At 35.5% G+C, this 72,089-nt stretch overlaps 1 long non-coding RNA gene and 2 pseudogenes across 2 annotated transcripts; 1 reads left to right on the top strand and 2 right to left on the bottom strand.

The window, feature by feature from the left end:
* Nucleotides 1-31,345: 31,345 nt before the first annotated feature.
* Nucleotides 31,346-32,985, bottom strand: LOC139894187 (uncharacterized). 2 transcript variants are annotated; one of them, XR_011774846.1, is made up of 4 exons: nucleotides 32,885-32,985; nucleotides 32,589-32,666; nucleotides 31,760-31,865; nucleotides 31,346-31,474 (listed from the first exon to the last, which is right to left on the bottom strand). It is a non-coding gene; the product is annotated as an uncharacterized lncRNA (long non-coding RNA). The 2 variants fall into 2 exon arrangements; XR_011774847.1 differs by having other exon boundaries at nucleotides 31,760-31,860.
* Nucleotides 32,986-53,097: 20,112 nt separating this feature from the next.
* On the top strand, nucleotides 53,098-71,785 carry LOC139890455 (uncharacterized; annotated as a pseudogene).
* LOC139894904 (small nucleolar RNA R71) lies at nucleotides 53,237-53,350 on the bottom strand (annotated as a pseudogene).
* Nucleotides 71,786-72,089: the final 304 nt, after the last annotated feature.

Here is a 72,089-nt window from a genome sequence, read left to right as displayed (position 1 = left end):
GTTGTATGGCTCTATCAACAGAAAAGGTAACATCTCGTCCTCTATACTTAGGGCCAGTTTCTTACCAAACACGTCTATTATTGCTTTAGCCGTGTTTAAGAATGATCTTCCTAATATGAGAGGAACTCGAGAATCTTCTTCCATGTCCAGAATAACAAAATCTACTGAAAATACTAAAGTACCAACTTTAACTAGCATGTTCTCTATTATCCCTCTAGGATATTTTACTGATCGATCGGCTAGTTGTATGCTTATTCGTGTTGGTTTCAATTCTCCAAGGTCTAGTTTAGCGTATAGTGAATACGGCATTAAATTTATACTAGCGCCTAAATCTGCCAATGCTTCTATCGAACTAAGACTTCCCAGAAAACATGGAATTGTGAAACTTCCTGGATCTGATAATTTTTCTGGTATTTTATTCAATAGCACTGCAGAATAATTAGCATTCATAGTAACAACCGAGAGTTCTTCCATTTTCTTTCTATTTGTGATTAGATCTTTCAAGAATTTAGCATATCTAGGCATTCCTGAAATCACATCAATGAAAGGAAGATTTACATTTATTTGTTTAAACATATCCAAGAATTTGGATTGCTCAGCTTCAAATCTCTCTTTTCTCATTTTACTTGGGTAAGGAAGTGGTGGTTGGTATGGTTTAACATAAGGTTTAGCCTTAACTGTGTTATCTTCATTAACCTTTTCAACTACCGGTTCTTTTTCCTTATCTTGTTCAGATTGTGGTTCTTGTAGAGTAGGAATAGCTTCATCAGAAATTACATGTATTTCAGATGGTTTAAGTGCAATACCACTTCTTGTGGTAATGGCTTTAGCTGTTTCATTCTGGGGGTTAGCATTAGTATCACTAGGTAGACTTCCCGGTTTTCTTTCACCTATCAATCTTGCTAGGTTACTCACTTCTTGTTCCAAATATTGAATAGAAGCTTGTTGATTTCTAAATGCTTGAGCATTTTGTTCATTGGTTTGTTTCTGAGATGTGAAAAATTGTGTTTGAGAATTAACTAGCTTTGTCATCGCCCCTTCAGGTAACGATTCTAACCAATCATTGACTTCTCCCTTTAAAGTCCAGGGAAATAACATGAGATATATCTGTTCATCCTCCACTTCTCGAATTTTAAATAGAGTGCAGATCCTATTAAAGGTACGAAGATGTTCATTTGGATCTTCCTTCGGCGCACCACTAAATTGGCATTGATTAGTTACCATGTGTAGGATTTGTCCTTTGATTTCATAATCTGGCGCATTAATGTCTGGTTGAGTAATTGCGTGACCTTGGTCAGTGCGTTTAGCTCTCATTCGGTCTTCCATACTTAGAGGTTCCAGATTCTCCATAATTGAATTTATTGAATCTGAATCACTAAAGGATTCTGATTTAATGGTTGGTTCTTCAACAATCTCTGTTTGAATGATTGGTGGTTCCGAAGGAAAGATTAATGGTTCAGGATCTATGAATTGTCCCTGAATATTCTCCGGATTCTCAATTGTGAGGTCGGGTTCAAAAAATGGATTATCGGAAATTTGAATTGGAGTACTTGGTCGACTAGATGACGATTCTAAAGAAAAATCAACGGCGACAATATTTGTTAGATGTCTTGATCTGGTTACAGGTGGTGAACGTACAAAAGGTGGTGAACATTTTGCTCGGTGCATTCACTGAATATCCTATTAGTTATAAAAATAAGAAAAATTATATAAGTTATCAAATTAATAGACTTTTCTGATTTTGCCCACGTTTCGAATAGCCAAAAGATGCAGCAGAGGGGCAGGATTCGTTTGGTCTCAATATAATTGAGTACTGTTTGGCTCCAATAACCCGGTCCACGTACAAATCCAACTATTACTACGAACCAGAAAATTTTGATGTCTATCAATTTAACCACTTAAAATAATTTTTCGTTGAAATTTAAAGAAATTTAGAGAAGAAATAGAAAAATTCTATTTCCTAAAAACTAGAATGTCGAGAAATAAGAAAGAAAAAGATTGTGCGTCGAAAAATGTCGAAAAAATAAAAGGTGTCGAAAAATAAAAATAAGAAAGTAGCGCGTCGAAACTTAAAAAAGCACTAAAAACTAAGAATTAAAAGATACATCTAGAAATATTTAAGCTTAGAGAAATACTATATCCCAAATGGCAATAACTTAAAAAGGTACTAAAATGTCGCAAAATTCTAAAGCACCTAAATCTTAGTCTAAAGAAAAAGCACTTAAGGGATTTTACGGCAAAGCCTAAAAATCTATAAATAAAAATAACTATGGCAAAACTATGACTTAAAACTAAATACGAGCGAAAAATACAAATATTATGCTAAAACAAATAAAAAGATACAAAATATAAAAATATACTTAAAGTTGTAAAAAGTACAATTTTATACAAGTATTATTTTTATATTATTTATTTTATAAAACTATTAATTTTATAATTTATTAAAACTAATTAAACTAATTAAAACAAATTAATTAAAAACTAAACTAAATTAATTAATTACTAAACCCTAATTAGGGTTTTAAATATATAATAATTATAATTATAATTAAACCCTAACTGTCGGCCGAGGTTACCAGGCCTGTCAAATCAGGTCATGCGATCGCATGGCCTGACCGTTGAAATACCATGCGATCGCATGGTCTACGAATTTGGGCCAGACTTTAGGCTGCTACAGTGATCGGGCCGAGTGCTTATTTATTTTTTTTTTCAGTTTTCTGTTTAAAAAATATATATAATATTTATATAACTTAAATAAAAATTTAATTTTAAAAACTAAAATAAAACTAAAGAAACTTTATAATTTTATATATATATATATAACAAACTATTAAAAATATATAATTTTTGTTTTTCTTTTTATTTTATATTTTCGAATATTTTAAAACTAAAAACGCATATTTTTACAACAAAATAACTAAAACTTACTAAAAATCTTTTTTTTTTATATAGCGTTGTGCTTCCGGCGTTTAAGCAAGAAAGTCCCCGGCAGTGGCGCCAAAAATACTTGATGTGTGCGAGGTGTACTAGGAAATAATATTATTTTTATAACGAAATACTATTAAATATGATACAATTTTACACAAGATATTTATTTATTTATAGAATGGATATACCTAAACCTTGCTACAACACTTATAGGCAGTGTACCTAATCGTACAGTAGTGTAGTTTTTAGTAAGTCCGGTTCGTTCCACAGGGAAAATTAAACAAGCTTAATGCTATATTAGTTTTAAATTTATAAAAATACAAATATATATAAGTAATATTATTATTATAAAAGGGGAGTTTTACCGTTTAATGACCGGTTTGTCGATTTTAAAACTTTAGTCACAGTTAAAACCTAATGTAAAATATTAAAAATAAATATAACTTAACTTTAAAGCATAATAATAACTTAGCTACGAGACATTAAATTAAAAATAACATTAACCATAACTTACAGTGATTAAAAATAGCGTAGCGTTACACGGACAGAATTTCAACTTACACCCTTACAACATTCGTTAACATACCCTTATTATTAGAATTTAAAATTAAAATTAAAATTAAAATTAATATATATATATATATATATATATATATATATATATATATATATATATATATATATATATATATATATTTTTACGTATATAGATAGAGAGATGGATGGATATATATCGTTTTTATTTCGTTCGACAAACTGCCTTTTTATAGCAATGTGGCCTAGATTTCAGGGCCATGCGATCGCTTGACTTTTGTGCCTCCAGGCCATGTGATCGAATGGTGGTAGGTAACAGCTCACAATTCTTTGTTTTCTTGTTTGTCGACGTTTTAATAAATAAATATAATATATAAATAATTATAAGAATTATTTAAATATTATATTATATTTATGTGCATAGTTGACTTGCAATTTTTAGTCCGTTGCGTTGAGCGTTGAGAGTTGACTCTGGTCCTGGTTCTGGATTTTCGAACGTCCTTGCGTACAATTTAATATTTTGTACTTTGCGTTTCGTGTCTTGTACTCTTGTAATTTTGAGACGTTTCTCATCAATAATTGGAACCATTTTGATTGTATTTTGTACTTTTGAGCTTTTTGGTCGTTTGCGTCTTCAATTCGTCGAATCTGTCTTTTGTCTTCACCTTTTTTTATTTAAACGAATATCACTTGTAAATAGAACAGTTGCAACTAAAAGCTTGTCTTTCTTGAGAGATAATGCTATGACATATATGTTCGTTTTTAGCATTATCACCGACGCTTTGAGTAGAAAGGACAGAGAACCTATACGGGTAAAAGCTATAAATATAATTATTCGTACTAACCTTACTACTCAAATAAAGGAGGAGCAACAGGGGGTTGTAAAAGAAGGAAAGTTGAAGAATGAGATACCCAAAGGATCAAAGAAACATCTTAATATTCGGGAAGACGGAACCCGATATAGGGCTGATAGAATTTGGGTACCAAGGTTTGGAGATGTGAGAGAAATGGTACTTAAAGAAGCACATAAAACCAGATATTCAATACATCCCAGAGCGGGGAAGATGTATAAAGATCTCAAGAAACACTTTTGGTGGCCGGGTATGAAAGCCGATATTGCTAAATATATAGGAGAATGTTTGACATGTTCTAAGGTCAAAGCTGAACATCAGAAACCATCAGGTCTACTACAACAACCTGAAATCCCGGAATGGAAATGGGAAAACATTACCATGGATTTCATTACTAAATTGCCAAGGACTGCAAATGGTTATAATACTATTTGGGTAATAGTTGATCGTCTCACCAAGTCAGCACACTTCCTGCCAATGAGAGAAGATGACAAAATGGAGAAGTTGGCGCGATTGTATTTGAAGGAGGTTGTCTCCAGACATGGAATACCCGTCTCTATTATCTCTGATAGGGATGGTAGATTTGTTTCAAGGTTCTGGCAGACGTTGCAACAAGCATTGGGGACTCGTCTAGACATGAGTACTGCCTATCATCCACAAACTGATGGGCAGAGCGAAAGGACGATACAAACGCTTGAAGACATGCTACGAGCATGTGTTATTGATTTCGGAAACAGTTGGGATCGACACCTACCGTTAGCAGAATTTTCCTACAACAACAGTTATCATTCTAGTATTGAGATGGCGCCGTTTGAGGCACTTTATGGTAGAAAGTGCAGGTCTCCGATTTGTTGGAATGAAGTGGGGGATAGACAGATTACGGGTCCGGAGATAATACAAGAAAGTACCGACAAAATCATCCAAATTCAACAACGATTGAAAACCGCCCAGAGTCGAAAAAAGAGCTACGCGGACAGTAAAAGAAAAGATATAGAGTTTGAAATTGAAGAAATGGTCATGCTTAAGGTTTCACCTTGGAAAGGCGTTGTTCGATTTGGTAAACAGGGGAAACTAAATCCAAGGTACATTGGACCATTCAAGATTATAGATCGTGTCGGACCAGTAGCTTACCAACTTGAGCTACCTCAACAACTCGCGGCTGTACATAACACTTTTCACGTCTCGAATTTGAAGAAATGTTTTGCTAAAGAAGATCTCACTATTCCATTGGACGAAATCCAAATCAATGAAAAACTTCAATTCATTGAAGAACCCGTCGAAATAATGGATCGTGAGGTTAAGAGACTTAAGCAAAACAAGATACCGATTGTTAAGGTTCGATGGAATGCTCGTAGAGGACTCGAATTCACCTGTAGCTTGAATATCAGATGAAGAAGAAATACCCGCATCTATTTCCAGAAGATTCGTCAACACCTTCAACAGCATAAAATTTCGGGACGAAATTTATTTAACGGGTAGGTACTATAGTGACCCGAACTTTTCCATGTTTATATATATTAATTGAGATTGATATTTACATGACTAAATGTTTCCAACGTGTTAAGCAATCAAACTTGTTAAGACTTGATTAAATGAAATAAGTTTCATATAGACAATTGATCACCCAAGTTGACTGGCGATTCACGAACGTTACAAATTTGTAAAAACTACATGTTGTGGTATATATAGACATATATATGGTTGACATGAGATTATGATGAGTAAGTATCTCACTAAGTATATTAACAATGTGAGATATACATAAGAAATGAGATTACTAAGTTAAGAAACTCGAAATGATATATATAACGATATCGTTATGATAACGTCTACTAAATACATATGTATCATATTAAGATATTGATACACTATATTTAACATGATAAAATGATATTTAAATATATCATTAAGTGTGTTAACAATGAACTACATATGTAAAAACAAGACTACTAACTTAATGATTTCGAAACGAGACATATATGTAACGATTATCGTTGTAACGACATTTAAATGTATATATATCATATTAAGATATATTAATATATCATAATATCATGATAATATAATAATTTAACATCTCATTAGATATAATAAACATTGGGTTAACAGCATTTAACAAGATCGTTAACTTAAAGGTTTCAAATCAACATTTACATGTAATGACTAACGATGACTTAACGACTCAGTTAAAATGTATATACATGTAGTATTTTAATATGTATTCATACACTTTTGAAAGACTTCAAGACACTTATCAAAATACTTCTACTTAACAAAAATGCTTACAATTACATCCTCGTTCAATTTCATCAATAATTCTACTCGTATGCACCCGTATTCGTACTCGTACAATACACAGCTTTTAGATGTATGTACTATTGGTATATACACTCCAATGATCAGCTCTTAGCAGCCCATGTGAGTCACCTAACATATGTGGGAACCATCATTTGGCAACTAGCATGAAATATCTCATAAAATTACAAAAATATTAGTAATCATTCATGACTTATTTACATGAAAACAAAATTACATATCCTTTATATCTAATCCATATACCAACGACCAAAAACACCTACAAACACTTTCATTCTTCAATTTTCTTCATTTAAGTGATCTCTCTCAAGTTCCATCTTCAAGTTCTAAGTGTTCTTCATAAATTCCATAAGTATAGTTTCATAAAAATCAAGAATACTTCCAAGTTTGCAAGTCTACTTCCAAGCTTTCTAATCCATTCCAAGTAATCATCTAAGATCAAGGAACCTTTGTTATTTACAGTAGGTTATCTTTCTAATTCAAGGTAATATTCATTTTCAAACTTTGATTCAATTTCTACAACTATAACAATCTTATTTCGAGTGAAAATCTTACTTGAACTGTTTTCGTGTCATGATTCTGCTTCAAGAACTTTCAAGCCATCCAAGGATCCTTTGAAGCTAGATCCATTTTTCTCATTTCCAGTAATTTTATCCAGAAAACTTAAGGTAGTAATGATGTTCATAACATCATTCGATTCATACATATAAAGCTATCTTAATCGAAGGTTTAAACTTGTAATCACTAGAACATAGTTTAGTTAATTCTAAACTTGTTCGCAAACAAAATTTAATCCTTCTAACTTGACTTTTAAAATCAACTAAACACATGTTCTATATCTATATGATATGCTAACTTAATGATTTAAAACCTGGAAACACGATGAATACCATAAAATCGGATATACGCCGTCGTAGTGAAACTGGTGGCTGTTTTGGTTTGGATAATTAAAAACTATGATAAATTTTGATTTAAAAGTTGTTCTTCTGGAAAAATGATTTTTCATATGAACATGAAACTATATCCAAAAATCTTGGTTAAACTCAAAGTGAAAGTATGTTTTTCAAAAATGGTCATCAAGATGTCGTTCTTTCGACGGAAATGACTACCTCTTTAGTAATTGACATGTAACTTAAATTTTTGACTATAAACCTATACTTTTTATATTTGGATTCTTAAATTAGAGTTCAATATGAAACCATAGCAATTTGATTCACTCAAAACGGATTTAAAATGAAGAAGTTATGGGTAAAACAAGATTGGATATTTTTGATCTTTTTAGCTACGGGAAATGTTTAACAAATCTATACAAATCATATCCTAGCTAACTTATATTGTATTATACATGTATTCTAATATATTATGTAATCTTGGGATACCATAGACACGTATGCAAATGTTTTGACATATCATATCGACCCATGTATATATATTATTTGGAACAAGCATAGACACTCTATATGCAGTAATGTTGGAGTTAGCTATACAGGGTTGAGGTTGATTTCAAAAATATATATACTTTGATTTGTGATTTAGCCTGAGACATGTATACACTGGGTCGTGGATTGATTCAAGATAATATATATCGATTTATTTCTGTACATCTAACTGTGGACAACTAGTTGTAGGTTACTAACGAGGACAGCTGACTTAATACACTCAAATCTTTAAAACATAATAAAAATGGTTGTAATTATATTTTAATCATACTTTGATATATATGTACATATTTGTATAGGTTTGTGAATCGATCCGTGGCCAAGTCTTATTTTCGAGGAAGGAAATATCTGTGAAAGTGAGTTATAGTCCCACTTTTAAAATCTAATATTTTTGGGATGAGAATACATGCAGGTTTTATAAATGATTTACAAAATAGACACAAGTACGTGAAACTACATTCTATGGTTGAATTATCGAAATCGAATATGCCCCTTTTTATTAAGTCTGGTAATCTAAGAATTAGGGAACAGACACCTTAATTGACGCGAATCCTAAAGATAGATCTATTGGGCCTAACAAACCCCATCCAAAGTACCGGATGCTTTAGTACTTTGAAATTTATATCATATCCGAAGGGTGTCCCGGAATGATGGGGATATTCTTATATATGCATCTTGTTAATGTCGGTTACCAGGTGTTCACCATATGAATGATTTTTATCTCTATGTATGGGATGTGTATTGAAATATGAAATCTTGTGGTCTCTTGTTACGATTAGATATATATAGGTTAAACCTATAACTCATCAACAATTTTGTTGACGTTTAAAGCATGTTTATTCTCGGGTGAATACTAAGAGCTTCCGCTGTTGCATACTAAAATAAGGACAAGATTTGGAGTCCATGCTTGTATGATATTATGTAAAACTGCATTCAAGAAACTTATTTTTGATGTAATATATTCTTATTTGTAAACCATTATGTAATGGTCGTATGTAAACGGTATATTTTAGATTATCATTATTTGATAATCTACGTAATGCTTTTTAAACATTTATAGATAAAATAAAGGTTATGGTTGTTTTAAAAATGAATGCAGTCTTTGAAAAACGTCTCATATAGAGGTCAAAACCTCGCAACGAAATCAATTAATATGGAATGTTTATAATCAATATGAATGGGACATTTCACGTAGTTAGATATTGCCATGCTAGTTAGGACGATTGCATGACTGTTTATCTGTGATCTTATGTGCGCACTGTTAGTTGAACTCCAACTGAGGCGGCAAGGTAGGGTTGATGTGAGGTCGACCGTGGTAGCCTGGTCGACCGTGGTAGCCTGGTCGGGCCATGATGTTACTAATTGTTCAGAATAGCATAGAAGGACGCATGTGTTGCGTCTGGACGGTTATGCAGTGGAATCAGTAAAGCGGACTATCGGTAGACTGTAGTTTGATCAACTAAGTCGTGTGCTCGTACAAGCCGTCGATCCTCATATTGTCAGTTGTTGTATGCTAGTTCAGGACGTTAGCATTGTTGTGACCCCTTGCATGTTCAGTTGCTTATGCTTGGTCTGTTAGACAGTATCCATTTACTTAGCAGTTGTGCTAATTTCCCCACATTTTCACCCCTTGTAGGTTTAGGTACTGCTGGTTAGGACGGGTGTTGCGGACGTGTTGAAGACATGTTTGACTATGCGTTGACTCTGATGTTTTCTAATTTAATTATGCTTTCACGTAACACCATTATTGTATAAAGTTGGTTTGTAAACAATGTTATGTAAACATTGACTAAGGTTACTGGTAATTAAATATTTACTTCCGATGTGTTTAAAAAAAATCAGGGTGTTACAACTTGGTATTAGAGCGTGGTTTAGCAGCAAGTACGTGCACGTAATTGTTTGTAAACCCTAAGTTAAGTCAAACATGTCAGTGGAATGGGGGCTAAGTGAATGCAGGATGTTTGTGCATGTTAATGTTTAGTAAACTAACAGTTATCCACTAAGATTTAGTGCGAGTGTTTTGTAGCACAGATGGCAGATGACAGGGATGCGAACGCTACAAACCCAATCCACCCCGGAACGTTCAGTGCTCCAGATGTGGAGGATGAGGCAGAGATTTACGAGGCTGATTATGTGCATGAGCTTGAAAGTAAGCTTAAGGAAGCTCAGGAAAAGATTACTGAGCTTGAGTTAGCTAGACAGTTGGGTAATGAGGATACACCACCAGGTTTTGCCACTGCTCAATCACAAACCATACCCCAAATACACCAGAACCAGTACCAATACCCATTACAGAACCAATTCCCTCAGCATATCATGCCACCACAGAATTACTACCAGTATCAAAATCCCATGATGATGAACCAAGTACAGCCACCCATATATCAACAACCATTCCCGCAACAGCAATTTCAACAACAATACCAACCACCAAAAATATGCACCTTTAAAAAATTCCGAGATTGTGGACCGTCTCCCTACTCAGGAAGTTCTGACCCAATTACGACTCTCAACTGGTTACGGGAGGTTGAAAAGGCATTCGAGGCGTGTCAGTGTGAGCCAGAATTGAAAGTAACTTATGCGAGCAGGTTGTTGAAAGATAGAGCAATGGTGTGGTGGGATTCTGTGATAGCTAGTGTCCCTCCAGAGCAAGTTAGAATGATTACTTGGGAACAGTTTTATACGAAGGTATGTGAACGGTACTGTAATGTGTTCGTATGAACAGAATCAAGATGGAGTTCCTAGAAATGCGGATGACACCGCAGATGTCAATTGATGAGGTGATTAAGAAATACATGGACAAGTTAAGGTTTGTGCAACAAAGGGTGCCTGACGAACAATCAAGAATCCAACATTTTGTAAATATGATCTTGCCGGAATACAGGACGTTTGTAAGGTCCGCTCCGACGTTATCTCAGGATTTTGTGATGGCAAAGATGGTAGAAAGTGATGTACGAGCAGCAAGGGGTATGAATTTGGGAAACGTTATATCGCAGGGTAGTCAGGCTACCAGTCAGTCAGGTTCTAAGTCTAAGAAATCTTTTGGGTTTAGACAAAAGGGTAAAGAGAATCAAGCAAGTTCAGGGTCTGGTTCAGGAAGGAGAGAATGGTGTAAAGGTTGTAAGTCTTCTCAAAGTAGGCAGTGTTCAGAGGCAACGAGAAGGTGTTTAAGATGTGGTATGGTAGGTCATGAATCTCAGGGGTGTTCCTTCAGGGAGAATGTGTGTTGGAGTTGTCATCAGCCAGGTCATCGTTCAGCAAGTTGTCAGGCATCAAAGGGCGCAAGTTCCGGGGCAGGGTCAGGGGCGCGTTCGGCATCTGTCGGGGGTTCCACAGCCTCTAGTGGACAGAAGAGAAAGAACCTGCCGACTGCGAAAGCCAGAGTCTTTCAGATGACAATTGAGGCCGCAACTAATAATGATGATGTCATAACCGGAATGTTCTTGATCAACTCAATATATGCTAGAGTATTGTTTGATTTGGGTGCAAATAGGACGTTTATGTCTATAGATTTCTATACTAAGTTAGGGTTACCTGCTACTGTGCTGCCTGAGCCTGTTAGAGTAGATGTAGCTGATGGTAAGACGGTTCCAGTCACAACGTATGTGTCTGGGGCTAGTATAGAAATTGATGGTAGACCACTTGCTATGCCCTGTTTAGTGTTTCCTATCCCTAGTTTTGACGTAGTGTTAGGGATGAACTGGATGAGCCTGCATAAGGCCCATATTAAGTGTGATAAGAAGATTGTGACTTTTCGTTTGACCGACGGAACCCGCATTGTGGCCTGAAGGGAACGAAGTGGGTTCAGTTTTCCGTTGATATCTATGATGAAGGCGAAGAAGTCACTTTCTAAAGGGTGTGAGTCTTTTATGGCTTATGTTGTTGATGCTAAGATAGAGAAGAGATCGGTTACTGATATTCCGGTAGTTTCAGAATTTCCTGAGGTATTTCCTGACGAGTTACCGGGGTTGCCGCTGGTAAGAGAAGTAGAGTATAAGATTGAGTTGGTTCTGGAAACAACTCCAGTAGCTAAGGCTCTTTATAGGTTAGCACCTTCTGAAATCAGAGAGATGATGTCTCAGATACAGGAACTGTTAGACATGGGGTTTATAAGACCGAGTTCTTCGCCGTGGGGTGCGCCGGTATTGTTTGTAAAGAAGAAAGACGGTACTCTGAGAATGTGTATAGATTATCGAGAATTGAATAAGAGGACGATTAAGAACAAGTATCCTTTACCTAGAATCGATGATCAGTTTGACCAGCTTCAGGGTGCGTCGTATTTTTCGAAAATAGATCTTAGATTCGGGAATCATCAAGTTCGGGTTGCAGAATCAGATATACCGAAGACATCGTTCAGAACGAGATATGGGCATTACGAGTTCTTGGTTATGCCATTTGGGTTGACAAATGCTCCAGCAGTTTTCATGGATCTGATTAACAGAGTTTGTAAACCGTATTTAGATCAGTTTGTGATTGTGTTTATCGATGATATATTGGTGTATTCAAAGTCAGAGGCTGATCATGCGACACATCTTCGATTGGTGTTAGAGTTGTTAAAGAAAGAGCAGTTATACGCTAAGTTCTCGAAGTGTGAGTTTTGGCTTCGAGAGGTGCAGTTTCTGGGTCATGTTATCTGTGAGGCAGGTATTAAAGTGGATCCATCGAAAATAGAAGCGGTAATGGGTTGGAGTTCGCCAAAGACGCCGATAGAAGTTAAGAGTTTCTTGGGTCTTGTGGGTTATTATTGCCGGTTTATAAAAGATTTTTCTAAAATAGCGGGTCCGTTGACTAAATTGACCAGAAAAGACGTAAGTTTTTGATGGAGTGGCCAACAGGAACAGGCTTTTCAGACACTCAAACAGTTGTTGTGTCAGGCTCCAGTGTTAGCGTTGCCATAGGGTTCAGACGACTTCGTGGTTTATTGTGATGCGTCTATTGCCGGGTTGGGGTGTGTTCTGATGCAGAGAGATAAAGTTATTGCGTACGCTTCTCGTCAGTTAAAGACACACGAAGTAATTATCCGGTTCATGATTTAGAAATGGCCGCAGTGGTATTTGCGTTGAAGTTATGGAGACACTACTTATACGGTACAAGGTGTGTGATATGTACAGACCATAAGAGCCTCCAACATATTTTCACGCAGAAAGAACTGAATATGCGATAGAGACGGTGGATTGAGCTTATAAAAGACTACGATTGTGAAATAAAGTATCACCCGGGTAAAGCAAATGTTGTTGCCGATGCTCTAAGTCGTAAAAAGACCGTAGAGACCGTGAAATTTATGAGAACCGAAATAGTTTCAGACCTTATTGAATAGATAAGACAAGTTCAAGCCCAAGCTTTATTGGAGGAGAATTTAAAGACTGAACTGATGACCAAAATCAAGGACCAATTGACTGACGATTCCCGTAGACTTAAGACGTTTAAGAACCGAATTTGGGTGCCTATGCTTGGAGATTTAAGAAAATTGATCTTAAATGAAGCGCACAAATCGAGGTTGACTGTCCATTCGGGTAGTACCAAGATGTATAACGACTTGAAACCGATGTATTGGTGGCCAACTGAAATGTCCCGTTCTTATTGATTAAAAACGTTCCATATTAATTGATTTCGTTGCGAGGTTTTGACCTCTATATGAGACGTTTTTCAAAGACTGCATTCATTTTTAAAACAAACCATAACCTTTATTTCATAAATATATGTTTAAAAAGCTTTACGTAGATTATCAAATAATGATAATCTAAAATATCCTGTTTACACACGACCATTACATAATGGTTTACAATACAAATATGCTACATCGAAATCAGTTTCTTGAATGCAGTTTTTACACAATATCATACAAACATGGACTCCAAATCTTGTCCTTATTTTAGTATGCAACAGCGGAAGCTCTTTGTATTCACCTGAGAATAAACATGCTTTAAACGTCAACAAAAATGTTGGTGAGTTATAGGTTTAACCTATATATATCAAATCGTAACAATAGACCACAAGATTTCATATTTCAATACACATCCCATACATAGAGATAAAAATCATTCATATGGTGAACACCTGGTAACCGACATTAACAAGATGCATATATAAGAATATCCCCATCATTCCGGGACACCCTTCGGATATGATATAAATTTCAAAGTACTAAAGCATCCGGTACTTTGGATGGGGTTTGTTAGGTCCAATAGATCTATCTTTAGGATTCGCATCAATTAGGGTGACTGTTCCCTAATTCTTAGATTACCAGACTTAATAAAAATGGGCATATTCAATTTCGATAATTCAACCATAGAATGTAGTTTCACGTACTTGTGTCTATTTTGTAAATCATTTATAAAACCTGCATGTATTCTCATCCCAAAAATATTAGATTTTAAAAGTGGGACTATAACTCACTTTCACAGATTTTTACTTCGTCGGAAAGTAAGACTTGGCCACTGGTTGATTCACGAACCTATAACAATATATACATATATATCAAAGTATGTTCAAAATATATTTACAACACTTTTAATATATTTTGATGTTTTAAGTTTATTAAGTCAGCTGTCCTCGTTAGTAACCTACAACTAGTTGTCCACAGTTAGATGTACATAAATAAATCGATAAATATTATCTTGAATCAATCCACGACCCAGTGTATACGTATCTCAGTATTGATCACAACTCAAACTATATATATTTTGGAATCAACCTCAACCCTGTATAGCTAACTCCAACATTCACATATAGAGTGTCTATGGTTGTTCCGAAATATATATAGATGTGTCGACATGATAGGTCGAAACATTGTATACGTGTCTATGGTATCTCAAGATTACATAATATACAATACAAGTTGATTAAGTTATGGTTGGAATAGATTTGTTACCAATTTTCACGTAGCTAAAATGAGAAAAATTATCCAATCTTGGTTTACCCATAACTTCTTCATTTTAAATCCGTTTTGAGTGAATCAAATTGCTATGGTTTCATATTGAACTCTATTTTATGAATATGAACAGAAAAAGTATAGGTTTATAGTCGGAAAAATAAGTTACAAGTCATTTTTGTAAAGGTAGTCATTTCAGTCGAAAGAACGACGTCTAGATGACCATTTTAGAAAACATACTTCCACTTTGAGTTTAACCATAATTTTTGGATATAGTTTCATGTTCATAATAAAAATCATTTTCCCAGAATAACAACTTTTAAATCAAAGTTTATCATAGTTTTTAGTTAACTAACCCAAAACAGCCCGCGGTGTTACTACGACGGCGTAAATCCGGTTTTACGGTGTTTTTCGTGTTTCCAGGTTTTAAATCATTAAGTTAGCATATAATATAGATATATAACATGTGTTTAGTTGATTTTAAAAGTCAATTTAGAAGGATTAACTTTTATTTGCGAACAAGTTTAGAATTAACTAAACTATGTTCTAGTGATTACAAGTTTAAACCTTCGAATAAGATAGCTTTATATGTATGAATCGAATGATGTTATGAACATCATTACTACCTCAAGTTCCTTGGATAAACCTACTGAAAATGAGAAAAATCGATCTAGCTTTAAAGGATCCTTGGATGGCTTGAAAGTTCTTGAAGCAGAATCATGACACGAAAACAATTTCAAGTAAGATTTCCACTCGAAATAAGATTGTTATAGTTATAGAAATTGAATTAAAGTTTGAATATGATTATTACCTTGTGTTAGAAAGATAACCTACTGTAAGTAACAAAGGTTTCTTGATCTTGGATGATTACTTGGAATGGATTTAGAAAACTTGGAAGTAAACTTGCAATCTTGGAAGTATTCTTGATTTTATGAAACTAGAACTTTTGGAATTTATGAAGAACACTTAGAAATTGAAGATAGAACTTGAGAGAGATCAATTAGATGAATAAAATTGAAGAATGAAAGTGTTTGTAGGTGTTTTTGGTCGTTGGTGTATGGATTAGATATAAAGGATATGTAATTTTGTTTTCATGTAAATAAGTCATGAATGATTACTCATATTTTTGTAATTTTATGAGATATTTCATGCTAGTTTCCAAATGATGGTTCCCACATGTGTTAGGTGAATCACATGGGCTACTAAGAGCTGATCATTGGAGTGTATATACCAATAGTACATACATCTAAAAGCTGTATATTGTACGAGTACGAATACGGGTGCATACGAGTAGAATTGTTGATGAAACTGAACGAGGATGTAATTGTAAGCATTTTTGTTAAGTAGAAGTATTTTGATAAGTGTCTTGAAGTCTTTCTAAAGTGTATGAATACATATTAAAACACTACATGTATATACATTTTAACTGAGTCGTTAAGTCATCGTTAGTCGTTACATGTAAATGTTGTTTTGAAACCTTTAGGTTAACGATCTTGTTGAATGTTGTTAACCCATTGTTTATTATAACAAATGAGATGTTAAATTGTTATATTATCATTATATTATGATATATAATATATCTTAATATGATATATACATTTAAATGTCGTTACAACGATAATCGTTACATATATGTCTCGTTTCGAAATCCTTAAGTTAGTAGTCTTGTTTTTACTTATATAGTTCATTGTTAATACACTTAATGATATATTTAATTATCATATTATCATGTTATATATAATATAACAATGTATTAATATGCTTCATATATATTTAGTAAGACGTGGTTATAACGATAATCGTTATATGTATCGTTTCGAGTTTCATACGTCAATAGTCTCCTTTTTAAGTATATAACTTATTGTTACTATTTTTAATGAGATAATTGATGATCATTATATCATGTTAAACATATATATTTATTCATTTATGTATCATCATGTCATATACAACTTATAGCGTTCGTGAATCATTGGTCAAACTGGGTAATCAGACGTTTACAAAATTTCCGTTTAAATTAACCAAGTCTTAACAAGTTTGATTTCTTAACATGTTGGAAACATTTAATCATGTAAATATAGTTTTCATTAAACATATAATCATAGAAAGGTTCGGAAAAGTTCGGGTCACTACAGTACCTACCCGTTAAATAAATTTCGTCCCGAAATTTTAAGCGATTGGAGGTGTTGGCTCATCTTCTGGAAATAAGTGCGGGTACTTCTTCTTCATCTGATCTTCTTGTTCGCAGGTAAACTCGGGTCCTCTACGAGCATTCCATCGAACCTTAACAATCGGTATCTTGTTTTGTTTAAGTCTCTTAACCTCACGATCCATTATTTCAACGGGTTCTTCAATGAATTGAAGTTTTTCATTGATTTGGATTTCGTCCAACGAAATAGTGAGATCTTCTTTAGCAAAACATTTCTTCAAATTCGAGACGTGGAAAGTGTTATGTACAGCCATGAGTTGTTGAGGTACCTCCAGTTGGTAAGCTACTGGTCCGACACGATCTATAATCTTGAATGGTCCAATGTACCTTGGATTTAGTTTCCCCCGTTTACCAAATCGAACAACGCCTTTCCAATGTGAAACCTTAAGCATGACCATTTCTCCAATTTCAAACTCTATATCTTTTCTTTTACTATCCGCGTAGCTCTTTTGTCGACTCTGGGCGGTTTTCAATCTTTGTTGAATTTGGATGATTTTCTCGGTAGTTTCTTGTATTATCTCCGGACCCGTAATCTGTCTATCCCCCACTTCACTCTAACAAATCGGAGACCTGCACTTTCTACCATAAAGTGCTTCAAACGGCGCCATCTCAATGCTTGAATGGTAGCTGTTGTTGTAGGAAAATTCTGCTAACGGTAGATGACGATCCCAACTGTTTCCGAAATCAATAACACAAGCTCGTAGCATGTCTTCAAGCGTTTGTATTATCCTTTCGCTCTGCCCATCAGTTTGTGGATGATAGGCAGTACTCATGTCTAGACGAGTTCCCAATGCTTGCTGTAATGTCTACCAGAATCTTGAAATAAATCTGCCATCCCTATCAGAGATAATAGAGATTGGTATTCCATGTCTGGAGACAACTTCCTTCAAATACAGTCATGCTAACTTCTCCATCTTGTCATCTTCTCTTATTGGCAGGAAGTGTGCTGACTTGGTGAGATGATCAACTATTACCCAAATAGTATCATAACCACTTGCAGTCCTTGGCAATTTTCCATTCCGGGATTCAGGTTGTTGTAGTAGACCTGATGGTTTCTGATGTTCAGCTTTGACCTTAGAACACGTCAAACATTCTCCTACATATTTAGCAATATCGGCTTTCATACCTGGCCACCAAAAATGTTTCTTAAGATCCTTGTACATCTTCCCCGTTCCAGGATGTATTGAGTATCTAGTTTTATGAGCTTCTCTAAGTACCATTTCTCTCATATCTCCAAATTTTGGTACCCAAATTCTTTCAGCCCTATACTGGGTTCCGTCTTCCCGAATATTAAGATGCTTCTCCGATCCTTTGGGTATTTCATCCTTTAAATTTCCCTCTTTTAAAACTCCTTGTTGCGCCTCCTTTATTTGAGTAGTAAGGTTAGTGTGAATCATTATATTCATAGATTTTACTCGAATGGGTTCTCCGTCCTTTCTGCTCAAGGCGTCGGCTACCACATTTGCCTTCCCCGGGTGGTAACGAATCTCAAAGTCGTAATCATTCAACAATTCAATCCACCTACGCTGCCTCATATTCAGTTGTTTCTGATTAAATATGTGTTGAAGACTTTTGTGGTCGGTATATATAATACTTTTGACCCCATATAAGTAGTACCTCCAAGTCTTTAATGCAAAAACAACCGCGCCTAATTCCAAATCATGCGTCGTATAATTTTGCTCGTGAATCTTCAATTGTCTAGACGCATAAGCAATCACCTTCGTTCGTTGCATTAATACACAACCGAGACCTTGCTTTGATGCGTCACAATAAATCACAAAATCATCATTCCCTTCAGGCAATGACAATATAGGTGCCGTAGTTAGCTTTTTCTTCAATAATTGAAACGCCTTCTCTTGTTCATCCTTCCATTCAAATTTCTTCCCTTTATGCGTTAATGCAGTCAAGGGTTTTGCTATTTTGGAGAAATCTTGGATGAATCTTCTGTAGTAACCAGCCAATCCTAAAAATTGACGTATATGCTTCGGAGTTTTTGGGGTTTCCCACTTTTCAACGGTTTCGATCTTTGCCGGGACCACCTGGATTCCTTCTTTGTTCACTATGTGACCGAGGAATTGAACTTCTTCCAACCAAAATGCACACTTTGAAAACTTAGCGTACAATTTTTCTTTCCTCAATACTTCTAGCACTTTTCTCAAATGTTCTTCGTGCTCTTGATCATTCTTTGAGTAAATAAGTATGTCATCGATGAAAACAATGACAAACTTGTCAAGATATGGCCCACACACTCGGTTCATAAGGTCCATGAATACAGCTGGTGCGTTAGTCAATCCAAATGGCATAACCATAAACTCGTAATGACCATAGCGCGTCCTAAAAGTAGTTTTTGGAATATCATCCTCCTTTACTCGCATTTGATGATATCCAGAACGTAAATCGATCTTCGAATAAACCGACGAGCCTTGTAGTTGATCAAATAAGTCATCAATTCTCGGCAGTGGATAACGGTTTTTGATGGTAAATTTGTTCAACTCTCTGTGGTCAATACACAACCTAAATGTACCATCCTTCTTCTTGACAAACAAAACAGGAGCTCCCCATGGTGATGTGCTTGGTCGAATGAAACCACGTTCTAATAGTTCTTGCAGTTGGCTTCGCAGTTCTTTCATCTCGCTGGGTGCGAGTCTATAAGGAGCACGAGCTATTGGTGCAGCTCCTGGTACAAGATCTATTTGAAATTCAACAGATCGATGTGGAGGTAGTCCCGGTAATTCTTTCGGAAATACATCGGGAAATTCTTTTGCGACGGGAACATCATTGATGCTCTTTTCTTCAGTTTGTACTTTCTCGACATGTGCTAGAACAACATAGCAACCTTTTCTTATTAGATTTTGTGCCTTCAAATTACTAATAAGATGTAGCTTCATGATGCCCTTTTCTCTGTACACCATTAAGGGTTCTCCTTCTTCTCGTACAATGCGAATTGCATTTTTATAACATACGATCTCTGCTTTCACCTTCTTCAGCCAGTCCATGCCAACTATTACATCAAAACTCCCTAACTCTACTGGTATCAAATCAATCTTAAATATTTCGCAACCAGTTTAATTTCTCGATTCCGCCATATATTATCTGCTGAAATTAATTTACCGTTTGCTAATTCGAGTAAAAATTTACTATCCAACGGCGTCAATGGACAACTTAATTTAGCACAAAAATCTCTACTCATATAGCTTCTATCCGCACCCGAATCAAATAAAACGTAAGCAGATTTATTGTCAATAAGAAACGTACCCGTAACAAGCTCCGGGTCTTCCTGTGCCTCTGCCGCATTAATATTGAAAACTCTTCTGCGGCCTTGTCCATTCGTGTTCTCCTGGTTTGGGAAATTTCTAATAATGTGGCCCAGTTTTCGACATTTATAACAAACTACATTGGCATAACTTGCTCCAACACTACTTGCTCTGCCATTACTCGTTCCGACACCATTTGTTCCTTTCGTTCTGTTAACCCCTGGTCCATAGACCTCACACTTCGCCGCGCTATGACCATTTCTTTTACACTTGTTGCAAAATTTGGTGCAGAACCCCGAGTGATACTTTTCACACCTTTGGCATAGCTGCTTCTGATTGTTGTTGTTGTTGCGGTTGTTATTGTTGTTGGGATGATTGTTGTAGTTGCTGTTGTTGTTGTTGTTGTTGTTGTTGTTGTTGTTGTTGTTGTTGTTGTTGTTGTTGGGCCGTTTGTTGTAGTTGCGATTGATGTTGCGATTGTTGGGATAATTGTTGCGATTATTATTGTAATTGCTGTTGTTGTTGTATTGGTGATTCTTATCACTGTTTTCCTCCCACTTTCTTTTGACTTGCTTCACATTGGCCTCTTCAGCCGTCTATTCTTTAATTCTTTCCTCAATCTGGTTCACTAGTTTGTGAGCCATTCTACATGCCTGTTGTATGGAGGCGGGCTCGTGTGAACTTATATCTTCTTGGATTCTTTCCGGTAATCCTTTCACAAACGCGTCGATCTTCTCTTCCTCATCTTCGAACGCTCCCGGACACAATAGGCACAATTCTGTGAATCGTCTTTCGTACGTGGTAATATCAAATCCTTGGGTTCGTAACCCTCTAAGTTCTTTCTTGAGCTTATTGACCTCGGTTCTGGGACGGTACTTCTCGTTCATCAAGTGCTTGAATGCTGACCACGGTAGTGCGTACGCATCATCTTGTCCCACTTGCTCTAGATAGGTATTCCACCATGTTAACGCAGAACCTGTGAAGGTATGCGTAGCGTACTTCACTTTGTCCTCTTCAGTACACTTACTTATGGCAAACACCGATTCGACCTTCTCGGTCCACCGTTTCAATCCGATCGGTCCTTCGGTTCCATCAAATTCCAAAGGTTTGCAAGCAGTGAATTCTTTGTAGGTGCATCCTACACGATTTCTTGTACTGCTAGATCCAAGGTTATTGTTGGTATGTAGTGCGGCCTGTACTGCGGCTATGTTTGAAGCAAGAAAGGCACGAAATTCCTCTTCACTCATATTCAAGGTGTGTCGAGTAGTCGGTGCCATTTCCTTCAAAATAGTCAAATGAAACGAGTTAATCATATAGAATATCAAGAGTAGTCAATAGTATTTCGTAGCGTAATATGAACTTATTTATAAAAGCTCTTTCTTCATATTAGCGTTTTATACTCTTTAATTCGGGTAGTACCTACCCGTTAAGTTCATACTTAGTAGCTAACATACCATTTCAACTACTACAATTCTACATGAAAAACTAATCACAAAAAAATATATATCATATTCGAACCTTTATACAATAACTTGCAAACTTACAATACCGCTATTTTACATATAGCATGAAATATAGCACATAAAACTTTGATACAAAGTAGTTGCGAAGATAATTCTAGTTAATAAATAAGGCGTTCAGCAAAGGCAACAAAGACACGTAATTCATACATCCAGAAACAAGTCATGCATTCTGGTTTTACTAATACCACTTCCCATCCTTGGTCTTGTGGAACGTAACCGTTGTGACCGATAGTATGACAACGTGTTGTAACGTCGTCAAAAGGATGAAGGTTACGTAATGACCAACAGTCTCGTAATAACCTAAAAACCTCATTTCTTACCCCAATTACCGACTCCGTCACTTGTGGGAACGTTTTGTTTAATAGTTGTAGCCCGATGTTCTTTTTCTCACTTTGGTGAGAAGCGAACATTACTAACCAGTAAGCATAACATGCTTCTTTATGTTGCATGTTAGCCGCTTTTTCTAAATCATGAAGTCCTATATTCGGATACATTGAGTCAAAATAATTTCTTAACCCGTTGCGTAAAATAGCATTTGGGTTCCCCGCAATATATGCGTCAAAGTAAACACATCGTAACTTATGGGTTTCCCAATGTGATATCCCCCATCTTTCAAACGAAAGCCTTTTATAAACCAAGGCATTCTTGGAACGTTCTTCGAATGTCTTACAAACTGATCTCGCCTTAAATAGTTGTGCCGAGGAATTCTGACCGACTCTAGACAAGATTTCATCAATCATGTCTCCGGGTAGGTCTCTTAAAATATTGGGTTGTCTATCCATTTTGTGTTTTTATACTGTAAAATAGACAAGAGTTAGATTCATAAAAAAAATACTTATTAATACAAGCAATTTTTACATATATCATAAAGCATAAACACACTATATTACATATATTACACCACACGAATACAACTATCTTATTCCGACTCGCTCGTTTCTTCTTCTTCGGTTTTGGTTCATTTTGCCTAGTTTCTAGGGATATATGATGTTCCCCTAATACGAGCCGTCGTTTTCCACATTGGTTTAGAAAAACCTGGTGGTTTAGAGGTTCCCGGGTTATTGTCACAACTTAAGAAATACGGGTGTTGACGATACATATAAAGTTCATTGGGTTTGGAATCAAATTTCTCTATTTTTATGCCCTTTCCCTTATTGTTCTCTTTTGCCTTATTAAATTGTATTGGGGTAATTTCTATAACATCATCGGAATCCTTGTCGGGATCCGATTCATCGGAGAATTGGTAATCCTCCCAATACTTTGCTTCCTTGGCGGAAACACCATTGACCATAATTAACTTTGGTCGGTTGGTTGAGGATTTTCTTCTACTTAACCGTTTTATTATTTCCCCCACTGGTTCTATTTCTTCTTCCGGTTCCGATTCTTCTTCCGGTTCCGATTCTTCTTCCGGTTCCGATTCTTCCTCCGGTTCCGACTCTTCTTCCGGTTCCTCTTCGGGAACTTGTGAATCAGTCCACGAATCATTCCAATTTATATTTGACTCTTCATTATTATTAGGTGAGTCAATGGGACTTGTTCTAGAGGTAGACATCTATCACATAATATCAAACACTTTAAGAGATTAATATATCACATAATATTCACATGTTAAAAATATATAGTTTCTAACAAAATTTGTTAAGCAATCATTTTTCAAGTAAACACGGTCGAAGTCCAGACTCACTAATGCATCCTAACAAACTCAATAAGACACACTAATGCAAAATTCTGGTTCTCTAAGACCAACGCTCGGATACCAACTGAAATGTCCCGTTCTTATTGATTAAAAACGTTCCATATTAATTGATTTCGTTGCGAGGTTTTGACCTCTATATGAGACGTTTTTCAAAGACTGCATTCATTTTTAAAACAAACCATAACCTTTATTTCATAAATAAAGGTTTAAAAAGCTTTACGTAGATTATCAAATAATGATAATCTAAAATATCCTGTTTACACACGACCATTACATAATGGTTTACAATACAAATATGTTACATCGAAATCAGTTTCTTGAATGCAGTTTTTACACAATATCATACAAACATGGACTCCAAATCTTGTCCTTATTTTAGTATGCAATAGCGAAAGCTCTTAGTATTCACCTGAGAATAAACATGCTTTAAACGTCAACAAAAATGTTGGTGAGTTATAGGTTTAACCTATATATATCAAATCGTAACAATAGACCACAAGATTTCATATTTCAATACGCATCCCATACATAGAGATAAAAATCATTCATATGGTGAACACCTGGTAACCGACATTAACAAGATGCATATATAAGAATATCCCCATCATTCCGGGACACCCTTCGGATATGATATAAATTTTGAAGTACTAAAGCATTCGGTACTTTGGATGGGGTTTGTTAGGCCCAATAGATCTATCTTTAGGATTCACGTCAATTAGGGTGTCTGTTCCCTAATTCTTAGATCACCAGACTTAATAAAAAGGGGCATATTCGATTTCGATAATTCAACCATAGAATGTAGTTTCACGTACTTGTGTCTATTTTGTAAATCATTTATAAAACCTGCATGTATTCTCATCCCAAAAATATTAGATTTTAAAAGTGGGACTATAACTCACTTTCACAGATTTTTACTTCGTCGGAAAGTAAGACTTGGCCACTGGTTGATTCACGAACCTATAACAATATATACATATATATCAAAGTATGTTCAAAATATATTTACAACACTTTTAATATATTTTGATGTTTTAAGTTTATTAAGTCAACTGTCCTCGTTAGTAACCTACAACTAGTTGTCCACAGTTAGATGTACATAAATAAATCGATAAATATTATCTTGAATCAATCCACGACCCAGTGTATACGTATCTCAGTATTGATCACAACTCAAACTATATATATTTTGGAATCAACCTCAACCCTGTATAGCTAACTCCAACATTCACATATAGAGTGTCTATGGTTGTTCCGAAATATATATAGATGTGTCGACATGATAGGTCGAAACATTGTATACGTGTCTATGGTATCTCAAGATTACATAATATAAAATACAAGTTGATTAAGTTATGGTTGGAATAGATTTGTTACCAATTTTCACGTAGCTAAAATGAGAAAAATTATCCAATCTTGTTTTACCCATAACTTCTTCATTTTAAATCCGTTTTGAGTGAATAAAATTGCTATGGTTTCATATTGAACTCTATTTTATGAATCTAAACAGAAAAAGTATAGGTTTATAGTCGAAAAAATAAGTTACAAGTCGTTTTTTTAAAGGTAGTCATTTCAGTCGAAAGAACGACGTCTAGATGACCATTTTAGAAAACATACTTCCACTTTGAGTTTAACCATAATTTTTGGATATAGTTTCATGTTCATAATAAAAATCATTTTCCCAGAATAACAACTTTTAAATCAAAGTTTATCATAGTTTTTAATTAACTAACCCAAAACAGCCCGCGGTGTTACTACGACGGCGTAAATCCGGTTTTACGGTATTTTTCGTGTTTCCAGGTTTTAAATCATTAAGTTAGCATATCATATAGATATAGAACATGTGTTTAGTTGATTTTAAAAGTCAAATTAGAAGGATTAACTTTTATTTGCGAACAAGTTTAGAATTAACTAAACTATGTTCTAGTGATTACAAGTTTAAACCTTCGAATAAGATAGCTTTATATGTATGAATCGAATGATGTTATGAACATCATTACTACCTCAAGTTCCTTGGATAAACCTACTAGAAATGAGAAAAATAGATCTAGCTTCAAAGGATCCTTGGATGGCTTAAAAGTTCTTGAAGCAGAATCATGACACGAAAACAATTTCAAGTAAGATTTCCACTCGAAATAAGATTGTTATAGTTATAGAAATTGAATTAAAGTTTGAATATGATTATTACCTTGTATTAGAAAGATAACCTACTGTAAGTAACAAAGGTTTCTTGATCTTGGATGATTACTTGGAATGGATTTAGAAAACTTGGAAGTAAACTTGCAATCTTGGAAGTATTCTTGATTTTATGAAACTAGAACTTTTAGAATTTATGAAGAACACTTAGAACTTGAAAATAGAACTTGAGAGAGATCAATTAGATGAAGAAAATTGAAGAATGAAAGTGTTTGTAGGTGTTTTTGGTCATTGGTGTATAGATTAGATATAAAGGATATGTAATTTTGTTTTAATGTAAATAAGTCATGAATGATTACTCATATTTTTGTAATTTTATGAGATATTTCATGCTAGTTGCTAAATGATGATTCCCACATGTGTTAGGTGACTCACATGGGCTGCTAAGAGCTGATCATTGGAGTGTATATACCAATAGTACATACATCTAAAAGCTGTGTATTGTACGAGTACGAATACGGGTGCATACGAGTAGAATTGTTGATGAAACTGAACGAGGATGTAATTGTAAGCATTTTTGTTAAGTAGAAGTATTTTGATAAGTGTCTTGAAGTCTTTCAAAAGTGTATGAATACATATTAAAACACTACATGTATATACATTTTAACTGAGTCGTTAAGTCATCGTTAGTCGTTACATGTAAATGTTGTTTTGAAACCTTTAGGTTAACGATCTTGTTGAATGTTGTTAACCCATTGTTTATTATAACAAATGAGATGTTAAATTGTTATATTATCATGATATTATTATATATAATATATCTTAATATGATATATACATTTAAATGTCGTTACAACGATAATCGTTACATATATGTCTCGTTTCGAAATCCTTGAGTTAGTAGTCTTGTTTTTACTTATGTAGTTCATTGTTAATACACTTAATGATATATTTAATTATCATATTATCATGTTATATATAATATTACAATGTATTAATATGCTTCATATATATTTAGTAAGACGTGGTTATAACGATAATCGTTATATGTATCGTTTCGAGTTTCATACGTCAATAGTCTCCTTTTTAAGTATATAACTTATTGTTACTATTTTTAATGAGATACTTGATGATCATTATATCATGTTAAACATATATATTTATTAATTTATGTATCATCATGTCATATACAACTTATAGCGTTCGTGAATCATTGGTCAAACTGGGTAATCAGACGTTTACAAAATTTCCGTTTCAATTAACCAAGTCTTAACAAGTTTGATTGCTTAACATGTTGGAAACATTTAATCATGTAAATATAGTTTTCATTAAACATATAATCATAGAAAGGTTCGGAAAAGTTCGGGTCACTACACCAACAATGAAGAAAGATGTTGCTCAATTCGTAGAAAGATGTCATATTTGTTCTCAAGTTAAAGCTGAACACCAGAAACCTTATGGTTCGTTACAACAATTGAAGATTCCAGAGTGGAAATGAGATCATATTACGATGGATTTTGTAACCAAGTTACCTAGATCTCAGAGAGGTAATGATATGATATGCGTAATTGTTGATCGACTGACGAAAAGTGCACATTTTTTAGCTACAAAAGAGACAGCTTCGTTGAGTACTTTGACAGAATTGTACTTGAAAGAAATAGTTAGTCGACATGGGGTTCCGTTGTCTATCGTATCCGACAGGGATTCTAGATTTGTATCGAACTTCTGGAACAGTTTACAGAAGAGTTTGGGAATGAGGGTAAATCTGAGTACAGCGTATCATCCACAGACCGACGGTCAGAGTGAGCGTACAATACAGACACTAGAGGATATGCTTCGATCCTGCGTGTTAGAGTACGGTGGTCCGTGGGATATACATCTACATTGATCGAGTTTGCCTACAACAACACTTACCATTCGAGTATTGGTATGCCTCCTTATGAGATGTTGTATGGTCGTAAATGTAGAATGCCGACTTGTTGGTTAGAAGCCGGAGAAAAACAGTTTGCAGGTCCAGCATTAGTTCAGATAACAGCAGACAAGGTAGCGATAGCACATGAAAAGTTGAAAGCGGCACATGATAGACAGAAAATGTATGCCGATCCACGTAGGCGTCCGGTAAACTTTGAAGTGGGAGATCGTGTTTACTTGAAAGTTTTGCCGTGGAAGGGTGTTATCAGGTTTGGTAAGCGGGGAAAGTTAGCTCCGAGATACATTGGGCGGTTCAAGATTATTCAGAGAGTTAATGATCAGACGGTTGTATTAGAGCTCCCGACAGAGTTAGCAGGAATTCATAACACTTTCAATGTGTGTTACCTTAGGAAGTGTAAGGTTGATGATGAAGCGCAACTGGTTCCATTAAGTGATTTGAGGGTGGACTTAAATCAAAATTTAGTTGAAGAACCGGTAAGAATTGTCGATAGAAAGGTGACTAAGCTGAGAAAGAAGGAGATCCATATGGTGCTTGTTGAGTGGAAGCATAGTTTAGGATCGAACCTTACGTGGGAGACCGAAGAGCTGATGAAGGCTCGTTATCCACATCTGTTTGACCTTGACCAGATTCCGAGGACGGAATCTCTTTAAGGGGGTGGATTTGTAACATCCTCAGATTGGGCCTAGAAGTAAGATGACTATTGTGCCCTTAGGCATATTTGTGCAATTATTTATGCCTTTATTTTATTTATATGTGTAATATTATTTTATTATTTAGTCAAGACCAGTTTGTGACAAGGGTCACAGAACAGGTTCGTTTATTTAATTTGTACTCCGTTAGGGCAGTCAAATTAAGTATGAAAGATAATAGATAACTGGTAAATACCCGTGTGTGATGGGGTATGGGATTTTAATCCCAATTAAGTGTAATGTGCAGCCCTTCTTCTCTCATTTTCCCTATTTCTCTAGAAAATTCCCAAACACCCCGTTCACTCTCAAACTCATTCCATTAAACCCTAGATTTCCAATTTGTGTTCTAGAGCTCAAATCATTCATATCATCTTGTTCCTTACGATTTACTGAGTCTTTTGAGGTAAGAATCATAGTGTATCAAGCTTTAATCTTTGTGAAATTGAGGTCTTTGTGTCAAGTTTGTTAAAAGTGCAAATTGGGTCAAAATGGTTGATTTTGATGTTGTTAGTGTCAAAATCTTGTGGGTTTGTGTTTATTGATGTTTAGTGCAGTCGATTTGGTCAGTTTTGAGGTAAGAAACGAGCTCTAGAGCAAGAAATTGCGAATTTTGGGTTAAACCCGTAGCTGTGTTCATCTTCTTCATCAGATGAACACACTCGGCCGAGTGTCTCTTGACACTCGACCGACCGTGTAGACGATCGACCGGTTGAGTGACACACTCGACCGAGTGTGTCTGTTTCTGACCAGATGTTTTATTTTACTCAGTCGACCGAGTGAGAGGACACACGACCGTGTGTGTGTGGACACAGTCGACCGAATGTGTGAGTCAGTTGGCCGAGTGTCTTTGTGGGCAGAATATTTTACTAAGTGTTGTTTCCTAGCGGTGCTTTTTGTGACTGATTTACTGTACTGTGCTGTTTTTTGTTAACAGACAGAAACTAAATTGATTTGCCTTATGTTTAGGTGATAAGGATAAGGAAGCCGCTCAGTGATAGATTATCTGAGCTAGTTGCTGGTATTTGGTGAGTGGGTCTATCTCCGGATACAGTATTAAGTAGCTGACATGCTACTTGTTCAGACTCTTTATATTATGTTTATGTTCAGTATGATTACCATGCGTAGTTAGATATTGTCATGCTAGTTAGGACGATTGCATGACTGTTTATCTGTGATCTTATGTGCGCATTGTTAGTTGGACACCAACCGAGGCGGCAAGGTTGGGAACCCACCGAGGCGGCTAGGTAGGGTTGATGTGAGGTCGACCGTGGTAGCCTGGTCTGGTCATGATGTTACTGATTGTTCAGTATAGCATAGAAGGACGCATGTGTTGCGTCTGGACGGTTATGCAGTGGAATCAGTAAAGCGGACTATCGGTAGACTGTAGCTTGATCAACTAAGTCGTGTGCTCGTACAAGCCGCCGATCCTCATATTGTCAGTTGTTGTATGCTAGTTCAGGACGTTAGCATTGTTGTGACCCCTTGCATGTTCAGTTGCTTATGCTTGGTCTATTAGATAGTATCCATTCACTTAGCAGTTGTGCTAATTCCCTCACATTTTCACCCCTTGCAGGTTTAGGTACTGCTGGTTAGGACGGGTGTTGCGGACGGGTTGAAGACATGTTTGACTATGCGTTGACCCTGATGTTTTCTAATTTAATTATGTTTTCACGTAACACCGTTGTTGTATAAAGTTGGTTTGTAAACAATGTTATGTAAACATTAACTAAGGTTACTTTGGTAATTAAATATTTACTTCCGTTGTGTTTAAAAAAAATCAGGATGTTACAATAAATGTGATTACCATGACAATTAGCATTGTTCAAGAGTACCTGTGAATACAATATAACCTTTAAATAGGTACAAACAACGGAAAATGCATCAAATGAAGCTACATAGTTAATTAATATAAAGGTTAAGATGACATTTAAACATAATTAGAGACTATACAAACATCCAATATATATTAGGGGAAAATAATAATTTTTGACTTATTTAAAAAAATAGCAGCATGAACAAATCTAGTGCCTTCACTTTACCAAGTAATTCCCAAATTACCCTCTATTCTAAGAGTACAACTCTAATCTTTTATTTCATTGGTTGCTACTTCTAAATCTTCCTTTCTATTGGGCCACATAGGACTATTCACGTTTAACTATTTTTAAAAGCACACTTCCGTCGAATTTGAATATAAAATCATATTTATTAAATAAAATCGTTTACATTCGCGAACACTCGGTTTAATGATGACTAACAAACTCATTCAGCATCACAATAAGAGAAAACACATATCTATCATTAATTTAAGCATGATCTTTAACTATACTCTTATTATGACATAACTAGCTTAAGACCCGCGAATTTGCGGAGTTTTTTTAAGGATGTAATCAAAATTGTTTTGTTCAAGTAATAGGATTTTAGATAGTATTTGACCGATTGATTAGAAAGCAAAATAAATAATAGAGTAATAATCTATTAATGTTGAAAAAACCAAAGTAACTACCCATTTGAAGAATTTAACAGCATAAAATTATGGGATTTCTTCATTTAGAATGAGATTATATGTAACACTTTAGTTTATGTTTTATAACCGACCGATTTCTAAAATGATTTAACAATCATGACACATACTATCAATACAAAGTAATTACCCATTGGACCAATTAGCCAACACGCCTCACCTGCCCAATCTCCACCTCTACACATTACCCATAGAAAGTTCTCATAGATTTATGATAAGGCTTGCAAACTTTTGAATAATATGTGGATCCCACCCTTCATGATGACTATCTCCATCCCCTTAGGTGGATATTCTAGTAATGGCAAAAAATCCATCTTCGTGAAACATGAATTAATAAAGTTCAATCCTTCTTGTGCAAAATATCAAAGCTTTTATGATTTAACATGATTTTAAACAGACATTGGTGATCCAAACCCAAGCGCACAATCCAGTACCCACAACTGTTTGAACATCTGGACGACTCCTTCAAGATCAAGTGACCATGAATCATGTTTTCCTGATTTTTTTCAGTAAACTACCTATCCATTCAGACAATGTTCTTGGAAACCCGATCTTGGTCAAGTGATCCACAAGCCACCTGTAACAATGAGCACAACCCATTCACAACAGACCAGCGAAACATTTTTTTTGGCGTTGCAGTACAAAAATATGCACTCCACCTTCATATGCGGACTAAATGAAATAAATATACACAAAAAGGAAAATAATTTCTTTTTGAAACCGGTGGATGCTTAATTACACAAAAATCTTGGCCAAGAATCCTAAATAAACCTGACTAAAACATCTAAGATTTAATCAACCAAGACAATGCAACATACATGATGTTAGGAAAAGTTCTTGCGTTAAAAGAAGAGAAAGTTACTTGCGGGATGGAATTGCTTTTGGTCAGCTCTGCAAGGTTTCCAACATTATATCTGCCCCCATATTAGCTTGTATCCCAGACACACAATCCAGTACCCACAACTGTTCTACACAACGCGTTTTAGTCAATAATGAAACCAACATTATATATACACACATGCATCGAACAATTAGATTAACAACACAATGTTAAGACCCACGCTAACTATAATAAAAGTGAATCCGAAACAAACTCGAGTCTACAATTTAAACAACTGATAAACATATTTGATAGGCCCTGTGATGAACATTTAAGAGGTAAAATATATAATGTAAAAAAATTAGGTGCTTGAGCTTGGAAAAGTATGCATCCATTTTACGCTCATTCCCTTACAAATATCATTTGGAATCAATCAATACTTCAGAAAAATGAAAGAAACAATGCACATTATAATGTTGAGACAACTTGTTAACTACTATGATACCTCGTCCAAATATATATCAATTGTGTAAGGAGCTGCAAAAAGCACATAAGTATATAGTGGTAAGAACTAAAAAAAAAAAGTAGTTACATCAAATATAATTATACATGTCCTAAAGCTGAATATTTGAAGCAAGGACAATATAAGAATTCCAGCATTAGTCAGACAATGGTTTTTATAATCTCAATCTAATATGCATATGTCAAAGAATTGTTCTACTCCTGAATATACAGTTGTTCTACCATGTAGTTTATTCAATCCTTTTTGCTGTAAGCTACCAAAAAGTTAAATGATGGTTCATGTTTGCTACGTATATAGGACAAAGAACAATATATCTAACATATTTTATATAAAAGCCATACAACTCACCATAATTGTACGAAGCTGTAAATTCACTTCCTTTAGGATATGATGCATAAAACTGATCTACTTTTTAAGAACCGAGACCTATGAAATTCAAGCAAATCCCGTTGAGCAATTTCATCAAACACTTGGGTACAATACACATCATTTTGTTATTTTCAAGCAATACTGATTTCAGTAAACAAAAAAATGAGCCAATTGTACATGTATTACAGAGGGTTTAAAAATTTGAAACGAAATCAAGGAAACTTGTTAAAGATTAAAACGCAATTAGATTGAACCTGGAAACTGAAATTTAATACCTTTTTGCATAATTAGAGTTGAATCAAAGAAAACAGATTCATCGATGGTTATACAATGGATTTATTTCTGCATAAGTATTAATTGATTCGATATCATTAAAGGATTGATCAATAATCTGCCGACGAGAGAACCTGTAAAAGGGGTTACGTTAATTTTGAATGTAACCTAAAACTCGAAGCTTTCGTCATCTGTAACACCCCGTTTTTCTATTACACGTTATTCTGGATGTTGTTTGAGTTACAAGGTGTGTAACGTAATTTTTCAACCCCGAATAAAGTTTGAGTTGATGTTTCAAAGCCTTACCATTAGAAAGAATATCTTATTACGTTTCCAACGATATTTGATTCATCGAAAATGGAGTTACGGTCGAAAAGTTATGGCTAAAACAAGTTGTTGAAACCTATTTTTCTCGGCCACCAGTTCTGGTAGGTTGGAGCGGCGCTCCGATGGCCTCTGATGCATTTTTCAGCATTTTTAAAGGATTTAAATGAGGGGTATTATAGTTCTTTCACATATGGACGGTTTAGGGACCTCGAAACTGATCCAAAACCTTATCCTAACTCATTTTCTTCCTTCTCCTTCACACTCACACTTATCAAACCCTAGAGAGAGGGTGGGTTTCTAGAGAGAGAATTGAAGATTTGAGGAAGAAGAAGGGTGATTTGGGTCAAGTCACAAGTATTAAAGTTGTTCATCTTGTTCACGGCTACGTTGTGGTTGTATTGGTAAGTTCTAACTCTGAAATTCGTTCTTATGGTTATTGTTCATGATTGGGGTTTTGATCTGTGTGTTATTGAGTAAACCCCACTAGTTGTTAAATGGATGATTAAACTAGTAAATGGTGTGGAAGACCATTGTTGGTGAGTTTTGGGTTGGATGATGGAATTGGTTAGTTAATAATCATGTTCAAGTGTTTAAATCACTAGTTAACTTGTGTTAAGAGTGATTAGAAGTGTAAGCTTGCAATTTTGGTGTTTTGACTTGATTTTAGGTCAAAATGTATTTTTGTGCAAAAGTCGTACTAATATGCATTTAAAAGCTAAAATGGGTGTATTTAGGTATTTCGGGAACGCGGGAATTGGTCTCGTTATTTTTGTACCTTCGGGTATCGTTAAAAGTGCAAAAAGGTGTAAATTGCACTTTATGGCAATTTGGGAGGGTCGTGAGTCCAAATGGGGGATTGGTTAATCAAACCTTTTGTAAAATGTGTTATTGGAACATAATCACAAGTTGGTTGTGATTATGAGAAGTTCGGGTAAGTTTTGACTTAGTCAAAGTTAGTGCATGTGTAAATGGTCGAAATTACACTTATGGTGATTTGAGTATAAACTTAGGTGTAAAGCTTATTTGTTGGAATCTCTTAGGTGATTTACTTTCGGAAGATTAGGAGCTCAAGCGAGATTGGCTCTTCAAGTAATCGAGGTGAGTGGAATAATTATATATGTATGTATATGATTTATTTACTTGTGGGATATGGGTTAAAGTTCGATGTTGACGATACCATATCCTAGAGTGTATTATTGTTTTGTTGAGGGTTTAAAGTTCGATGGTGACGATAACCTCGAGTATGTATTTAAAGTTCGATGTTGACGAAGCCATACCACTATTGTAGTGACATTCAATGAGGGTTTAAGTTCGATGTTGATGATACCTCATATGTGGGTTTAAGTTCGATGTTGACGATACCACATTAATTCATTCGATGAGGGTTTAAGTTTGATGTTGATGATACCTCATATGTGGGTTTAAGTTCGATGTTGACGATACCACATTAATTAGGACGGATGGGGAATAAGTTCGATGTTGACGATACCATTCGTTGGGCTAGCCTTGAATACTAATGGATGTTGTGAACATCAATTTATTTTTTGTGTTGTAGCATAGCATATTGTATTATTCGTGTTATATGCTATTGTTGTGCTAGCTTATATTATTGGAGATTTTAGCGTTACACTTGCGATGGTATGCTATTTAAATTGCTAGCGTGTATACGGTAATTGTGTAAGTGTTTGCAAGTAAGTAGATTATATATGTATATGTATAATTATTGCATTCACTAAGCTTTAGCTTACCCTCTCATTGTTTACATTTTAGGTGCGGAAGCGGATTTGGCAAAGGTATGCTCGGGATTTAGATGAATTCCCTTTTGGTTGCTTGCTTGGATTACTTTTGGATTCGGCCTAGGATTTGGGTAGTTTATCCCCAAACATCATGCTCGTAGTTTGTTTGGTCGTTAAACTAATGTGGCCGAAATTCTATTATTTTGCAATTCGATGGTTAAACGGGTCAATGTGGGCCCGGAGTCGTAAAACGTGATTTATTGTAAAAACATGTTTAGAATACTTAACTTAACGTTGTATGACGATCGGTTAAATTTAAAAGGGTTGGGAAACGTGTTTTACGAACGTGCTTAAAAGGGAAGTGGACAGGCCACTTTGGAGCGCCGCTCCACCCTGGGGCGCGCCGCTCCATTTGCTGAATCTGACTGTTTATAAAAAAAATTTAAGTATTTTCGGTTGGATAACGGGCTGGGCCGTTACATCGTCGTAGGAAGTATAAGGTATTTTAGGGGACCTTTAGATTTGAATAAGTGGATGTGGATGAAACCTTCAGATTTGAATTTGATTTTAAGAGACGATTTCTGGAGAGAATTACGGGGTTTTTTGTTGTTGTTTGAATGTCGCGATTGATTTTGATTTGTGAACCCCTATTTTCCCAGTTTGTTCCTGTCATTTTTTTAATCCAAAAGGGTATTTTAGTCTTATAATTGCTAATCTTTGAAATTATGAGGTCATAATCATGACATGAACATTTAAAGGATCTAGATTTAGTGAATGTTTATGAATGAAAGGCTGGGATTAGAAGTTAAAAATCTAAATGACCTAATTTTATGTTTCTTTTAATATAAAGTATAGATATAGATAGATTAGACAAATATAAATAACTAGTGAAATGACCCGTGAAACCACGAGTTTGTTTAAACGAAACAGTTTAAGTATTAAGTGAACTTAAACGCTAAAGTCATTTAGTTTAATGACCCGACGGATTCCGACTAAGAAACTTCTCGTTGTTTTTACAGACACATTGATGTACTTAACTTGGTCGGAATAAATGAACTACATATATATTCTCTCACCATCATCTTCCAATTTTCATCACAATTATTATTTTTCTTGTCATAAAAGCCTACATAGAACCTTTTATTGAGACATGTATATTGCATACATATATAACGTAATTAATCTCGTAAAGAGAACTCATATTTGAATTTGAATAATAATATAATAATAATTAATAATTAATGAGATTGAATTTTTTCACGAAAAACATGATATAAGTAAATAAGTAGATTTAATTTAATTAGTCATTAATTAGATTAATGACATCACTTTAAGGGCTAAGATTTTTTTTTTCTTTTTGATTTTTCCTTAACACAGGAATTAGCCTAATAATGACATTATCATTATAGGATTTTAATAGAAACTATAAAAGATTAGAGTTAGAGTTTCTTACTAAAAAGATGAGGAGATTCTAGGGTTTTAGAAGAGGAATGATGAAGATGATACTTGCAAGATGAAGGAGATGACGTTCGATGATGATGATGGGTGGTTTTTGGTGGTGATGGTGGTGATGATGGTAAGAGTTTTGATTTATTTTGGATGCTAGAGAGAATTACTAGAGAAATTGTGGTGGAATGAGAATAACAATGTAGGGATTAGGTTATAAGGTAACAAGAAAATAGATGAGTTTTATAAAAAAAAACTATAATTAATTAAATAATTTAGAAAAGGGGCTGACCTTTTTTTTAGTTACTCATAATATGTATTTTAATTTATATAAAATCGACGATTTCATAAATTGCGATGGAGACTAAAATTGTAAATTCAGAAGCTCGAACTATGACTAACTTAACTAAGACTTATTATGCAACACATATAATGCATCAATGAATGTCAAATGATACAAATAATGCCGAAAATTCTAAAAAGAACTGTACGTTTTAGAATAAATTTTAAAAATTAGGGTTGCTACAGTTTTTTTATCCGAGAACAATAAATTTGGGACGAAGAGAGTACATTTTTAAAAAAAGAAACACGCATATAACGAGTAACCAAACTCCAAAGACGCAGTTGTAACGCGTGTTCGGGACGGTAGTTGAAAGTGGGAAGTAAGGAGTGACCGATATCGTCGTCAAATAGGGTGAGCGACGGTTCCCACTCCCTCCCTATGCTTTAACAATAAGAATAAGCTTGTTAAAATTTATAATAATAAAATTATGGAGAATGCTAATCTTCTAATTTCATAAATTTATCTATTATAAAGTGTTAATTTTTTATATTATAATGTATATTATGTATATGTTTTGCTGTTTACTGTTTACTTTACCCAGCTTTAAGAACTGTGCATAAATTCATAAGAACTGCTATTTGTAGAGCTTTTATAGCTTCAAGACCTTTAGTTCGTTATCAAGCGTATAGCTTAAAGGGTGATCGCTGGCCACAAACTTGCAAGAGTCAGCTATTTGCTTTACTTTCTAATATAGCCAAGCACTGTGCCTTTCAATTTGTAGAGCTTCGCCAGGCCATTCTGGCACGAACGTGAAGGGCCTTTAAAGAAATTGTTCCCAGATATTTGCTATCTATGAGCCTTTTTCCTCAGTTATAATATGTTTTTATAATTTTTATAGTTCTATAAAATCCACGTGCTATACATATGTAGTTCTATATCATACTATTTTATATATATATATATATATATATATATATATATATATATATATATATATATATATATATATATATATATATATATATATATATAATAGTCAAAGTCCAACTATTATATACTTAAGATATATATCACACTAGGTTTTGAGCACGTGCGTTGCACGACTGCTCAAAATCCGTTTTAAATAAGTCACTTATTTTAATTTTATGACGCTTGATCTACATTTTCAAGCAATATTTGTGGTTGCATTTAAGGGGGACATGTCGACCCAATAGCTTAAGTGTGGTTAATTTGAGCCCGTACTCTATTTTCAATTAGTCATAGTTGTTAAAAATGACGCATTTCAAGTATGTTTGTATGTTTCGTTGGCAAAACAGGACTATAAAATATATATATGTTTCATATTACGTGTAGTTGCAACAACAAAAATTGCTCGAGTTCTATCAGATTTAAGAAATCGGTTGAATCTAATTATATAATGGCTAATTTTACTAATAAGAGTAATATGTTATCATTCCCTCAAAATTAGTATTAAAAATTGTTTGGTAGTTTTTCTTATTATTTTATATGAACAAATGTGTGTATGAATATACAATAATTATAGGACATGTGTGTATGAACAAATGTCTGTAGTTTTTTTTATAATCGTAGTAGTATATAGGATTAGGGATGAAATAGGAATTAAATTATGTAAAATTGGGTTTAGTGATTTTTTTAAATTAAATGGGTACATATGATAGTTTTAGTATTTAAATTGGGTATATATGATATTATGTGATTTACTTGGGTAAATATATGATTTCAAAGGTTGATAAGGGTATATATGAATAATTGTGACATGTGGAAATTACCTTTGGCTTAATACGCAATATTTAAAGAGCTAATAACATGTAAGCTAATCAAATCTCTCTTTTAGATAGATAGACAGACAGACAGACAGACAGACAGACAGACAGACAGACAGACAGATAGATAGATGCAACGGCGGATCTATCTTAGATCTAGTCGTAGCACGGGCTACCCCTGGACACGATGCAGTAGAAACTTTTTGAGGTTTTTAACTAGTGATACCACTGGATAGTGTAATTTTTTGTGTGTGATACCACTTGATAGTGTAGTTTTTTTGGACTTTTAACTAGTGACACTAGTGACTACGAAACCTAGATCCGCCATGTAAGATCCTAATATTTATTGTACATTGAGTATATATGGTGTACATTAAGTGTGTGAAGCGTGGAACAAATTACAACTGGCGGGCTGTTCTGACCCTCGTGCGCGTCGTGCACCATGCCTGCGACAGATTTCTGTCTTTTTCTATTTTGAGTTAAATGAGGGGTTTTTTGGTCTTTTCACTTGAGGACAGATCTCAGGACATATCAGCTGGTTTGGATCCAATTTTGGATCACTTTCACATCCATTCAACACTCTCATTCATTCTGAGAGAGAGAGAGAGATTTCTAGAGCGAGATTTGGGGTTTTGGAGAAGAAGAAGCTTGAATCGATCAAAAGCTCGAGTGTTAAAGTTGTTCACCTCGTTCCTAGCTACATTTTGGTTGTTGTGGTAAGTTCTAACTCTAAATTTCAATGTTTAATTTGATATTCAAAGTTAGGGTTTGAACTTGAATTGTAGAGAAACTCATTTAAACTCTTGAAGTGAGTTCATTGATGCTTGTAATCGGGTTTATTGTTGTTGTTGGTGGGTTTTGGGTTGGAAACCGACTTGGCCATGATTAGGACTTGTAATTAGATTTAATCACTAGCCTTGGTGATTATGGAAGTGTTGGAACCCATTTTAGTGTATTTGAAAGACTAATTTTGAAATGAGTCAAAATTAGGGTTTATGGGTGATTTTGAGAATGATAAGTGTTTAACACTTATGATTGGGTTAAATTGGCATATTAGGACCATTGTCACTAGTGTTAGTGATTATTGGTTGGTTTGAGCGAGGTCTGTGCTTGGAAGTGCGATGGGTCGAAATTGCATTAAGTGTCGATTTGAGTTGGTTTGTAAATCCACTCTAAGTGTGTTGTTTGTATTGTGATAATGGAATATGTACTTTCCATTGGCGAGTTGCGGATTATTCGATAGCACTCTTCAAGACGACAAGGTGAGTGTTAATATCCTATGTACATATGTATGTGTAGGATGGGTGCGGGTCGGGTGAAGTGGTTCTCAGTTATAGAGCTCACTTCACATATAGGTGGATTTAATGGACTTGTGTATAGGTCCAATTGGCACAGTTGTGCATTTTGGTTGACCACCTTTGGCGAGGTGCACATTTGTGTGTATGTTATCACATGTGCTTGTGATGTGGATTATATAACCCCAATGGCGAAGGGTTGATATTGAGTTGTGAATTGGATAACCCCGATGATGTGGATTTTTATAAATCCCGGGACCGTGGGTTTTGATTTGGGAAGTGAATCACGTGTGAATGCGGATTCACGATGACGCATGTAGTTCGATTATCTTATTGAGGTAGTGATCTCATGTGGTTACGGATTTACTAAGGCTCGTGTAGTTCGGCCAACCTCGATGTTGTTGTGTTATTGAAGATAGTAGTCTCGTGTTGATGCGGATTTACAAAGGCTCGTGTAGTTCGATCAATCTTCATTTAGTATTGGGTTAAGGGGTTAACCTTGGGCGGTTTACGCTTTATATATATATTGTCGTATTGTTGTGATGTAGCTTGCCCTCCGGGTGTAGCTTGATGGTGTTGTTCATATCGTTGTGGTGAACTTACTTTGTTGATATTGTTAGCTTGTTGTATAGCGATTGTACGGTATGCTTAGATTAGCTCGCCTTTATGATTGGATGCTCCGGTATGTGCTATTTGATTATTATTGTGTGGCGTGTCCATTTTATGCTTATATATGTATGTAGTATATTCTCACTCACTAAGCGTTAGCTTACCCTCTCGTTGTTTATATTTTTATAGATTTGCATGGATGTGGTGGCTCGGGTAAGCGTGGGAACTAGTGGACTTGCGTAGTTGCTTAGAAGACATGCTTTTGGATTTGATTAGGATTGGGTAGCGTATCCCCAATCACCATGCTCGGTTTTTATTTTGTGTTAAAACTCACGTGGTCGAAAGCTTGTATTTTTGTACGAAAGTCGTAAAGCGGCCGATGTGGGCCCGGTGTCGTAAAACTCATTTTATTATTGGAACGTGTTAGTTTTATCTAATATTATATGTTGTGAAAAGTGTTTCGTCTAAATGTGTCGGGAACTGGGAGATCTTTAAATGAAAATTGGAAAATTTGGACAGCAAGCTGTCAGGCCTTGTGTGCGCCGCGCACCCCACTGCTATATATAAAAAAAAATTGTTGCGTATTCGGTTGGACAACGGGTTGGGTCGTTACAAGTGGTATCATAGACTTGAGATAGGTGCCTAGACTTAGACTTTTGTGTGTGCTTATTTGTTGCGGGACTTGTAGGAGTACAGGTCGGAATGGGAAATTGGTTAGTGCCTTAATTCGTAGGTGGACTAACGTTTATATTAATACGTGGATATTATTAATATACTTTTGCGTTGTGTTTGTGTTTATGTTTGCGTTTGCGAATATCATCAAGCAAGATGGTCGTGGTACTAACGAGTGGATGCGACGTGTTCGCGTATTAATGACTAGCTATCATTAATACGGGTACAAATCGTGTCTAACAAGTGATGTAAGACGATTGTTGAGCAAGATGGGGCGATGTTGCGTGTGTGATCTTATACGTTCGTGGTCTAATCGTTTTGCATTCTTTAGAATGACGACGCGAAATGAGATCGAGACGAATGAGGATGAGTTTAACGCTAGAGTTGTGGCCGCCGTTGCGGAACAAATGGGTGTGTTTCGAGAAGAAATGGATAGGAAGTATTCTGAAATTCAAAGTAGTGGTGAAATGGAGCGTTGTCATAAGAGCTTCATGAGGACTAAACCTTCGATGTATGACTGGAAACCGGATCCTTTGATAAGTACAACATGGATCTCGGATGTCGAAGGGTGTTTTTGCACTATTGCATGCCCTCCCAAGAAGAGGACAAGACTCGCTACTAGTTTGTTGCGGGGTAGGGCGAAGGATTGGTTAGATGGTAAAATCGATATTGTTGGTGGTGAACCGTTTATGGGGTTATCATGGGACAATTTTAAGAAGGAATTCTTCGAGGAGTTCCGGACTCAAGCCGATTTGTCGAATTTGCGTGATGAATTTTGAAATTTGCAACAAGGTTCTATGGATTTGAATACTCTCAAGATGACCTTTATGGCGAAGGCTCGTTTTTGCCCGGAGTATAAAGGACGAGATAGTTTGTTGATGGGGGATTTCTATCGAACTTTGAATGACGACTTGCGGAGCAAGATTAGCCTTGGTCAAGTGAACTCGTTCGCGGAGTTATTAGCCGTGGCTAGGGGATTTGAGTTTCATTCGCAATCGATTGTTAGTGAACCTTCAAGTAAGAGTAGGGTTGTTTCATATGGTGCTCTAAGTAAGAAGACTAGGGGTACAAGTGTGAGCACGGGTGGTATACGGACTAGTATATCGGATTCTAGTGTGTCTAGGTGTTACAATTGTAGTGTGAGGGGTCACAAGTCTTGGGAATGTTCGGTGCCAAAGGGTGATGGCACGGTGTGCTTTAATTGCCAAGAAGAAGGACATCGTAAGTCGGAGTGTCCCGAGTTAGCGGGGACAGGTGTGGCGAGGAGACGTTAAGGTACTTTTCGTTTTAATACATATGTCTAATCGTTCTTTATTTGTCACGATCATTTATGCTTAAATACGCAAGATTAACCATGTGTGAGTGAAAAAAGGAGATACTTTGATGTGGTTTTATGTTTTACAGGTAAGAAAGATGATGGCGCGAAATATGGTACAAAACAGCAGTTTAAAGTGGATTATGGACAAGATTTGAGAGCTTAAAAAGTGATCAGGAAATTTGCATTGGCGTAAAATACGCCATTTTTGGCGTAAAATACGCCATGTCTCAGGTCTACGCAGAACAAGAGGTCTATTTCAGGCGTAAAAATACGCCTAGGAGATTTTACATTGGCGTAAAATATGCCATATCCGGCGTAAAATACGCCAGGCAAAAAAAAACTGGTGCCGGGAAATACGAAAATTAGCTTTGTGGCCAAGTTTTCTAACCCCTATTTAAAGGGAGCTCTAGGGTTACGGAACCAACCTTTTTTCCATCAGTTTTGGTAGGAGAGAACACTCCCAAACACATCAAAACACCATCCAATCATCATTATTCAAGGATTCAAGTCAAGATCAAGGTGTGTTTATCATGCAATCTTCAAGAAACTCAATGATTATCATCACCAACATGCTTGGCTAGTCTTCTAAACTTTATCCTTTCCATGAACAATTAAAACATGTATCATTTCATTCAAGCTTATGTGATTTGTGATGTTTAATACTTTTGGATTATGATGTTATGAATCAAGTTGATTGTTGATTAATGCAAGTTCTATGTTTGTTATTGCAAGTTAAATTATTGTGATTTAACAGCGTGTTCTTGATCCAACTTAGTGTTAATTAGATTAGGGATAAAGACACTTTGTCTAGATTGCATAGTTTAAACCCAAGATAATAGAATTATTGAACTCAAGAAGTCTCGTCTATGAGATTTGATCAACAATTGATAAACATAATGTTTGTTTGAATGAATGCATGTTAAATTGGAATTGTGAAAGGATAAAGGCTTTACTCTCATTGTTTACATTTCAGTCTTTTCAACTGCACTTTAGTTTAAGTTTAAGTTTTAAGTAGTGATTAATCTAAGTAGTCTTTAGTTAAATCAACAACTCAATCTGGAAATTGCTTGCTTGTTAACCATAACTTCCCGTGGAACGAATCCTGCTTACCCTATCTAGAGTAGAGTAATTAGGCTATTTTTGGTCGACCCTTCGACATCGATCAAATTTTGGCGCCGCTGCCGGGGAGGTGTGCGCTTGATTTGCAAGCTCTTATTTTATTGCTTTTGTGTTGATTAAAAAAAAAACCATAAAAATTATAAAATCAATAAAAATCCAAAAATAGTGTTTTGTTTATTTTTGTTTTTATCAGTTTTACGCTCGGTGTTCTTATTTTTGTTGAAGTGCAGGTTAGTGTATGCAAACTCGGAGTTCGGGAGATCAAAATCTTAAGCCTTTAGACCCGGAAATCGAGAAATCTGCAAAAGCTAATCAAAAAGCTACAAGAATCTTAAAGGGTTCGACAGTGGCTTCAGCATCCACTCAACCACAGTTAGAGACACATCCGATTATTCCACCAAACTCTCCTAAATCAGAGTCTGACACTGAAGAGGAAGTTTTTGATCAACGAGACGAGATGGCCGAACGACTATGATGACCCGGAAAATTTCGACTAATTTAAACCAATTCTCTATACGATTTATTATTTTGACACGTTAAACAAAGTCTGTTAGATTGAGTCTCAAAATTTTAGAACTGTTTCATATATACAATTACCTTTGACTACTCTCGACGATTCATGAACAATTATATGTATGTGTATATATATATATATGTACAAGTAAAAATGACTTTCCTACAGTAAAACCCTATTTGCTACAGTAAAAATTACTTTGTTACAGTAAAACACTTTTTGCTACAGTAAAACACTATTTGCTACAGTGAAACCGTATTTTGCTACATTGCTACAGTGAAAACGACTTTGCTACAGTGATTTGCTACAGTAGCACTATTTGCTACAATGACACTATTTGCTACAGTGAAACGCTATTTGATGTCGACAAACTAGCAAACAAAAACGGAAAAGGCGGCCATGCGATCGCATGGCAAAAAACCCTGGAAACTCATGCGATCGCATGAGCTACAGTAAATCGAAAAGTACTATAAAAGGCCAGTTTGTTCGACGATATAATTCATATTTTATTTTCATATGTAATTTAAATTTTAATTTATAATTATAATTATAATTTTAATTTAAGTTTAATAATAATAAAGTATATTCGAGGGTGTTTTAATTCGGGTTTCAAACCGCTTTAAGCTAAGGAAATATTGGGTATTGTTCGGGGTATTGTTCTTGAATCCAAGGCCAACCATACAGTCGTCTACCATCATTACGTCTACACAATTTGCCAACAATATTGAGTCTCAATATTGAACTGTGAGTTATAGATCCCTTTTTAAATACTTTAAATATTTTTAGGCTGAGAATACATGCAATTTATTTTAAACGCGATAAAACACAAGTACATACTAAATTCTACACTGAGTTAAACCGGAAATCCCTTAGCTTTGGTAACTAGTAGCTGCCAGTACATAGGATATGGACTGGTGGGTGCGAATAATTGTATATGGATCCATAGGGCTTGACATCTCCGTCCGAGCTAGAGCGCTAGCCTTTTAACGGACGTATGTTATTTGAGTTTAAGACACGTTGGTTTGCGTGTATTAAAACGAATGGGGTAATTATCACTATAGCGTTAAGTTTAGTTACCAGGGTGCTCTGTTACGTAGAATCTATTGATAAACTTTTGATGAAATCTTGTGGTCTATCTTTATATATGTTTATGACTCGAGCAATTAAACCTATAACCCACCAACATTCGTGTTGATTTTTTAGCATGTTTTATTCTCAGGTCCTTAGAATGCTTCCGCTGTGATGTGCTTGTTGCCTGCATGGAGTCTCTCATGCTTTGTACAAAGTTTATTGCATTCAAAATAAAATTGCGTTGTGTAATAAATAATTGGACTGTGATGTCAACCTGTAAATTAAAGACTTATGTATTTCGGGGTTTTGCTTATACCTAAGCACTCGCCCACATGTTTATAACTTTCTATGTTTAGAAAGTCACTTATTTTAATGAATGCAATATTTTATCAAAACGTATCATATAGAGGTCAAAACCTCACTGTGGAATCAATGATTAACGTGCCGCGTCAATAGCGATTTTGACGGGTCGTTACAGTTGGTATCCGAGCTTGAGGTCATAGGGAACCAGAAATTACATTAGTGTGTTTAACTGGTAATTGTTAGGATGAATTAGTGAGTCTGGACTATGACCATATCTGTTTTTACTGATTTTTGCTTATCTTTTGGTCAAAAACATTATATGTGATATATTTATATGCTAACGTAATTGTTGTTTCAATTATGTGATAGATGACTTCTTCTAATCATATCATTTTGTACGACTCGGAATCGGACACTGAATCTATTATATCCACAACTGAAAAGGGCGTTCCAATACCTATTAAAGAAGAAATTGTGTTAGCCGGGGAATCTCAGCTCCTGGTAAACCCAGAGGAGGTTCCAGCTCCACCCAGCTTTAGTTTTCCAGAGCCACAGTATCGTTGGCATGGACCCATGATCCCTGGAGTAAACGAGGATCGTCCATTTCTAAACAAATATGGACATTGGTCCAGATATACCGCCGACGGGCGGGTTATGCCGATTACGCCTGGTAGATTTCGGTTCATGACCACCGGTACATATTCTCGCAGTTCGTCATCATATTCTCCTACACATGACTCAGACAGTTCCTCATCAGACGAAATCAGTAAGGAGGAGGATTTCGCTAATGAAATAAAAGAGGTCACTAAGGAGAAATTCCAACTTGCTATAGATAATAAAAACAACCACAATAAAAAAAAGTCCTTAATTATTAAAAAGGAACATGACCATTCGATCCATAATCACCCTTATTGTATTAAACCCACTGAGGCAACGGGTACCTCAAAACCCCAACCAAAAATAAAATACACTGCCAGAATGTCTGTCGGACCATGTGCACACAAACAATTGGCAGAGAGAACCAAATGGGAAAAAGTTTTTGATAGTTCTGAATAAACGACCTCGCAACCATAAATCTTCCATGCGCTATTCTATTGCTTATGTGTGCTACTCTATCTTGTTATGTAGAATAATCATATGTAAAATATCGGTATTGTATGGTATTATATTATTTTGGTTTATTAATAATAAATGCATGGAATGATTATTTGTATTATTACTACTTCTTATTATTATTATTACATAATAACGTAGTAACTCGCTATAATTTTTCATAGTGGAATATTATTAGGATTTTAGTAGTTAATTCCTTGTACTAGCTATTATGTATGAACTTAACGGGTAGGTAATACCCTAGAAATAATTATAAAATGCTAATAAGAAGAAAAGGCTTTTATAATAATCGGTTCATATTATTAATATGCTACGATTAACTATTAACAACTCATTTTACCTATAATATTCTATATGATTAAATTATATCTGTTGTGTTTATTGAAGAAACATGTCTCAAATGTCGGATGCTGAGTTTGAGCAGCTAGTCGAGAAACGTGTGAATGAAAGAATTGCTGCAGCCGAGGCAGCAAAGCAACAGCCGAAGCAGCAGCCAAAGCAGCAGCCGTAAACACAGACTCACGAAACGGATGCTCATACAAAACTTTTCAAGGATGCAAACTACAGACGTTTAGTGGAACCGAGGGACCAGTCGGTCTAACCCGATGGTTTGAAAAGATGGAGTCCGTTTTCAAAATCAGTAATTGTGCGAACGGAGACAAGTCAAAGTATGCTTCGTGCACATTGTAAGACGGTGCACTTACTTGGTGGAACAATTATGCTAAAGCAGAAGGAATAGATACGGCATATGATATCTCTTGGGAAGAACTGAAAAAGATGCTAATCAAGGAATACTGTCCTCGAAACGAGATCAGAAAAATGGAATCTGAGTTACGTAATCTGAAGGTTATCGGCGTGAATCTCAATAACTATGAAAAGCATTTCATGGAACTAGCCTTGTTGTGTCCCGAATTGGTGCCAAACCAGAAACGAAAGATAGAAATGTATATTGACGGTTTATCGATCAATATCAAAGGAAATGTTACATCGTCCAAACCGAATACGATGCAGGAAGCCATGACAATGGCACACCAACTCATAGACCAGATCACAGAGAGTTCGATTAAGGCACCAATTACCGAAGTCAAGACAACTGAAGGAAAGAGGAAATGGGAAGACTATAAGGGCAAAAGTACTCAACTGAAGAAACAAGAAACTTTTAAAGGTAAACAAGATGGGGCAACTGCAAGTCCAAACTATAAGGGACCCCATCCGTTCTGCAAAAGATGTTACACACATCATGCAGGTTATTGCCAAGTGGTCTGTGATAAGTGCAACAAGAAAGGACATGTGGCAAAAGATTGTTATGCCACCGTTTCTGAAGTAAAGACAAAACCGATCGATGTCAAGAAATGTTTTGGATGCGGGAAGTCTGGTCACTTTATAAATCAATGCCCTGATAAGGAGAAGAACAAAGAACCCGCACGTGGGAGGGCATTTAATGTTAGTACCAGTGAAGCATGTGAGGATCCTAATCTTGTCACGGGTACGTTTACCGTTAATAATCAACTAGCTTCTATTATGTTTGATACGGGTGCTGATAGAAGTTATATGTATAAAGACTTTAGTTCTAAACTAAAATGTGCATCATTACCTCTAGACGATAAATATACTATTGAATTAGCTAATGGTAAACTGATAAAAGCCGATAAAATTTGCCATGGTTGCGAAATAAATCTCGCTGGTGAAACCTTCGAAATCAATTTGATACCTGTAGAATTAGGAAGTTTTGACGTAATCGTTGGCATGGACTGGATGTCCAAAACAAGAGCGGAAGTTGTTTGCGCTGAGAAATCAATCTGCATCCCTCGTAAGGATGAAACGTCATTAATGATTTATGGGGAGAAGAGCAACTCAAAGCTGAACTTTATCAGCTGTATGAAGGACCAGAAACTTATAAGAAAAGGTTGTTATGCTATTCTGGCACACATAAAGAAGATCGATACTGAAGAAAGAAGCATTAATGACATGCCGGTTGTAAGAGAATATCCCGGAGTATTTCCAGAAGAATTACCGGGGCTACCTCCACATAGATGTGTAGAATTCCAGATTGATCTCATACCAGGAGCTGCACCTGTTGCCCGATCTCCATATAGACTTGCACCTTCAGAAATGCAAGAATTACAAGACCAGTTGCAAGAATTATCGGACCGTGGATTTATTCATCCTAGTTTTTCACCTTGGGGTGCTCCTATTCTGTTCATCAAGAAGAAGGATGGATCTATGAGAATGTGCATAGATTACCGAGAATTAAACAAATTAACGATCAAGAATCGGTACCCATTACCGAGGATTGATGATTTGTTTGATCAATTGCAAGGATCAAGTGTTTATTCTAAGATTGATCTACGCTCCGGATATCATCAGCTGAGAGTGAAGGAAGAAGATGTTCCTAAAACCGCGTTCAGAACCCGTTACGGTCACTATGAATTTTTAGTCATGCCTTTTGGATTGACTAATGCTCTAGCAGTATTCATGGATCTAATGAATCACATCTGTAGACCGTATTTAGACAAATTTGTCATTGTTTTTATCGACAACATATTGATTTACTCGAAGAACAAGGAAGAACATTAACAACACTTAAGACTGGTACTGGAGATACTCAAGAAAGAAGAACTGTACGCAAAATTTTCGAAGTGTGATTTTTGGTTACAAGAAGTACAGTTTTTGGGCCATGTTGTCAGTAAACATGGAATTAAAGTTGACCCTGCCAAGATCGAAGCCATTAGTAAATGGGAAACACCGAAGACTCCAACACAAATCCGCCAATTCTTAGGTCTTGCTGGTTACTACCGAAGATTCATTCAAGATTTCTCTAGAATCGCCAAACCCTTAACTGCATTGACTCAAAAGGGAAAGAAGTATGATTGGTCCACGGAACAGGAATCCTCATTCCAGTTATTAAAGAAGAAGTTAACGTCTGCACCCATTTTGTCATTACCAGAAGGAAATGATGATTTCGTGATCTATTGTGACGCTTCGCGCCAAGGTTTAGGATGTGTATTAATACAACGCACAAAAGTTATCGCATATGCCTCACGACAACTAAAAATTCATGAAAAGAACTATACGACGCACGATTTGGAACTTGGAGCAGTAGTTTTTGCACTCAAAATATGGAGACACTATCTATATGGCACCAAGTGTACAGTGTACACCGACCATAAGAGTCTTCAACATATTTTTGATCAAAAACAACTCAATATGAGGCAACGTCGCTGGGTAGAGTTGTTAAATGATTACGATTGTGAAATCCGTTACCACCCCGAAAAGGCTAATGTTGTAGCTGATGCCCTAAGTCGGAAAGAAAGAGTAAAACCTCTTAGGGTCCGAGCTTTGAATATTACAATTCGTACTGATCTCACAAAGCAAATTCAAGCAGCACAGTTAGAGGCTTTAAAAGAAGAAAATGAAAAAGGCGAAATGAGCAGAGGGTTAGAAAAACAGCTTGAAGTAAAAGCCGATGGAACCCTGTATTTTGCTGATAGGATATGGGTACCAAAACATGGTAATCTAAGGCAACTAGTACTGGATGAAGCACACAAAACGAGGTACTCAATTCACCCAGGAAATGGGAAAATGTACCACGATCTCAAGAAGTTTTATTGGTGGCCTAATATGAAGACAGAAATTGCTACTTATGTAAGCAAATGTTTGACGTGTGCAAAGGTCAAAGCTGAGCACCAAAAGCCTTCAGGATTATTGCAACAACCAGAAATTCCGCAGTGGAAATGGGAAAGAATAACCATGGATTTCATTATGAAATTGACAAGGACTGCAAGTAGTCATGATACTATTTGGGTGATAGTTGATCGTCTAACTAAATCAGCTCACTTCCTACCAATAAAGGAAACAGACAGTATGGAGAAATTAGCACGCCTATATTTGAAGGAAGTAGTTTCCAGGCATGGTGTACCCATCTCTATCATATCTGATCGCGACACCCAATTCACATCACGTTTTTGGTAATCATTACAAAAAGCATTGGGAACTCGATTAGATATGAGCACCGCTTATCACCCACAGACAGATGGTCAAAGTGAAAGAACAATACAAACATTGGAAGACATGTTACGGGCATGCGTGATTGACTTTGGAACCAGTTGGGATCGACACTTACCGTTGGTAGAATTTTCATACAATAACAGCTATCATACGAGCATCAACGCAGCGCCATTTGAAGCACTTTACGGTAGAAAGTGCAGATCTCCTATCTGTTAGAGTGAAGTAGGAGAAAAACAACTTACTGGACCAGAAATTATTCATGAAACCACCGACAAGATCATTCAAATACAACAGCGATTGAAAACGGCCATGAGTCGCCAAAAGAGTTATGCTGATGTAAGAAGAAAACCGCTAGAATTTCAAGTGGGCGACAAAGTCATGTTGAAAGTGTCACCCTGGAAAGGCGTTGTAAGATTCGGTAAACGAGGAAAGCTAAGTCCTAGGTACGTAGGACCCTTTGAAATCACAGAAAGAATTGGAGCAGTTACTTATCGATTAAAGCTACCGCAAGAACTTAGTAGTGTTCACGACACATTTCACGTGTCAAATTTGAAGAAATATTTAGCTGAAGAGGATGTCGTAATTCCTCTTGACGGAATACGAATCAATGATAAACTCCATTTTATCGAAGAACCTGTTGAAATCATGGACCGTGAGGTCAAACAATTAAAACAAAGCAAAATACCGATAGTTAGGGTTCGTTGGAATGCTAGACGAGGACCCGAGTTTACTTGGGAACGTGAAGATCAAATGAAGCAAAAGTATCCACATTTGTTCACTGATATCGCTCATGAAACAGGTACTACTCAAAATTTTGGGACGAAATTTTCTTTAACGGGGAGGTACTGTGATGACTCGGAAAATTTCAACTAATTTAAACTAATTCTCTATACGATTTATTGTTTTGACACATTAAACAAAGTCTGTTAGATTGAGTCTCAAAATTTTCGAACTGTTTCATATATACAATTACCTTTGACTACTCTCGACGATTCATGAACAATTATATGTATGTGTATATATATATATATATATATATATATATATATATATATATATATATATATATATACAAGTAAAAACGACTTTCCTACAGTAAAACCCTATTTGCTACAGTAAAAATTACTTTGCTACAGTAAAACACTATTTGCTACAGTAAAATACTATTTGCTACAGTGAAACCGTATTTTGCTACAATGAAAACGACTTTGCTACAGTGATTTGCTACAGTAAACACTATTTGCTACAGTGAACACTATTTGCTACAGTAAAACACTATTTGATGTCGACGAACTAGCAAACAAAAACGGAAAAGGCGGCCATGCTATCGCATGGCAAAATTCATATTTTATTTTCATATGTAATTTAAATTTTAATTTATAATTATAATTATAATTTTAATTTAATTTTAATAATAATAAAGTATACTCGAGGGTGTTTTAATTCGGGTTTCAAACCTCTTTAAGCTAAGGAAATATTGGATATTGTTCGGGGTATTGTTCTTGAATCCAATGCCAACCATACAGTCGTCTACCATCATTACGTCTACGCAATTTGCCAACAATATTGAGTCTCAATATTGAACTGTGAGTTATAGATCCCTTTTTAAATACTTTAAATATTTTTGGGCTGAGAATACATGCAATTTATTTTAAACGCGATAAGACACAAGTACATACTAAATTCTACACTAAGTTAAACCGGAAATCCCTTAGCTTTGGTAACTAGTAGCTGCCAGTACATAGGATATGGACTGGTGGGCGCGAATAATTGTATATGGATCTATAGGGCTTGACATCCCCGTCCGAGCTAGAGCGCTAGCCTTTTAACGGACGTATGTTATTTGAGTTTAAGACACGTTGGTTTGCGTGTATTAAAACGAATGGGGTAATTATCACTATAGCATTAAGTTTAGTTACCAGGGTGCTCTGTTACGTAGAATCTATTGATAAACTTTTGATGAAATCTTGTGGTCTATCTTTATATATGTTTATGACTCGAGCAATTAAACCTATAACTCACCAACATTCGTGTTAATTTTTTAGCATGTTTTATTCTCAGGTCCTTAGAATGCTTCCGCTGTGATGTGCTTGTTGCCTGCATGGAGTCTCTCATGCTTTGTACAAAGTTTATTGCATTCAAAATAAAACTGCGTTGTGTAATAAATAATTGGACTGTGATGTCAACCTGTAAATTAAATACTTATGTATTTCGGGGTTTTGCTTATACCTAAGCACTCGCCCACATGTTTATAACTTTATATGTTTAGAAAGTCACTTATTTTAATGAATGCAATATTTTATTAAAACGTATCATATAGAGGTCAAAACCTCACTGTGGAATCAATGATTAACGTGCCGCGTCAATAGTGATTTTGACGGGTCATTACAACGACCAAGAGGAGTAGACACCTACTACCAACCGGGTGATTTTGAGGATGATTCACCCATTGTTTATCCTGCACTGGCAGGAGGAAACAACCGACGATTTGAGGTCCGACCTCAACTCATTTCGATCTTGCCAACCTACCGAGGTATGGTTAATGAGGAACCATATGAACACATCACTGAATTTAATGAGATATGTGCTACTAATCAGGTAAACGGTTTCACTGATGATGAGGTACGTCTTTGATTATTTTCTTATTCACTTAAGGATAAGTGAAAAAGATGGTTTCTCTCCTTGCCCGCCCGGAGTATTAATACTTGGGCGGAAATGAAAAAATGATTTTTAGAAGAATTTTACCCCATAAGTAAAACTTCAGACATGCGTACGCAAATAAAATCTTTTAAACAATTACCGGGTGAATTATTTCATGAAGCGTATGAACGTTTGAAGGAGTTACTTAGGGCATGCCCACACCATGAGATCCCAAAGTGGGAATTGGTTAAAGTTTTCTATGATAGTTTGGATTCCCAAAACAGGCAATTTCTTTTGGCAGCTAGTGGTGGGGCATTTTTAACTCAGTCTAGTGATGATGAATGGATGTTCTTTGAACAGTTAAGCAAGGGTTCAAAAACCCAAGCTTCAATTAATCGTAAACAACCTAGTACCTCCCGAGTAAATCATGTTTCCGACTCGTGAAGTTCATCTAGGAACTTAGAGCAAGAATTAGATGATTTGAAAATGCTTATATTTAATAACCCAAATCGGGGTCTTGCTTGTAATATTTCGCAGGTTCAGGAAGTGTGTAAGATTTGTGGAGATCCTTCTCATTTTGCATACGGATGCAGAAACGGGGTTCCACCGGTGAATCGGCAATTAGTGGAAGAGCAAGTTAACGAAGTTCAGGGGCGGAGATTTGATCCATACTCCAACACGTATAATCTGGGTTGGAGAAACCATCCTAATTTTAGTTGGAGCAATAACAACGCTCTGAATGCTAACCAAGGGAACCAACTTGGACCACAAAACAACTTTCAAAACCAGGGTAACTTTCAGAACCAAGGCAACTACCAAAAAAACTATCAAAATCCTTATCCCAACAACCGAAACCAAAACCAAAACAATTACCAAAATCAAGGCCAAAACAAAAACCAAAATCAAAACAGTGTTTCACCCAATCAACCATTTAGCTCGGATGCCAAGATGGATGCGTTTATCTCTGAAATGCGAAAAATGATAGAAGTGCAAAATAAGTCGATTGGTGCATTGGCTAAGGAGATCGGTAATATAGCGGAAAGTAAGGGAAACAGGGAACCAGGTACAATTCCAAGCTACACGGTTCTAAATCTGAATCTTAAGGATCAAGGAAAAGGGCATAGTGTTAACATGGTAGGTACCTTGAGAAGTGGAAAGAAGTATGACAACAAGGTTGGTGAAAAAGAGGTAGTGCAACAAGAGTCAAGTAAGTCTCCTATTGTTCTTGATGAGGAAGAGGTAAGTGAAGTTGATGACCAGGGAAAAGGGGTGAAAAATAAGGAACCAATTGTTAATGAGACCGGGAAACTGGAGACGGAATCAAAATCCATCCCATTTCCCAAGGCCTTAGAGTCCCCAAACCAATTCCCTTATGGGAAAAAGGGACCACAACCAGAGGACATGTGGGAAATGTTTAAACAGGTTAAGATAAATTTACCCCTCCTCGATGCTATTAGGCAAGTCCCGTCTTATGCTAAATTTTTAAAGGACCTTTGCACTCAAAAGAGGAAGCAAAGGGCAACTTTACCCAAAAAGGTGGAGCTAACCGAGCACCTAAGTGCGGCTGTTTTGGGTACACTTCCACCTAAGTTTAAGGACCCAGGGACCCCATTGATAGCTGTGACTGTAGGAAACGTGAATGTGAAAAAGGCGTTATTGGACCTAGGAGCTAGCATAAATATTTTACCCTTTTGTCTAGTTGACCGATTTGAATTGGGTTTAATGAAAAGAACCGACATAATTATTCAACTAGCGGACCAGTCAATCAAAATGCCTAGGGGGATATTAGAAGATGTGATAGTAAAAGTGGAGGATTTCTATTACCCAGTTGACTTTGTCGTTATGGATATTGAACCTAGGAATAGAGATGCCCAACCCACTATAATCTTGGGACGCCCATTTTTGGCCACCATTTGTAGTGACCCGAACTTTTCCATGTTTATATATATTAAATGAAATTGATATTTACATGATTAAGTATTTCCAACATGTTAAGCAATCAAACTTGTTAAGACTTGATTAATTGAAATATGTTTCATATAAACAATTGACCACCCAAGTTGACCGGTGATTCACGAACGTTAAAACTTGTAAAAACTATATGATGACACATATATGATTATATATATAGTTAACATGATATTATGATAAGTAAGTATCTCATTAGGTATTTTAACAATGAGTTATATACATAAAATTGTGTTTATTGAATTAAGAAACTCGAAACGATATATATAACGATTATCGTTATAACAACGTCTTACTAATTACATATGAATCATATTAAGATATTGTTACACTATGTTTAATCATGATAAATGATAAGTAAACATGTCATTATGTATATTAACAATGAACTAAATATGTAAAAAACAAGACTACTAACTTAAGGATTTCGAAACGAGACATATATGTAACGATTATCGTTGTAACGACATTTAAATGTATATATATCATATTAAGATATATTAATATATCATAATATCATGATAATATAATAATTTAACATCTCATTAGATATAATAAACATTGAGTTAACAATATTTAATAAGATCGTTAACTTAAAGGTTTCAAATCAACATTTACATGTAACGACTAATGATGACTTAACGACTCAGTTAAAATGTATATACATGTAGTGTTTTAATATGTATTAATACACTTTTTAAAGACTTCAATACACTTATAAAAATACTTCTACTTAACAAAAATGCTTACAATTACATCCTCGTTCAGTTTCATCAACAATTCTACTCGTATGCACCCGTATTCGTACGCGTACAATACACAGCTTCTAAATGTATGTACTATTGGTATGTACACTCTAATGATTAGCTCTTAGTAGCCCATGTGAGTCACCTAACACATGTGGAAACCATCATTTGGCAACTAGCATGAAATATCTCATAAAATTACAAAAATATTAGTAATCATTCATGACTTATTTACATGAAAACAAAATTACATATCCTTTATATCTAATCCATATACTAACGATCAAAAACACCTACAAACACTTTCATTATTCAATTTTCTTCATCTATTTAATCTCTATCAAGTTCCATCTTCAAGTTCTAAGTGTTCTTCATAAATTCTACAAGTTCTAGTTTCATAAAAACAAGAATACTTCCAAGTTTACTAGCTCACTTCCAATCTTGTAAAGTGATCATCCAACCTCAAGAAATCCTTGTTATTTACAGTAAGATATCATTCTAAATCAAGATAATACTCGTATACAAACTTTGGTTCAGTTCCTATAACTATAACTATCTTAATTCGAGTGATAATCTTACTTGAACTTGTTTTCGTGTCATGATTCTACTTCAAGAACTTTCAAGCCATCCAAGATCCTTTGAAGCTAGATAATTTCTTGTCACTTCCAGTAGGTTTACCTACTAAACTTGAGATATTAATGATGTTCATAACATCATTCGATTCATACATATAAAACTATCTTATTCGAAGATTTGAACATGTAATCACTAGAACATAGTTTAGTTAATTCTAAACTTGTTCGCAAAAAAAAGTTAATCCTTCTAACTTGACTTTTAAAATCAACTAAACACATGTTATATATCTATATGATATGCTAACTTAATGATTTAAAACCGGAAAACACGAAAAACACCGTAAAACCGGATATACGCTGTCGTAGTAACACCGCGGACTGTTTTGGGTTGGTTAATTAAAAACTATGATAAACTTTGATTTAAAAGTTGTTCTTCTGGGAAAATGATTTTTTTTATGAACATGAAACTATATACAAAAATCATGGTTAAACTCAAAGTGGAAGTATATTTTCCAAAATGGTCATCTAGACGTCGTTCTTTCGACTGAAATGACTACCTTTATAAAAATGGCTTGTAACTTATATTTCCGACTATAAACCTATACTTTTTATGTTTAGATTCATAAAATAGAGTTCAATATGAAACCATAGCAATTTTATTCACTCAAATCGGATTTAAAACGAAGAAGTTATGGGTAAAACAAGGTTGGATATTTTTTGATTGTTGTAGCTACGGGAAATATTGTAACAATTCTATACAAATCATATCCTAGCTAACTTATATTGTATTATACATGTATTCTAATATATTATGTAATCTTGGGATACCATAGACACGTATGCAAATGTTTTGACATATCATATCGACCCATGTATATATATTATTTGGAACAACCATAGACACTCTATATGCAGTAATGTTGAAGTTAGCTATACAGGGTTGAGGTTGATTCTAAAAATATATATACTTTGAGTTGTGATCTAGCCTGAGACGTGTATGCACTGGGTCGTGGATTGATTCAAGATAATATATATCGATTTATTTCTGTACATCTAACTGTGGACAACTAGTTGTAGGTTACTAACGAGGACAGCTGACTTAATAAACTTAAAACAGTAAAAAAAAGTATTAAAAATGTTGTAAATATATTTTGAACATACTTTGATATATATGTACATATTTGTTATAGGTTCGTGAATCGACCTGTGGCCAAGTCTTACTTCCCGACGAAGTAAAAATCTGTGAAAGTGAGTTATAGTCCCACTTTTAAAATCTAATATTTTGGGATGAGAATACATGCAGTTTTATAAATGTTTTACGAAATAGACACAAGTAATTGAAACTACATTATATGGGTGAATGATTAAAGCCAAATATGCCCCTTTTGCTTGGTAACCTAAGAATTAGTAAACCGATCTACTAATTGACGCGAATCCTAAAGATAGATCTATTGGGCCTAACGAACCCCATCCAAAGTATCGGATGCTTTAGTACTTCGAATTCGTTTATATCATGTCCGAAGGATTTCCCGGAATGATAGGGGATATTCTTATATACATCTTGTTAATGTCGGTTACCAGGTGTTCACCATATGAATGAATTTTATCTCTATGTATGGGATGTATATTGAAATATGAAATCTTGTGGTCTATTATTATGATTTGATAATATATAGGTTAAACCTATAACTCACCAACATTTTTGTTGACGTTTTAAGCATGTTTATTCTCAGGTGAATACTAAGAGCTTTCGCTGTTGCATACTAAAATAAGGACAAGATTCGGAGTCCATGCTTGTATGATATTATGTAAAAACTGCATTCAAGAAACTTATTTTTGATGTAATATATTCTTATTGTAAACCATTATGTAATGGTCATGTGTAAACGGTATATTTTAGATTATCATTATTTGATAATCTACGTAATGCTTTTTAAACCTTTATTGATAAAATAAAGGTTATGGTTGTTTTAAAAATGAATGCAGTCTTTGAAAAACGTCTCATATAGAGGTCAAAACCTCGCGACAAAATCAATTAATATGGAACGTTTATAATCAATATGAACGGGACATTTCAGTTGGTATCCGAGCGTTGGTCTTAGAGAACCAGAAAATTACATTAGTGTGTCTTACCGAGTTTGTTAGGATGCATTAGTGAGTCTGGACTTCGACCGTGTTTTTCTTCAAAAACGATTGCTTAACATTTTTTTGTTGGAAACTATATATTATTAACATATAAATATCATGTGTATATTAATCTCTTAACGTGTTTGATATTGTGTGATAGATGTCTACCTCTAGTACAAATCCCATTGATTCACCTAATAATAATGAACAGTCGAATATATTTTGGAAAGATTCACAAATTCCCGAAGAGGAACCGGAAGAGGAGGAACCGGAAGAGGAGGAACTGGAAGAAGAGGAACTGGAAGAAGAGGAACCAGAAGAGGAGGAATTAGAAGAGGAGGAACCAGAAGAAGAAGAGGTTCCGAAGGAAGAAATATTGATACCTATAGTAAATCGATTAAATAAAAGAAAATCCTCAACCAATGGACCAAAGTTAATAATGGTCAATGGTGTTTCCGCCGAGGAAGCAAAATATTGGGAAGATTACCAATTTTCTGATGAATCGGATCCCGATGAGGATTTCGATGATGTTATAGAAATTACCTCGACCCAATTTAATAAAGCGAAAGAAAATAATAAGGGAAAAGGTATAAAAATAGAGAAACCCGATTCCAACCCCGATGAACTTTATATGTATCGACAACATCCGTATTTCCTAAAATGTAACAATGACCCGGGAACCTCTAAATCACCAGGTTTTTCTAAACCATTATGGAAAATGACGGCTCGTATTAGAGGAACACCATATATTCCTAGAAAATTAGGAAAACGAACCAAGTCCGAAGAAGAAGAAACCAGTGATTCAGATTAGAGGGTTGTAATCATGTTGTGTATTATATGTATTGTAGTGTTCTTGTACTTTTATGTTCTATGTAAAAATTGCTTGTATTGTTTGTTAATTATCTTTTACGAATATAATCCTTGTCTATTTTACAGTATAAAACAAAATGGACGTTAAGGGTAGACAACTAAATATTTTAGAAGACCTACCAGAGGATATGATTGAGGAAATCTTGTCTAGAGTCGGTCAGAATTCATCAGCACATTTAGTTATGTCGAAATTAACTTGTCAAATATTTGAAAGACTTTCCAGAAATGCCTTAGTTTATAAAAGGATTTCCTTTGATAGGTGGGGTATATCACATTGGGGAGACTGTAAGTTACACCGTGTTTTCTTTAAAGCATTAAATGCGGGGAACCCAAATGCAATTTTACGCTACGGGTTAAGAACCTATTTTGACTCAACATATCCCAACATAGGATTTCGTGAATTAGAAAGAGCTTCTAACATGCAACATAAAGAAGCATGTTATGCTTACGGGTTAGTGATGTTCGCTTCTTACCAAAGTGAGAAAAAGAACATCGGATTGCAACTTTTAAATAAAACCTTCCCACAAGTGACGGATTCAGTAGTTGGGGTGAGAAACAAGGTTTTTAGATTATTACGGGGCTGTTGGACATTACGAAACCCTCGTCCTTTTGATGACATTACAACATGCTGCCTAGCCAATGGTCATAACGGTTATTTTCCACAAGACCAAGGATGGGAAGTCGTCTTAGTAAAACCAGAATGCATGACTTATTTCTGGACTTATGAATTACGTGTCTTTATTTCCTTTGCTGAACAACTTGTGTATTAACTAGATTTATCTTCAAAACTGTCCTGTATCATAGTGTACTATATTTCATGTTATATGTAATATAGCGAAGTTGTAAGTTTGAAGAATATTTGTATGTGATATATTATTATAATCAGTTTTTCACATGGAATTGTAGTAGTTGAATTGTATATTAGCTACTAAGTATGAACTTAACGGGTAGGTAGTACCCGAATTTAAACTTATAAAACTCTAATATGAAGAAAAAACTTTTATAAATGAGTTCATATTATGCTACGAAATACTATTGACTACTCTTAATATTCTGTATGATTAACTCGATTTAGTTGGCTATTTTGAAGGAAATGGCACCGACTACTCGACACACCATGAATATGAGCGAAAAGGAATTTCGTACCTTTATTGCTGCAAACATAGCCGCAGTACAGGCTGCGCTACATACCAACAATAACTCTGAATCTAGCAATGCAGCTAACGGTGTAAGAAATCGTGTAGGATGCTCCTACAAAGAATTCACTTCCTGCAAACCTTTGGAATTTGATGGAACCGAAGGACCAATTGGATTGAAACGGTGGACCGAGAAAGTCGAATCGGTGTTTTTCATAAGTAAGTGTACTGAAGAGGACAAAGTTAAGTACGCTACGCATACCTTCACAGGTACTGTGTTAACGTGGTGGAACACCTAACTTGAACAGGTAGGACAAAATGCTGCTTACGCACTATCGTAGTCGGCATTCAAGCAATTGATGAACGAGCAGTACCGTCCTAGAAACGAAGTCAATAAACTCAAGGTAGAACTTAGAGAGTTACGAACACAAGGGTTCGACGTTACCACATATGAATGACGATTCACAGAGTTGTGCCTATTGTGTCCGGAAGCATTCGAAGATGAAGAAGAGAAGATCGATGCGTTTGTAAAAGGGTTACCAGTAAGGATTCAAGAAGATGTGAGTTCACACGAGCCCGCTTCTATACAGAAGGCAAGTCGAATGGCTCATAAACTCATAAATCAGATTGAGGGAAGAATTAAAGAGTAGGCGGCCAAAGAAGCCAACACGAAACAACTCAAGAGGAAGTGGGAGGAAAACGATGACAAGAGTCACCAGTAAAACAACAACAACAATTACAACCACAATCGCAACAACTATCCCAACAACCCAACAACAATCGCAACAATAACCGCAATCCTAACAATAACTACAACAAACATCCCAACAACAACAACAACTACAACAACCGTTTCAATAACAATAACAATCCCAACAACAACCTCAATAACAACAACGGCAACAAAAACCAAAAACAGCCATGTCATAGGTGTGAAGAAAATCATCAGGGGTTTTGCATGACATTTTGCAACAGATGTAAAAGAAATGGTCATTGCGCGATAAAGTGTGAGGTCTACGGACCAAAGTTTAACAGAACTAAAGGAACAAATAATGTCGGAACAAGTAATGCCGAAACGAATAGTGTCAGAGCAAGTAATACCAACGCTGTTTGTTATAAATGTGGAAAACTGGGCCACATTATTAGAAATTGCCCGAATCAGGGGAATACTAATGGGCAGGGCCATGGAAGAGTTTTCAATATTAATGCGACAGAAGCACAGGAAGACCCGTAGCTTGTTACGGGTACGTTTCTTATTGACGATAAATCTGCTTATGTTTTATTTGATTCGGGTGCGGATAGAAGCTATATGAGTAAAGAATTTTGTGCTAAATTAAGTTGCCCATTGACGCCTTTGGATAGTAAATTTTTACTCGAATTAGCAAACGGTAAATTAATTTCAGCAGATAATATATGTTGGGAGAGAGAAATTAAACTGGGGGATGAAACGTTTAAAATTGATTTAATACCAGTCGAGTTAGGGAGTTTTGATGTAATAATTGGCATGGACTGGTTGAAAAAGGTGAGAGCAGAGGTCGTTTGTTACAAAACTGCGATTCGCATTATGCGTGAAAAAGGAAAACCTTTAATGGTGTACGGAGAAAAGAACAACGCGAAATTAAATCTTATTAGTAGTTTGAAGGCGCAAAAACTAATAAGAAAAGGTTATTACGTCATTCTAGCACACATCGAGGAAGTTAAACCTGAAGAAAAGAACATCAGTGATGTTCCCGTCGCAAAAGAATTTTTCGATGTATTTCCGAAAGAATTACCGGGATTACCCCCACATCGATCCGTTGAATTTCAAATAGACCTTGTATCAGGAGCTGCACCAATAGCTCGTGCTCCATACAGACTCGCACCCAGCGAAATGAAAGAATTACAAAGTCAGTTACAGGAACTTTTAGAGCGTGGTTTCATTTGACCAAGCACATCACCATGGGGAGCTCCTGTTTTGTTTGTCAAGAAGAAAGATGGTACATTTAGGCTGTGTATCGACTACCGAGAGTTGAACAAACTTACCATCAAGAACCGCTACCCACTACCGAGAATCGACGACTTATTTGATCAACTACAAGGCTCGTCTGTTTATTCGAAGATCGATTTACGTTCTGGATATCATCAAATGCGGGTGAAAGAGGATGATTTTCCAAAGACTGCTTTTAGGATGCGTTACGGTCATTACGAGTTTATGGTTATGCCGTTTGGATTGACTAATGCACCAGCTGTGTTCATGGACCTCATGAACCGAGTGTGTGGGCCATATCTTGACAAGTTTATCATTGTTTTCATCGATGACATACTTATTTACTCGAAGAATGATCAAGAGCACGAAGAACATTTGAGAAAAGTGCTAGAGTTGCTGAGAAAAGAAAAATTGTACGCTAAGTTTTCAAAGTGTACATTTTGGTTGGAAGAAGTTCAATTTCTCGGTCACATAGTGAACAAAGAAGGTATTTAGGTGGATCCAGCAAAGATTGAAACCGTTGAAAAGTGGGAAACCCCGAAAACTCCGAAACACATACGCCAGTTTTTAGGACTAGCTGGTTACTACAGAAGGTTCATCTAAGACTTTTCCAGAATAGCAAAACCCTTGACTGCATTAACGCATAAAGGGAAGAAATTTGAATGGAAAGATGAACAAGAGAAAGCATTTCAATTGTTAAAGAAAAAGTTAACTGCGGTACCTAATTGTCATTACCTGAAGGGAATGATGATTTTGTGATATATTGTGACGCCTCAAAGCAAGGTCTCGGTTGTGTATTAATGCAACGAATGAAAGTAATTGCTTATGCGTCTAGACAATTGAAGATTCACGAACAGAATTATACGACGCATGATTTGGAATTAGGCGCTATTGTTTTTGCATTAAAGACTTGGAGGCAATACTTATATAGGGTCAAAAGTATTATATATACCGACCACAAAAGTCTTCAACACATATTTAATCAGAAACAACTGAATATGAGGCAGCGTAGGTGGATTGAATTGTTGAATGATTACTACTTTGAGATTCGTTACCACCCGGGGAAGGCAAATCTGGTAGCCGACGCCTTGAGCAGAAAGGACAGAGAACCCATTCGAGTAAAAGCTATGAATATAATGATTCACACTAACCTTACTACTCAAATAAAGGAGGCGCAACAAGGAGTTTTAAAAGAGGGAAATTTAAAGGATGAAATACCCAAATGATCGGAGAAGCATCTTAATATTCGGGAAGACGGAACCCGGTATAGGGCTGAAAGAATTTGGGTAACAAAATTTGGAGATATTAGAGAAATGGTACTTAGAGAAGCTCATAAAACCAGATACTCAATATATCCTGGAACGGGGAAGATGTACAAGGATCTCAAGAAACATTTTTGGTGGCCAGGTATGAAAGCCGATGTTTCTAAGTACGTAGCGGAATGTTTGACGTGTTTTAAGGTCAAAGCGGAGCATCAGAAACCATCAGGTCTACTTCAACAACCCGAAATCCCGGAATGGAAATGGGAAAACATTACCATGGATTTCATCACTAAATTGCCAAGGACTGCAAGTGGTTTTGATACTATTTGGGTAATAGTTGATCGTCTCACCAAATCAGCACACTTCCTGCCAATAAGAGAAGATGACAAGATGGAGAAGTTAGCACGACTGTATTTGAAGGAAGTCGTCTCCAAACATGGAATACTAATCTCTATTATCTCTGATAGGGATGGCAGATTTATTTCAAGATTCTGGCAGACATTACAGCAAGCATTAGGAACTCGTCTAGACATGAGTGCTGCCTATCATCCACAAACTGATGGGTAGAGCGAAAGGATGATACAAACGCTTGAAGACATGCTACGAGCATGTGTTATTGATTTCGGAAACAGTTGAGATCGACATCTACCGTTAGCAGAATTTTCCTACAACAACAGCTACCATTCAAGCATTGAGATGGCGTCGTTTGAAGCATTTTATGGTAGAAAGTGCAGGTCTCCGATTTGTTGGAGTGAAGTGGGGGATAGACAGATTACGGGTTCGGAGATAATACAAGAAACTACCGAGAAGATCATCCAAATTCAACAACGGTTGAAAACCGCCCAAAGTCGACAAAAGAGCTACGTCGACATTAAAAGAAAAGATATAGAATTTGAAATTGGAGAGATGGTCATGCTTAAGGTTTCACCTTGGAAAGGCGTTGTTCGATTTGGTAAACGAGAAAAATTAAATCCAAGGTATATTGGACCATTCAAGATTATTGATCGTGTCGGGCCAGTAGCTTACCGACTTGAGTTACCTCAACAACTCGCGGCTGAACATAACACTTTCCACGTCTCGAATTTGAAGAAATGTTTTGCTAAAGAAGATCTCACTATTCCGTTAAACGAAATCCAAATCAATGAAAAACTTCAATTCATCGAAGAACCCGTCGAAATAATGGATCGTGAGGTTAAAAGACTTAAACAAAATAAGATACCAATTGTTAAGGTTCGATGGAATGCTTGTAGAGGACTCGAGTTCACCTGGGAACGAGAAGATCAGATGAAGAAGAAATACCCGCACTTATTTTCAGAAGATACGTCAACACCTCCAACTGCTTAAAATTTCGGGACGAAATTTATTTAACGGGTAGGTACTGTAGTGACCCGAACTTTTCCATGTTTATATATATTAAATGAAAATGATATTTACATGATTAAGTGTTTCCAACATATTAAGCAATCAAACTTGTTAAGACTTGATTAACTGAAATATGTTTCATATAGACAATTGACCACCCAAGTTGACCGGTGATTCACGAACGTTAAAACTTGTAAAAACTATATGATGAAATATATATGATTATATATATAGTTAACATGATATTATGATAAGTAAGTATCTCATTAGGTATTTTAACAATGAGTTATATACATAAAATTGTGTTTATTGAATTAAGAAACTCGAAACGATATATATATATAACGATTATCGTTATAACAACGTCTTACTAATTACATATGAATCATATTAAGATATTGTTACACTATGTTTAATCATGATAAATGATAAGTAAACATGTCATTATGTATATTAACAATGAACTACATATGTAAAAAACAAGACTACTAACTTAAGGATTTCGAAACGAGACATATATGTAACGATTATCGTTGTAACGACATTTAAATGTATATATATCATATTAAGATATATTAATATATCATAATATCATGATAATATAATAATTTAACATCTCATTAGATATAATAAACATTGAGTTAACAACATTTAACAAGATCGTTAACTTAAAGGTTTCAAATCAACATTTACATGTAACGACTAACGATGACTTAACGACTCAGTTAAAATGTATATACATGTAGTGTTTTAATATGTATTCATACACTTTTGAAAGACTTCAAGACACTTATCAAAATACTTCTACTTAACAAAAATGCTTACAATTACATCCTCGTTCAGTTTCATCAACAATTCTACTCGTATGCACCGTATTCGTACTCGTACAATACACAGCTTCTAAATGTATGTACTATTGGTATGTACACTCTAACGATCAGCTCTTAGCAGCCCATGTGAGTTACCTAACACATGTGGGAACCATCATTTGGCAACTAGCATGAAATATCTCATAAAATTACAAAAATATTAGTAATCATTCATGACTTATTTACATGAAAACAAAATTACATATCCTTTATATCTAATCCATATACCAACGACCAAAAACACCTACAAATACTTTCATTCTTCAATTTTCTTCATCTATTTGATCTCTCTTAAGTTCCATCTTCAAGTTCTAAGTGTTCTTCATAAATTCTACAAATTCTAGTTTCATAAAATCAAGAATACTTCCAAGTTTACTAGCTCACTTCCAATCTTGTAAAGTGATCATCCAACCTCAAGAAATCCTTGTTGTTTACTGTAAGATATCATTCTAAATCAAGGTAATACTCATATACAAACTTTGATTCAGTTCCTATAACTATAACTATCTTAATTCGAGTGATAATCTTACTTGAACTTGTTTTCGTGTCATGATTCTACTTCAAGAACTTTCAAGCCATCCAAGATCCTTTGAAGCTAGATCATTTCTTGTCACTTCCAGTAGGTTTACCTACTAGACTTGAGGTAGTAATGATGTTCATAACATCATTCGATTCATACATATAAAACTATCTTATTCGAAGATTTGAACATGTAATCACTAGAACATAGTTTAGTTAATTCTAAACTTGTTCGCAAACAAAAGTTAATCCTTCTAACCTGACTTTTATAATCAACTAAAAACATGTTCTATATCTATATGATATGCTAACTTAATGATTTAAAATCGAAAAACACGAAAAACACCGTAAAATCGGATATACGCTGTCGTAGTAACACCGCGGGCTGTTTTGGGCTAGTTAATTAAAAAAATATGATAAACTTTGATTTAAAAGTTGTTCTTATGGGAGAATGATTTTTCTTATGAACATGAAACTATATCCAAAAATCATGGTTAAACTCAAAGTGGAAGTATGTTTTCCAAAATGGTCATCTAGACTTCGTTCTTTCGACTGAAATGACTACCTTTACAAAAACGACTTGTAACTTATATTTTTGACTATAAACCTATAATTTTTATGTTTAGATTCATAAAATAGAGTTCAATATGAAACCATAGCAATTTGATTCACTCAAATCGAATTTAAAATGAAGAAGTTATGGGTAAAACAAGGTTGGATATTTTTTGATTGTTGTAGCTACGGGAAATATTGTAACAATTCTATACAAATCATATCCTAGCTAACTTATATTATATTATACATGTATTCTAATATATTATGTAATCTTGGGATACCATAGACACGTATGCAAATGTTTGGACATATCATATCGACCCATGTATATATATTATTTGGAACAACCATAGACACTCTATATGCAGTAATGTTGAAGTTAGCTATATAGGGTTGAGGTTGATTCCAAAAATATATATACTTTGAGTTGTGATCTAGCCTGAGACGTGTATACACTGGATCGTGGATTGATTCAAGATAATATATATCGATTTATTTCTGTACATCTAACTGTGGATAACTAGTTGTAGGTTACTAACGAGGACAGCTGACTTAATAAACTTAAAACAGTAAAAAAAGTATTAAAAATGTTGTAAATATATTTTGAACATACTTTGATATATATGTACATATTTGTTATAGGTTCGTGAATCGACCAGTGGCCAAGTCTTACTTCCCTACGAAGTAAAAATCTGTGAAAGTGAGTTATAGTCCCACTTTTAAAATCTAATATTTTGGGATGATAATACATGCAGTTTTATAAATGTTTTACGAAATAGACACAAGTAATTGAAACTACATTATATGGGTGAATGATCGAAGCCGAATATGCCCCTTTTGCTTGGTAACCTAAGAATTAGTAAACCGATCTACTAATTGACGCGAATCCTAAAGGTAGATCTATTGGGCCTAACGAACCCCATCCAAAGTACCGGATGCTTTAGTACTTCGAATTCGTTTATATCATGTCCGAAGGATTTCCCGAAATGTTAAGGGATATTCTTATATGCATCTTGTTAATGTCGGTTACCAGGTGTTCACCATATGAATGAATTTTATCTCTATGTATGGGATGTATATTGAAATATGAAATCTTGTGGTCTATTATTATGATTTGATAATATATAGGTTAAACCTATAACTTACCAACATTTTTGTTGACGTTTTAAGCATGTTTATTCTCAGGTGATTATTAAGAGCTTGCGCTGTTGCATACTTAAATAAGGACAAGATTTGGAGTCCATGCTTGTATGATATTATGTAAAAACTGCATTCAAGAAACTTATTTTTGATGTAATATATTCTTATTGTAAACCATTATGTAATGGTCGTGTGTAAACGGTATATTTTAGATTATCATTATTTGATAATCTACGTAATGCTTTTTAAACCTTTATCGATAAAATAAAGGTTATAGTTGTTTTAAAAATGAATGTAGTCTTTGAAAAACGTCTCATATAGAGGTCAAAACCTCGTGACGAAATCAATTAATATGGAACGTTTATAATCAATATGAATGGGACATTTCACCATTAATGCTCACATTAATTGTCGAACGAGAGCTATGGACATATCTTTCGGTAATTGCAAGATGATGATTAATATCTTTAATTCTCTTCATACACCGAATGTCCATGAATGCTATCGGATAGATGTGATTGATGAATTAGTGGAAAAACATACTTCTCACCTAATAACCAACGACCCAGTAGAAATATTTTACTTACGTGACGAAGAGGATGTTGAGTGTGAAGAGGTCAAGGCAGTAGAATTAGCAGTAGCAAGTACAATGGATGCTAGGTTGCCACCGTGGAATCATAAATATGAGCCATTACCTAAATCTATTGATACTAATATGAGACCTTTACTAAAGTCACCACCGACTCTTGAGTTAAAACCCTTACCTTCTCATTTGAAGTATGCATTTTTAGGTACTGATGGCACTTTGCCAGTTATTATTGCTTCAGATTTGACAGGTGTGCAAGAAAAAGCTCTAATGGAAGTGCTTCATAAGTACAAGGCAGCAGTAGGGTGGACGATAGCTGATTTGAAAGGGATAAGTCCCTCAGTGTGTATGCATAGGATAGTTACAGATTCGAAGGTTAAACCTGCTCATGATACGCAACGCAGGTTGAACCCGAATATGCAAGAAGTTGTAAAGAAGGAAGTTCTCAAGTGGTTAGACGCAGGGATTATTTTCCCTATTTCAGACAGTCAGTGGGTAAGCCCCACACAAACAGTGCCAAAGAAAGCTGGGATAACGGTAATGGAAACTGAAGAAGGTGAAAAGATCACAACCCGTCCCGTGATGGGTTAGCGGGTATGTATTGATTACAGGAAGCTGAATGCTGCGACTTCAAAAGATCACTTTCCCTTGCCTTTTATTGATCAAATCATCGAAAAGTTGTCAGGTCAGAAATTTTATTGTTTCATAGATGGGTATTCGGGATATAATCAAATACCTATTCACCCTAATGACCAAGAAAAAACAACTTTTACTTGTCCTTATGTAACTTATGCTTTTAGACGAATGCCTTTTGGTTTATGTAATGCACTTGCTACTTTTCAAAGGTGTATGATGAGTATTTTCTCAGAGTTAATAGGCGAGTCTTTAGAAATTTTCATGGATGATTTTTCAATATTTGGCAAGTCTTTTGAGTCGTGTTTGAATATGTTGGAAAAAGTTTTAAAGAGGTGTACCGACACCAACCTTGTCCTTAGTTGGGAAAAGATCCACTTTATGGTAAGGGAAGGGGTGGTTTTGGGACACATTGTGTCTGAACGGGGATTCAAAGTCGATAGGGCAAAAGTGCAACTTATTTCCATATTACCTCCACCAACCAATGTTAAGGGGGTAAGATCGTTTTTGGGACATGCGGGATTCTATCGTAGGTTTATCAAAGATTTTAGCGTTATTTCTAAACCATTGTGTAATTTGTTATTAAAAGACGCACCTTTTGACTTTGATGACCAATGTAAGGAGGCCTTTAACACCCTTAAGCGTAAGTTGACTGAAGCACCCATTTTGCAATCACCCGATTGGACCAAACCATTTGAAATTATGTGCGACGCTAGTGATTTTGCGGCTGGGGCTGTTTTGGGTCAAAGAGTTGATAGGAAACCGGTTGTTATCTATTATGCTAGTAAGACGTTCTCGGATGCCCAGATGAATTATACCACAACCGAGAAAGAATTATTAGCAGTAGTGTTTGCCTTAGACAAATTTAGATCGTATTTGTGGGGGTCTAAGGTAGTTGTCTTTTCGGACCATAGTGCCCTAAGGCACTTGCTGGAGAAAAAAGAGTCTAAGCCTAGATTGATTAGGTGGATTTTGTTGCTACAAGAGTTTGATTTGGAAATAAGGGATAAAAAGGGTATAGAGAATGTGGTAGCCGACCATTTATCTAGGATACCCCCGCCACCGTTTGACCCTGCTAAACCGATCCAGGAGAATTTTCCGGATGAGTGTTTGTTTAGTGTTGTGTAGGTACATTGGTTCGCGCATATTATTAACTATTTGGTTACTAACAAGATACCGGAACATTGGAACAAGCATAAGAGGGATTACTTTTTATCACAGGTTAAGCATTATATTTGGGAGGACCCGGTTCTTTACCGAATTGGACCCGATCAAATCATAAGAAGATGTGTGGCGGAAGATGAACATAAGGACATTCTAGCTCATTGTCATACTTTTGCATGTGGAGGACACTACGGAGCCAAGAAAACCGGGTACAAAGTACTCGACTCAGGTTTCTTTTGGCCTACTATTTTTAAAGACGCGTGTGAGTATGTTAAAAATTGTGCTAGGTGTCAAAGGATGGGGGAAATCTATAAGCGTAATGAAATGCCCATGAACCCAATTTTGGTTTGTGAAATCTTTGATGTTTGGGGCATAGATTTTATGGGACCCTTTTCACCTTCTTTTTGGTTTGAGTATATACTAGTAGCCGTTGATTATGTCTCCAAGTGGGTGGAGGCTGAGGCTACTCAGACCAATGACCACAAAGTTGTCCTAAAGTTTGTTAAGAAAAATATTTTTTGTCTTCATGGTGTACCTAAGGCCATAATTAGTGATGGGGGTTCGCACTTTAAGAACTCGCATTTTGCTAAACTTTTAAGGGATTATGGGGTAAATCACCGAATTGCTACGCCTTACCATCCCCAAACAAGTGGGCAAGTGGAAGTATCTAATAGGGAATTAAAAAGGATTTTAGAAAAAACCATAAATCCTAATCGCGAAGATTGGTCTTTAAGACTAGACGATGCGCTTTGGGCTTACCGGACAGCTTATAAAACCCCTATTGGTACTTCACCTTATCGACTTGTTTATGGGAAGGCATGTCACTTACCTGTTGAAATTGAGCATCGTGCAGAGTGGCTATTAAACAGGTGAACATGAACATGGATGAGGCAGGAAAAGCAAGAAAGTTTGACCTATCGGCGCTGGATGAGTTGAGACGCGATGCTTATGAAAGTTCAAAAATTTACAAAGAGAAAACGAAAGCATTTCATGATAAGAAAATCGTAAGGCGGACGTTTGAAGTGGGGCAAAGTGTGTGGTTATTTAATTCAAGGCTAAAGTTATTTGCGGGTAAGTTGAGAAGTAAGTGGAACGGTCCCTATGTGGTTACCAAGGTTACTTCATATGGGGCAATTGAAATAAAAGATCCAAAAGGTGGGGAACCGTTCTTAGTTAATGGGCAATGATTGAAAATTGCTTCCGGTTTGTCGCTTGATGATGCTAGGGTAGTTGAAACAATTCGGTTTGAACCCATGAAAGTCCATCAACTTAGAACAATTCGGGTAAATGAATCAAAGAATTATGTTAGTAAAGAGAACATTGATGCGTGGCTTGATCAAAATGTTACTATTAGTCGTATGCCCAATTGTGACATTTGGGATGATGATGGGCGATTTGATGATGCACCCGAGGACGAGGTGTCTGAGGTTATTTCAGATGAATGTTTTGATGTGTTTGATGAAAAGTTGTCATTGGAAGAAGATGTTAAGG

This window comes from Rutidosis leptorrhynchoides, chromosome 2, assembly GCF_046630445.1.
Source record: "Rutidosis leptorrhynchoides isolate AG116_Rl617_1_P2 chromosome 2, CSIRO_AGI_Rlap_v1, whole genome shotgun sequence".
Lineage (NCBI taxonomy): Eukaryota > Viridiplantae > Streptophyta > Magnoliopsida > Asterales > Asteraceae > Rutidosis > Rutidosis leptorrhynchoides.
The sequence above is the reverse complement of the archived record's forward strand: the minus strand, read 5'-3'. Positions and strand labels throughout refer to the sequence as shown.